This window comes from Amblyomma mixtum, chromosome 1, assembly GCF_055824585.1.
Source record: "Amblyomma mixtum isolate Tamu chromosome 1, ASM5582458v1, whole genome shotgun sequence".
In the NCBI taxonomy this organism is placed as follows: domain Eukaryota; kingdom Metazoa; phylum Arthropoda; class Arachnida; order Ixodida; family Ixodidae; genus Amblyomma; species Amblyomma mixtum.
The window spans coordinates 173,652,433-173,723,696 of record NC_143012.1 but is presented as its reverse complement, the minus strand read 5'-3'; the positions used below and the strand labels follow the sequence as shown (position 1 = coordinate 173,723,696).

The window sequence follows — 71,264 nt, the reverse complement described above, 5'->3', positions numbered from 1 at the left end:
ACTTGGAACGACGAACGCACGGCGCCGGATTTTCTCGTAATGGAACTATAAGGCTTTAAAGAGTATAAAATGTTATATTTACACGTAGTGAAAAAAAAAATGGACACGTACATTGAGAGATTTATCAGCCATCGGAAGAATGCGGTCAGGAAGCACACGTTTTACATTTGCGCTTGATGGGGGGCAGGCAAGAAAATCAAGAGATGGTTTTAACAAGACCGGCCATTCTTTACAGCGCGCTCTCCATAATAAGCTGTCAAAGCAAACGTCAGCAGATATAATTTTGAACAGCGATTATTCTGAGATCCCTCTTTCAAAGACGGGTGGTCTGCAGAGCTCACAACAGGCGAAAATAATCCATTAAAGACTTCTTTGTCATCAATTCCTGCTCTATGGACGGGCCCACAACTTGCACTTGATGCCAGAAGTCATCGCTATCAAGTGAGTTTTCGCGGAAGCTGCGCATATATTTCTCGCGGACTTCATAGCTTGTCGAGTAGCGAATATATCGGTCTTCGCACCAAACGCTGACCATTCAGGAAGGTGTAAGGAGATAGCGCCACCCAGCGGCGTTCGTGAGGAGAAGAAGACAAAGCCCGAGGAGCGCGTGCGGAGGGGAACGCGAGACAGGTCGAAGAGGATTACGGGGCAGAGAAGAGCGCGGTGGGCGACGGACGTGGACGAGTTCTGCTGGCTCCCCGAGTTCCGGGCTTGGGCCTTAGCCGCAGACGTCCGGGCCACCAGACCTGGACATCCATCGTCGACACTCTTCTCCGTCCATCCGTCAGCTGCTCCACACAGGCCGCTTCTGGCGCCTACGTGGCTTTTCCGGGATACCAGACCTGGGAACCGTGCTGGGAGCCCACAGACGCCGACGCTGCGGTAGCGTCGCATCAACATTGGAACGCCCAGAGACTCCCTGACTGCCCGACACCCAGCCAGTCCTCCCCGCTCGTTGCTCGAATAAGACAAGTAGTGTGACTTTCCTCTTTGACTTTCTTTTTTCTGCATTTTTCGTAAGCACTTTGTTCTGTTCCCCCGTGTGTTTTTCCCGTGTGTTGCTGCCTTGCCCTCTTGTTCCTTTCCTTTTTGTTCACTCTCATACTGAAATTGGTTTCCTTTCCGATAAAAGCCACCTCGTTTATTGTTTGTACTTTTGTATTTGTTTAAAATAAGACCTGCAATCTCACAGATCCTCACAAATTTGGCGTCCACTACGACAGGACGAGGTCGGTTTTTATTTATTTGCCTGTTGTGTTAATTTAGGAACAATATGAGCGCTTCAGATTTGGTTGCTTTAGGCGAGCGCATGGGCTTGTGCGGCGCGGAGTTACGAGCGTGGGTGGAGGACGAGCTTCGTAAGGCACGGGAAGAGAGAGCCGCTGAGCGTGAAGCTGCGAAGCAGAAGCTGGAGTTAGAGGCACGGAATTTGGAGTTAGAGGCACGGAATTTAGAGACGGAGCGTGAAGCTTCGAAGCAGAAATTGGATTTAGAGGAACGGAATTTAGAGACGGAGAAACAGAAATTGGAGTTAGAGGCGCAGAACTTGCAGCTACAAATAAGGCTCAAGGAGGATGGCGCAAATCCTCCGAGTGACAGTGGAGAGCGTATCGTCTCATCGACCAGCTCCATTAACCCGCACAGCCTCATACCACAGTTCAATGAAGCGCGGGATGACCTCGATGCCTACTTAAAGAGGTTTGAGCATGTGGCCACGGGGCAGGGTTGGCCAAAAGAAAAGTGGGCAACGGCGTTGAGCTTGTGCCTTGGCGGCGAAGCACTTAGGGTCTTCGGTCGGCTCTCGCCTGAGGATTCCGTGGATTATGATAAAGCGAAGCTTGCCATGCTTCAGAGGTTTAGGTTCACCGCGGAAGGGTACCGAGAGAAGTTTCGCCAGAGCAAGCCCCAGGATGGAGAAACGGCCTCGCAATATGCTGCCAGGTTGTTTAGCTTCTTTGACCGTTGGGTCAAGATGCGGGGAGAAGGCCGCACTTTTGAGGTGGTTCGCGAGATGGTCGTGAGCGAGCAATTTCTGAACAACTGTCATTCTCGTTTAGCCCTTTTCTTACGTGAGCGGGAGGGCAAGACAGTTTCCAAGCTGGCGGAGGCTGCCGATCATTTTCTCGAAGCACAGCGGCAAAATAACTTGTTGTTCATCAAAGAACAGGGGGAGCATACGATGAATAAAGCCAAGGACGAGGTTTCAGGTTCACAATCTCGCCTGCGGTGTTTTCTTTGCGAGAAGACTGGGCACAAGGCGGCGGATTGTCGGACGAAGCCGAAGCAATCGTATTGCACCTGGTGCCGCGAGGTAGGACATGATGCCCAGTCGTGCAAAGCTAAGAGGCCAGGAGACCGTGAGGAGTCCTCCTGTTGCATGACACCTCGATATTCACATCCCGATAACCCTGCAGAGGTAACGCGCGTAGAGGGCCAGTTGGGGGAGATGGTCTGTCCTTCCAACCCGGTGGAAACTGCTATGCCCGTGGGGCACGGTGAGGTGTTCGGCCAGCCTGGTTCGGTATTACGGGATACGGGCAGCACCGGTATTGTTGTGCGTGAGTCTCTTGTACCGCCAGCGGCACTAACAGGGAAAAAGGCTACATTATTCTTGGCCAATGGGACCCGTGTAGAAGTTCCGGAAGCGGAGGTGGTGATTTCTTCTCCATACTTCTCGGGTAAGGCCATCGCGCGCTGCTTGTCTACACCCTTGTACGACATTATAACAGGCAATGTCCCCGGGGCTAAACCTTCATCTTTGTCCTTCACCTTCATCTTTGTCTTCCGTCCCTTTCGCGCTGTTTTTTCCACCCAAAATGAACGTATACCAACTCGCTCAACTTTCCATTCTACAACCTCCATTCTCTGTCGACCCGCCAGTTCTAACTGATCAGGCAGTTTCCCTTGCCATGACGAGTTCGGTCGATGTTCCTTCCCTCACGATGACAGCAAAGGTTTCAGTGAGTAGTAAAAACCCCACTCTGAACACACTCCACTTGTCACGGCCGGAGTTTCGCCTGAAACAGGAAGAAGACCCGACTTTAGAGGTGTGTCGCAGGAAGTTGGGGCAAATATTTCGTGGCAAGGGACAGACCGCCCACTCTTTTGATACAGATGAAGGTGTTCTCTTCCGGACATACCAAGTGTGTCCCGGCCAAGTCGTTGAGCAAGCGGTGGTACCGAAGGGCTTACGCACGCAAGTTCTTAAGTTGGCACATAAGAGTGCATTATCCGGCCATCATGGAATACGGCAAACAATAGCTAGGGTGCTCAGTGAGTTTTACTGGCCCGGTGTACAGGCTGACATTAAGAGTTATGTCTGATCGTGTGATATGTGTCAGCAGACTGTGTCGAAGGCAAGGGAGAACAGAGTGAATAACATCGTAGGACGGGAACATGTAAAATCATGGTGGAAACCGAGTTCGGTTTGGAGAAAACGGTTTCACAAAGGAAAACGGAAGTACTAGCCGAAAAAGTTCTCGCGACGGTGAAGTGGTTTGATGTGAACAATGGAATACAGAAGAATGTAGCCCACACCTGTTGTTGGAATTGTTTTTGTTTGTTCATGTTTGTTTTTGAGTGTCGGCTATCTACTTTTTATGCTTTCCGTGTTTCTTCGCCCTCTATGGACGCTTTACGCTGACTTTCCATGTGCTCTCTGTGCTGTGTGTGCGAAGGTCTGTGAACGCTTCGAACATTGACGACCGTCGTATTGTGTGTGGTGTGTAGTGTGCGCGCTGTGGTGCGGTGTTCTGTGTTGCGATCGTCGAACGCGTCTGGTGTCGCTCTCCTGAAGTTGAGTTCTTTCCCTTGGAAAAAACTTCCGAAGAGGGGGCCTTCTGTAAGGAGATAGCGCCACCCAGCGGCGTTCGTGAGGAGAAGACCACTAAAGGTAACGTCTTTTCCAGAATTTTAAAAGATTGAAAATTATTGAACTGAACGTGTTTTTAATCTGAGTGTGTTTGAAATTTTCATGTTTAAAACCTGATGTGTTCTAGAATGTGTGTTTCGAATGTATTTAAAACTGCATGTGCTTTCATTTGGAGTGATCTTGTTCTCTAGGGTGCAAAAAAAAAAAATTTTAGGTCTGAGAGGAAGTGTGAAATTTAATTCTGTATGTGCACGAGCAATACTGCCGAACTGTACATAGAGGGGGCCGGGCTTTGTCAAGCCGCAGTCATGCGGCTTTTACCCGTCACCCCCTTTTCTCCTTGAGAGAGAAATAAAGACGATTTGATTTGATTTGAAAGCACGAGGAGCGCGTACGGAGGGGAACGCGGGACAGGTCGAAGAGGATTACGGGGCAGAGAAGAGAAAAGCGCGGTGGGCGACGGACGTGGACGAGTTCTGCTGGCTCCCCGAGTTCCGGGCTTGGGCCTTAGCCGCAGACGTCCGGGCCACCAGACCTGGACATCCATCGTCGACACTCTTCTCCGTCCATCCGTCAGCTGCTCCACACAGGCCGCTTCTGGCGCCTACGTGGCTTTTCCGGGATACCAGACCTGGGAACCGTGCTGGGAGCCCACAGACGCCGACGCTGCGGTAGCGTCGCATCAACATTGGAACGCCCAGAGACTCCCTGACTGCCCGACACCCAGCCAGTCCTCCCCGCTCGTTGCTCGAATAAGACAAGTAGTGTGACTTTCCTCTTTGACTTTCTTTTTTCTGCATTTTTCGTAAGCACTTTGTTCTGTTCCCCCGTGTGTTTTTCCCGTGTGTTGCTGCCTTGCCCTCTTGTTCCTTTCCTTTTTTTCACTCTCATACTGAAATTGGTTTCCTTTCCGATAAAAGCCACCTCGTTTATTGTTTGTACTTTTGTATTTGTTTAAAATAAGACCTGCAATCTCACAGATCCTCACAGAAGGTATTGATTGACCAGTGAAGGGGCAGGCTAGATGAACCAGGATTGATTACACGCGGCAGACAAGTGCCTCCTCTGATTACAATGATTTTATTGCTGTGTTTATTGCTTCGATGTTCTATACCACGTGATTACACTTCACAAAAACTATATATACAGTCATGTCTTCGGGGATAGCGAGTACTGCTAGCAGGCTCTCGAGCTTTTCACCTTTTGTTTGATTGCTCTCCAGAAATCAAGAACATGAATGAACGCTAAAAAAAAAGTACCAGCTCTCAGGGGAACCACAGTGGCAAGTTGCCAAACTGGCAATGAGAGAAACGTGCAGGCAATGTGAAAATCCCGCCGTATTCCCCTGGAGCCTGTAAGCACTGCTGAGCGGAAAGAGCAGGAGATTTTGTCGGGTGGGGAGCTTGTCCTGGGTACTCTCGTGTCCTGTTGCGTTCCTCGTTACAGGAAACTTATGCCTGACCTACACACTTGAAAACCGTCACGCTGGTAAAGAGAAGACAAAGGAACGCGACAACAGAATTTGGTTTCGATTGAAAAGAATGGTACCAAGGACAGTTCAGTGCGGCTGTGTTCCGGGTGAACTAGAGAAAAAAAATGTAGAGTACATTTCTTCACTTGAAACTGGCATTCTTTTCTTCAATGACAGCTGAAAATCAGTGTTTATTGGTTTTCCAGCATTCACATCAAAATGCCGCGGGGGCATTTTTCGGAGTTTAACGGAGTTTAACGGATACCGAAAACACGGCATCTCTACTTGTAACAGGGTTAGTTGGTGCGATTGCAATGTTACAACTGGCGCTCACTTCAATAAACCGGCCTACACGGATTCGTGTACTACCAGTACGTGTGGGTCTTTGTTCTGTACAGTCCAGCCAGCGCAGCTCTAACGCAATGTGTTTTCCTCTTTCCGACTTTCTCACGGGAGCCAGATCGCTTTCACCTTAACTTCCACACTTTCACGCAGCTGCTGCGCGGCTTCTAGAACGGATATGATAAAACGTTCCGCTGACAGACCACTTGCACGAGTGCCTGGCATACCGAAGTTTACCAAACATGAACCGATGCTGCGAGCAGTACAGCGACGCCGTACGCCGAACGGGCGCCGAAAAAGGGCATGCACCTCCATGTTCTTGGTGCTGGCTGGCTCCCCCTCTCAAGCCGAGGGAATTAATTTCGAGCCGTGAAGAAAAGAGATTGGGTGCTCTGAAGGGCAACTCGAACCGCGAAAAGTTCTGGGAACCTGAAAGAGCTTCAAGCCTTAAAGAAAAGAGTCGCCGAGAGCCCCGCCGTCCTCCGAATGTCGTAAACCGGACCCCGCTTCCTATGCGTGCGCGAGCGCCCGTGCGTTCCGGTGGTGGTCCGGTGACGTCTCCTGTAGTGCGCATGCTTATACCGGTTCTGTGGTACTCCAAGAGCGCCCACCTTGAGCGCGTGCACCAAAGAAGGGCCCTTGGAGCACATTTTCAGAATATCGAGTGCCCTCAACAATTTTTCAACCGAACATTCTCGTTCGAAAAATGAGGGGGGAAATGTCCCTTTGTCAATATAAGACAGAAGTTGTGGAAAGGATGTGAGGAGCGGGTCGAGACAGGTACTTGTCAAGAGAACGCATCATGGTAACCTTTCGGCAACTTCTTTTTACACTATCTCGATGGCTGGAGGCGTGCGTCGAGGCTTCAGGTTCCGGCATATTAGGGAGCAGCCCCCCTCACCTTCTTCCAAGAACGATACAATGGAGGGCTACTGACTCATCCTCCTTGGCGCTAACCCCTTGAGCCAGCCTAGCAGGAAGTGGAAACGCGGTCTGTGAACGAGGGTTCTTGGTTTGAAGAGACCTTCATGTAAATAAGCTTTCCTGCAATTCTGAAAGTTGTCCATTCACCTCAGACACAATGAATGCAGGCACGTCGAGAGTATGCTAGGGTGCGTCAGCGGACATCAAGGCCGCCAAGCGACCCACAGCGAAAGCGGATATCTTCCACGGAGCTGCCTTCGTTGTCTGCATTCTCAGTGCACGCTCTGCGACGTATTAACATCGACAGCTGTTGAGGGCATGTTTCTTGGTTGTGCATCGTCGGTGTTGGCGTTGACGTCTGAGAGGTACGAGCACAGTTACATCACGAGTGAAAGAATAGTGAGGCCATGCGTATTGAAAGCAATATGAAAATAAATGGCTTGAGTAGTGAGTAGTAGTTGTAGTCAGTAGTAGTAGTAGTAGTAGTAGTAGTTTCCTTGAGTAGTGAAGACTACTCAAGGAAAGTACGACTTGATAGCAAAAACTATTTCAGTTTGCTCAGAAACGTGGCGGCGAATTCAAGATTAACTTCAATAAGTTGAAAATGCGCAACCAAACTTTTATATACAACAGCCAAACAGACACTGTGGATCTATTTGCTTTGTAGCCACTACAGAATGCGCCCTCCAACAAAATAAGAATAACTGATGCTCATGACCTAGTATCTATAACAGTAAATTGTCGAAGTTTAAAAATAAAACGATAGAATTCGCTTCACTCCTCGAATCATCGAAGCCGCATATTGTCTTCGGAATGGAATCTTGGCTGGACGATACAATTAATGACAATGAAACCTTTCCGCGCAATTATGTCGTTTATAGACAAGACCGCAACGTGCACGGCGGTGGTGTATTTGTTCTTACCCACTACAGTATCCTTAGCATGCCGATAGACTTTGAAACCGAATCCTGTGAAACAGTGCGGTGCAAAATTCTTCTAAAAAACGACACCTTTCTTGCAGTTGGTTCATTTTACAGATCACCGGGTTCTAGCAGTCCCCAACCTCTGTTTGAGTTGAGCAATATACTGTTAAGCTTACAAACAACGTATATAATACTCGCTGGTGATTATAACTTGCCGAACATTGATTGGTCCTCGGTAAAGCCTGTACTTAATAATGCATCCCTACTGTACACTGTTTTCCAGGAAATGGTTACTGTCCATTCTTTGCTACAGTTTGTTAACACGCCGACTCGGACGAGCGGTACTACCGCTAATGTACTGGATTTATTTTTCTGTAATGACCGCGATCTTATATCAAATGTTGCCACATTGCCTGGGATCAGTGATCATGATGTGGTTGTCACTAAGTTATCTTGTACAGGCCAAACCTGCCGCGCTTCAGAACCACGCAAGGTGTTTTACGAAAAAGGCGACTACGCCTTACTGTCCGCCGAACTTGACGCATTTCTTCGCCACTTCCGATCACGCATCTCACGCCTTGATATTACTGGGCTATGGAATCTATTCAAAACAAAATTGATATCGTTAACACAAACCTTCATTCCTTCGCGTGTCATTTCCGCCAAGCGCCGTAGCGATAAGCCATGGCTAACAAGAGAACTTCGCACGTTGATAAACAGAAAAAATAGATTGTTTCGTAGATATTGTCAGTTTCCTGATCTAAAGCTGCGCCCACAAATGAAAGAGCTGAGCAAGATCATTACAAAAGAGATGCGCACAGCACATAATACGTACCTTTCCAATCTAGGCGATAAACTTAAATCCAACCCAAAGGAATTGTGGAAATACGTCAAAAACAAGAAAAATACCAGGCAATCTATTCCATATGTTATTGATGGTACAAACTACAATGCCGATAAAAAGGCAAAGGCTGAAAGGTTTAATGCATTTTTTTCAATCTGCTTTCTCACAACCTCCAACTGCATTCACCGCTTCGCAAGGCGTTACCAACTTAACAAAAATGAATGAGGTATCATTATCCGAATGTGGTATCGTGTCCTTATTGCAGAAGATTAATGTACATTCTGCCCCTGGTCCAGATGGCATATCAAATTTTGTCCTCAAGAACTGCGCGTTAGCTATTGCTCCCTTTTTAGTACTACTCTTTGAAACTTCTCTTGAGCAAGAAGTTTTGCCCCCTGACTGAAAAAATGCAAGCATTATTCCTATCCATAAGAGCGGTGACAAGAACGTAACATGTAACTACAGACCTATTTCATTGACAAGCGTGGTATGCAAAACACTAGAGCATGTAATTTACACAAACCTAATTAATCACCTACAGAGTAATAGCTTCTTTTCACCAACGCAGCACGGTTTTAGGGCTGGGTTTTCTTGCGATACGCAATTAATTGAATTTACTCACGATATTGCAGCCTCAATTAACTCAGGCACGCAGGTTGACTGTATATTTTTAGATTTTCGGAAGGCATTTGATTCCGTTTGCCATGCACTTCTGTTGCACAAAATGTCCCTTCTTAATATACCGGCCAATCTCTTAGCATGGATTAAAGCATTCCTCTCTGAAAGAAAACAGTGCGTGGTTCTGGACGGTGAGTGCTCATCAAGTGTGCCTGTGTTATCTGGTGTCCCACAGGGGTCAGTTTTGGGCCCTCTACTTTTCCTTGTTTATATCAATGACCTTACTGACCGTACCACCAGCCGTGTACGATTGTACGCAGATGATTGCTGTATCTACCGCAAAATCACTAGTGCGGAGGACTGTCAACATTTACAGAACGACCTGGACTCCGTTTTTTTGTGGTGTCAGTCCTGGAAGATGTCTCTTAATTTATCCAAATGCAATCTTATAAGGTTTACAACTAAAAAACAGCCAATTCTTACCAATTATTTTATGGATGGAACCTGCATGTCGGTCGCAAGAGAATACAAATATTTGGGGGTTGTGTTCTCTTCCAATCTGTCATGGAATGCTCATATAGATAACGTAACTATGAAGGCTAGTCGAATGTTAAATTTCCTCAAACGAAACTTTAATCAGGCACCAACAAAGCTATAGGAAACATTATTTATGTCAAATGTGCGTCCTATTCTTGAGTACGCTTGCAGTACTTGGGATCCGTCAACCCAGTGTAACATCGCAAATCTTGAACGCGTGCAGGCACGTGCTGCTCGCTTTGTATCAGGTAATTACGACTTTTCAAAAAGATCTTGCGATATTTCCAAAAACCTAGGGTGGCCGCTGCTAGCAACGAGAAGAAAATACCTGCGCTTGTCGCTATTTTACAATATTCCTAACACTAGAACAGGCATTGATAAAGGTAAATATCTAAAAAAAACGAACTTATGTATCTGCACGAACGGACCATTCCCGAAAAGTGCGTGAATAAGCTTGTCGAATAAACTTATTTAAGAACAGCTTCTTCCCTAAAACAGTACACGAGTGGAATGGTTTGCCTGCCGAAATTGTTTCCGGGACCCCTTCGTCTTTTATCCAGGATCTCAAAAATATTCTTTTTAATGGGTTTTAGCATTTCTTTTAACTTCTCATACCTGTGTTTCCCTTACCACAATACAGTGTGATTAAGGGATGCAAATAGTGACGTTTCATGCTTTTCAATTTGCTGCTGAATTATATCATCTGTGCACTTATATTGTTTTTTTCTTTCCCCCCTACACTAATGCCCGCAAGGGCGCTGTAGGTATGTGAATAAATAAATAAATAAGAAATACGAATTTCATCACCTGAAATCTCGCGTTCTACAGTGGTAATCACGTCCTGTGATTTTTGTGTTCTACTTTGAGCGTTTTCTTTTTGTTTTTGATATAGTGACATTGGAGCCTCGACGCTTTGTCGTCGCCAGATGATCTCTGGAGAAACGGAAAGTTTGCTACATTCGACTGGTTTCTAGCCACACAAGGCGAGAACACGCGGTTTTTGAAGGTTTCACCAATTACGTGGCCGCTGAAAGGTCTCGTCCGTTCACAATGGTTTGTTTTATTTGATACTGCACACAAGCCATAATAACACAGTGCACGCACGTTTCATGAGAAGGAACGAAGTAAAGGCTCTAGGAAAAGCCTTTCAGCGTGCCGTATTTTTCAGTAAGTGAGCAGACGAGAACCACGGCCACTCGGTGATGCGGTTCCATCGAGCGGCCGTTTTTTTATCAACCGCCACCTCCAGAAACTGGTAAAACAACAGCCAGCTGACGGGGTCGCATTTTTTGGTGCGGCACTAAGGCTTGAATTCTCGATTTCGACGTGGTCTGTCTCTATGTCTGAAGCCTGCTTCACCTGAAATAAAATAATCGAAAATGTTTTACGGTCGCGAGTGGGTTTCGAACCCGGACCAGCGCGAACAGATTTAGACAACTACATCGCCGCAACCGAGCATCCCGCATCCTAAACTACCAGTCTCTTGCGCTGTGTTTTGAATATCATTTCTTCATCAACAGCATCCGTGCGCAATGGATCCGAACACCGCAACCGCAGTGAAAACCGAAGTGCGGGCGCACCTGCGCATGTGGAGTAACCGCGCTAAATCGTCCGAAATTTGTTTTTGTGCAACTCTTCGTACCACGAGCTCTGCTTTTAACAAAGCTGGTGGAAGTCCTTAAGCTGGTGGAAGGCATTAAAGAATGTAACTGATCCTCTGCAAAAGCTCTGATATCATTTTTGGGAGATTTCTTTCGCGCATGGAGTGACCCTTCGCCAGGACTGACACATTACGGGTTGTAAGTTTTTTTTTTCATGACAGCCTAGAGACAAGAGTGCGTCCATGTATGAGACCTTTCCGCGCCGTTTTCGCAGAGGCGCTGACTCCGTCCTGTTTCACTGTAGGGAGCAGAAAAACAGCGCAATCCAAAAGCAACCACAGTCTGCGCTCTACGACTCGAGGAAAAGCAAAAGGGGGAAAAAAGAAAGGCAGGCAAAGGCACAACAGGAGACCCCCCTACTGTCATTTTCTCTCCCGCCCCCTTACCACCCACCACCGATCCCCCGTTGTAAAATAACCGCTCTTAAAAAATAACACCAATTTCTGTCTACCTATGCAACAGCTCACACGAGTCACATCATCCTTCGCCCTTCATGATACTACACCTCCCCCTTCTTCATCAGTTCCCTGCTCGAAAAAGTTGTATGATGCAATAAACTGATACAGTTTGTCATACAAATATCATATACTTATCATACAAATCATAGGAAATTATCATAGAAATGTCATACATTTCTTTAAAATCATACAGTCATTATAGAGATGTCATAGAATATCATACAAATTGTGTGATATATCATAAAAATTGCACGATATTATATGATGAAGCCTCTATGAGGTTATTGCATCATAGAACTTTTTTTCAGTAGGGTGTGATGTTTCGAACAGTGCGTCTTGTTCTTGTAGCCTTTGTGGGAATAACACTGCCAAAAAGTCATGTCCGAAGGGTACAGTGAAATGCAAGCAAGTATTGATTAAGACGAAGTCAGCGAAACCTTGGCCAGTGTTCTCAAAAAGGAAGGGATGTAAACTACACACAAGCCGGCCACCATTATCGGACGCCTCCTCCACCGTCCCAAAGACAGTCATCCTAAAGAAAAGGCCTAAGGCGTGGTATGTAATACCTTGCTTCAAGTGCTTGGTGTCGTAGGCTGTGAAATATGAGGGAAAGGTGAAGCAGCACAATGCTTACGTCAAACAAATGAACGTAGAGCGAAGCGCGGTGGCCTAGCCCCTCGAGGCGTCTGTCAACAGGACTGACTTCAACAGAACTATTGTGCTTGAGTCCGAGCCAAACTTGCGCAGGAGGCTTCACGTGCTGCGACTAGAACGAAAATAGTCGGCCTAGTCGGTGACGCCGCAGTGTAACCCAGCGAATACGGTCGGAGGGACAGGCAAGGTTGCTCGATGTTCGCACTGCACGGAACGTGTTGATGATGTTATGACCAGCGTGTTTTTAGATGCAAGGCAATATTTCGTATGTTGTGATTAGAATAAACAGTTTTGCTTACGCCGCGGGAACAGCTCCCACGTGACCCCATGCCGAGACGGCGCGTGACGTGATGTCACGTGGGAGCTGTTGTCGCGGCCGGTCTCGACGCGCGCGCCTCGAGACCGGCCGTGGCCGCGGCAACAGCTCCCACGTGACGTCACGCGCCGTCTCGGCGCTGCCCATTGGTCAGTCGCAGAGCGAACACACCGACGCTGCGACTGAATTCCAACCGGACGGAACTTGACTTGGTCGCAGGGCGTCTGACCGACGGCCCTCCCCAGTCACAGCGTCGCAGGCGAGAATCGCATGCATGTGAAACGGCCCTAAGTCATGGCACAGTTAAATTTTTTTTTTAGTGGAACAGAGTAAAACACCGGGACACCGGTTTTTGCGCTGTTCCATCACAAATGAGTAACCAACATGCCCAAGCTGCTGCCCTGGCTGATTTAAAAGTCGCGGGGGAATGTTAATCGTTCCCTAAAAATGGCTCCCTCTTCTTAACCCGCGTTTGTGGGCTTAAAAAGAACCTGCAACTCCCCTGCAGTCCCTCCCTGAAGTAGTAGGAGTAGTAGTAGCAGTGGTTTGCTAGAGGCAACAACAGCTGACAAAAATACAATAACGAAATTAAAAATGTTGCCGGCCGCGGTGATTGCTATCTAATACCTTTGCCCTGCAGTGGGTGTAGTCAGGCTGATGATGGTGATGATGATGATGACCTCAAACATTGGAGCTGCCGCCGGTGGAATCAAAGGCAAAGGGAGAGGATAGCGAGAAGTACGTAGCAGAGCGACAGAGAAAAAAGGCAGGGGTAGCTTTGCACAACATATGCAAAATGAAAAAAAAAAATTATATGTTCGCGCCACTCGCGTGCGAGCGCCTAGGTATTGTTGCACGTATTCGCATCCGTGACGGGTAAATTCACTGCATATTCAGGGCCGCGCGCACGTAGCGTCCTCTCGCTAATGAATCGCGCGAGCGGTCCACTGCACAAGCGGGCGGGGTGGAGCGCCAAGCCGCCGCGCTTGAGAAACCCAGTCAGCTTTTAAACGTGGTGTTATCTAAAAATAGTTTTCTTCATTTGCCGCCGCGGTGGCTCAGTGGCTATGGTGCTCGGCTGTTGGCCCGAAAGACGCGGGTTCGATCCCGGTCGCGGCGGCTGAATTTCTTTGGAGGAGAAATTCGAGGCCCGTGCACTGTGCGATGTCAGTGCACGTTAAAGAACCCCAGGTGGTCGAAATTTCCGGAGCGCTCCACTACGGCGTCTCTCATAGCATTAGTCGCTTTGGGACGTTAAACGCCATAAACCAACCAACCAGTTTTCTTCATTTCTCAAGAAATTTAAATCATAATCAACAACATTTAACTAAGGTTTGACTCTTGTGTGCTGCTGTGGGTAAAGGCGTAGTTTCTTGCCGAACAGACGGGAAACGCTTCGGAATAGTTCCCAGCATGCCGTTCTATGAAGTCTTCTTTAGGTCTTCATAGTTTGCGTACACCACTGGCATATTTTCCAAAAGTAGCATCGCTTGCAGCAGTGGTAAAGCCCTTATCGACGGTGAACGAATAATCATCGGAGGCACTTTACCAACCTAGAAAAAATATGAACTACCACACTACTAATTGTTACATTGGATAAATCACGTACCGCGCACAATGAGTCAGTGAAACAAGCATGAAGCGCAGCATTAGGTGTTCCCGCTTATTATACTGCAGCACTTGCTCACTCAACGCATTCGTACTGCATATGCACCACATCGACAGAAGTTTCGAAGAGCTGACTGCTATCGAGGCCGATAATATGAGTGTTGAAATGCAGTGATTAATACACGATTTTAATATTTTTAATGCACAGAGTAAGAGCCACATACAAGTATTCGTGAGTGAGCTCTTAAGTATGAGCGTCGGGAATTACGCATTTCACTGCTTGAACGAGTGTCCCTGGAAGTTTCATTGCTTTTGTATTGTTAATGCGTACGCAATATCAGTGTCACTTATGCCCATGTGGTCACTGCACGCGCTTAATAAAAAATGTACCTATCACGCAAATATGTCTTTGTAATCTCCTCTATCCACCCCGGGCGCGCTTTCTTGTCGCACTTTATGCAGCAGCCCATGGTATAGCCTCACTCCGATGGGAGCACTTTTGATTAAAGTACGCATTCATGCAGGTAGCACGGCCCGCGAGCGCGTCGGGACCACATGAAAAACTTGCTTTCGAAAAATATTTCGTAGTTATCAGGGCTAAACCGCCCCCCAATTTTTTGACGAAGTTGGCATGCGTACACCGCACTAGCCACGGTCCGGCTTCTTTTCTTTCACCCCAGCAAGGAAGGGAGAGAGCAGGGGAGCGACACAATCAGCGCGCCTTGAAAAGAATAAAGAGAATCTCTGCGGGGCCCCGAAAAGCTGGGTTCCCGTGAGGGGAGCGCACACGAAGTGGAGAATGCGGGAAGGTGAAGGCATCTCTCCCCCAACCCAGGAAGGAGGAATGTAAGAGGAGAAGGAGGAGCTCAACTTCATGCGGCGCGTGGTGGTGGTGGTGGTGGTAGTGGTTTATTTAAAAAAAAAATAAAAAGTGAAGCAACAGAGTGTTGCCGGCCGCGGCAATTGCTATCTAATATCTTAAGCACCCGAGCTGCAGCCGGCGGAAACGAAAGGGAAAGGAAGAGGATAGTGAGGAGAAGTATAGAGGGGAGCGACAGCGAGAAAGGACAGGGTAGAGCTTTGTACACTATTTACAAAATACAAAAGTAATCAAGTTCGCGCCGCTCGCGCGCTAATGTCCAAGCATTGTCCGAAAATAAGTGCGCGCGAGCGGCCACTGCGCACAATCACTTACACAAGAAGTAAACTGTATGTACATAGCCGCGTGCACGAAGCGTCCTGTCTCGGACTAATCGAGCGCGCGGCACACTGCACTAGCGGCCGGGGTGGGGCGCCCGGCCGCGTATACCGTCCGAGGTAGCACCCACGGAGCGTTCGTGTCACGCGTGCACTACCTGGCGTAGAGCAAGCGGGGAGTCAAGTCCGCCTGCTCGATGAACGCACAGAGGCTCACCATTGTTCTGTCACGGGTGCGCGCACTGCCGCGCGGCCACAGGAGCGCTTCGAGACTGTCCGGGATGATTCCCAGCGCCCTGTAGGCCGCGAGCATCTCGCGACGCGGCACTGCAGAAGCGGTACAGCGAAGGAGCATGTGCTCCAATGTCTCCACTGCGCCGCAGTCAGCGCACGCGTCGCTCGACGAAAGTCCGTGGCGCCCCCGTCTTTCCCCGGGCCACACGCAGCCGACGCGCACTCGGATGATCATCGCCCGCTGGAGGCGCGACAGTGAGCGCGCGCCGACGAGAGAAATGCGCTCTCCTCGCGCGATGCGAGGGTCCGGGTGTTGCTGACGGAGGTGGTCGTAGATCACCGCACGCACGTCTTCCAGGGCGAGCGGTTCGTCGCTGGGAGGAAGCTGATGTGCGGCGGTGGCGAGCTCGTCGGCTTGCTCGTTGCCGCGGATGCCGCAGTGACCGGGCACCCACTGCACGCGAATACTGCATCTGCGCTCCGCGAGGCGCTCAATGCGCTCGCGTAACGCGCACAGCAACGGGGTGCCACGGGCGGGTGTCTGCAGGCGGCTGAGGGCGGCACGGGAATCACACAGCAGAGCACACCTGGGTGGCGGCGGAGTAAGGGTGAGCACCAGGTCCAAGCCCAGGCGAAGGCCCAGTAGCTCCGCCGTGGTCGAAGAGCCCAGGTAAGCCACTCTTTGCTGGCGGTGCAGCTGCAGGGCGGGGATGGTGGCCGCTGCGGCGAGCGAGCAGTTTTCGCTCACCACGGAGCCGTCAGTGAACACAAGCAGATGGTCGCGCAGTTGCTCGTAGATGACGGCTCCGGCTAGCTGCTGCACTGCACATAGTGGTGTGCTGCGTTTTCCCGCGATGCCGACGATCTCTCGCTGTACCTCCGTCGTGAGGGGCCAGGGGGAGCAGAGACCGTAGGGGGGCGTGGCGCAGGCGCGTGGTGGCAGATTTGTGAACTAGGGACGCATGAACCAGAATCCTAGCCATGCCTCCAGGCGCAATCCCATCAGTTTCCGGGATGCTCGTCTTATACTTCTCAGCCAAGCGCCTCAAGGGATCGTATTCATTTAAAATATGATCTTAGAACAAACACATGTATCTACAATAAAAATACACGTACGCAGTTTTGAAGCTAATCGAGAGTGTTTAATTCTTCATTATCGCTGTGCTTCATAAAACTAGGTGAAAAAAAGGAAAAGTTTTAAAACAATGGAAAATTCATTTCAAGTAATGCATAAAGAAAAACATCTACTGAGAAAGCGCAATGCGATAGAGGTGCTGACATAAGTGCTTAAACAATCTTTGCACAGATGGTTTGCGGCTAGTGCCCCAAAATAAATTCCGCGTAAAGTGTCTGCTATTCATTCCAGTATTTGAACTAAAGAAAAAATGTGGACTGATAAATGGAAGCTGCTAGTTGATTCCACTCGCTATTCCTTAAACTCCGCCATAAGTGGTGGCGACTCCGGGCCTCTTTTCGTGACGTCACGGGAGGAGTACGCAGGCCTTGTCAAAATTCTTTCACTACATGCGCACACGCACAAAGGACAGCTGATCACGGGAGGGTCCTTCCTTTGAAGCATGCATGCAGACACACTGGACGCCGTTGCGGCCCAGCTTCGTAAAAAGGTGCGGGACAGAAACGACGCGGCCGGAGACAAAGCCGCGAGCGCCCGAGGGTGCTGGAGAAGACGGTATGTACTAGTTTACTGACATTTTGTACGGGGCAAAGCACGGACACGGCCGCTCGATGACCCGTAGGAACGGCCTGCCGCGGCGCTGGCTAACGGGGCCCAGATAATAGCCACGCGAACAAGGAACTCTTGTGAAAGGATGTAGGTATCGGTCATGAAGTAATTGATTTTCTAAGGCAAATTTACCGGGATGATAAAGTCTAAATTACATGTGAAGGGATAAAAAGTACGATAACTGTCGAGGTACGCAAATGATTAATGGAAAGTTGTCCTCTATCAGCGCTGCAGTTCTTGCTTTGTATGATCAATACGGAAATAGGCCTACAAAAAGTAATCTAGGTTATAATCTGTCGCACAGATTAGGCGGAAAGGTCGTTGAGCAACGGCTCCCGGGTTTAATCTTTGACGACGTTATTGTAATGTTAGCAGATAGCCTGGAGTCGCCGCGGCAGGTAGTGGTTATGTCGGCTGCTGACCTGGAAGACGCGGGTTCGATCCCGGCCGCGGCGGTTGAATTTCCGTGGGGCGGAATTCGATAGGCGCATGTACTGTGCGATGTCAGTGCACGTTAAAGCGCCAAGGTGATCTATTGCGGATCCATTCACTAAGGCGTCCCGCATAGATTGGATCGCCTCGGGACGTTAAACCCTCCACAACCAACCCAGCAGAAAGCCAGGAAGATTTGCAAACTGGGGTGATTTGCTGTCGAGACGCCATACAAATTTCAGATTTAGCGCAACTAAGTGATATGTGCTGATTTTCAACGATATAACTTATCAGGCGATTACTACTGAACTCCATGAAATACCCAGAGTGGCCAAACACAAATACCTCGGTGTATGGGTAAACGAATGCAGATATACGTAAGAGCACGCACAATCCCGTACGGCAAATTGGCCAATACATTGGGGCAAACGGGCGAAGAGATGCCGGCGTAATGAAACACGCCAGGGCTTACTTTCGGGAATGCGGTTCAGGGCCTAAAGGGGTGATGTCTCTACGGAGACATCAAATTTTCGGTTGGCGTGTTCTTCGTTTCAAACGTTGCGCATTGCCCGAGGACGCGTGATACACGCTGCTGAATTTATATATGCGCGGTAAATAATCTATTATTTTATCGTTTACATTGAGCGATTTCAGTTTCAGTGCGTAGGGTTGTGCTACGACGTCCTATCAGGGAACCCCGGTCACATGGGTTCCAAAAGATGTGACGCACGGATTACTGCGTCATCTGCTCTCGTACACATTTTGTGCATAGCAGCGCCTTTCGAAATCATGTGCCGGCAATCTTGGTCGATACTGGGACACGCTGGGAAAAGCCAAGCGAGCGAGGGACGACACCGAGTCCTGATATCAAGCGGCTCGCTTCAGCCAATCTCCGTCCACTTACCGCGTGTGCCAACGCGGTTTCTGCGTTGCATTTCGCTTTGCCACGCCAATGCTACGCGGACGTCTGTGTCGGTGGCCCGTAGCTACACAGCGCGTAAATCTGCGGATCCCCTGGTCACATTACACTTCACGATGCATCACTGTTCCTGCCGACGAATACCCGCCTCTGTCTTCGCCTCGCTCTGCCCGCCCAGCCGCGCTGCGACACTGCTAAAGGCCGATTCACATGACGGTCCGTTCGCCCCCGTATCACGTGTTCATGCGACACTGGGCGCATTTGTTTTTCAGTCCCGGACTGTCCGGGACTACTTGCGGACTCGAGTCCGGTATTTGTTTTTCTCGGGCAGCCCGAAAGCTCCGCCCACCTGCTTGCATCGCCATAGCAACGCGTTCGTTTTTAGCCTATGGCAGTTCGCGGGCTGCTTGGGGCTGCTGAGAAGGCAGCAGACGATAGCTGCGCGCCGCGCTGGCAGCCATATTAAGTTAGACTCCGTGTGCATTTTGAGTGCTTTACGTGTTCCTGGAGGTCGATATCATGCGTTAAACCTTCACATGAGCTCCGTAGCTCCTCTCTGAGCCATCGCAAGACTTTTTGTTCTTGCATCTTCGTTTATTTTCTTGAAATCCACCGCACACGGACGCGCGTTCGGAGCTGCGAGCGCGTATTGTTTGCTCGTGTCGTCAAGAGGTTCTTGTTCGCTTGTTTTGCCACATGCTGTCTGTACGCTTACCTGAAAGCGTCGCAGGTGAACCACTCGTATACTGGAGCAGCTATAGAGCTTGTTGTCAACATTTTTGCGGAGGCTTTCGTCTATCCGCCTTTCCGCAACGAGTTGGGCTACTTTGTGCGAACTTCGCCGCAAGCAGTAGCGGCGAGCATACCTCCGAAGCAGAGTTCTGTAATGCACCTACGCTAAGCTGACAGTACAGTCTTTAAATCGACTCAGTATCAAGATCGAGCGCACGGCGTTGCTTCGGCGTTGCTTCGGCGTCGTAGTGGCCGTGGCTTGCATCGTCTGCTAGCAGATGACAGCGTCCTTGTACGGTAACCGAGGGGGAGACCGGCTCTGGCGCCGTGTTCGAAAGCAGCCTATGGCAAGTAGGTCATGTGACCATGACGCTTTTCCTGTCCGAGCGGAAGCCGAGACCTGCCAGCAAGTAGTCCGGGACTGGAAAAACAAATGCGGCCACTAAAAACTGGCCTGCGATCCGATGGCGTTGAGTGGACGCGACGGACCAAAAGAGCAGACGACGCACTGGGTGTACCATAGTTCCCAGATTATTTTAAAGAGTGGGGCAGCGCTGGTCGAACACGTTTTTCCTCCAGATCTATGACTGTGCGATTAAATGAAAGGAAGATTTTTTTCAACTACACAGGAAGTAATGCGAAGTAATGGCCCGCTGCTAATTCTCGCGAAGGGAGAGGCACCTGAGCTCTTCCTTGCTTCACCAGTTCTATTCCCTCTCCAGGTGTGTAAACTGCACGCCCCACGAAAGTATTCGTTCTTCCGCGTACAAAAAGTAGACCCATAGCCCTTCAGAACCCAGAACTTTCTGGCCAAAGTTCGGGGGACCGATGCACACAAAAGTTAACCCCTCTAAAGTCATTGAGCAAAGAAGGATGTCTGGGTCAGACAATGGACCATTTCCCAGTAACCCACCAATTTATAGTTTCCGGTTTGGGTCGCCTAAGCTTCCTGCCGCCTTTTCTGCGAGAATTCTTTTACAACTGTAGGGTGGGGTTACTGGTTTCGCCTAGCAGGTAGGTGCGGTCGGTTAAAATGGCAGAAGTGGCTTGGCGCATCCACAGGACATTACTGGAAAAGGTCCATTGTGTTGAATTCTTAAGTAGGCTTAATTAAGTAGTCCGTCCCCAAATAAAAGGAAAGAAATGAGCTCCTGCACAAGGCCTCATGGTTTGGACTTCTTCCCTTCTGCGCCTAGCCTTCCTTACATAGCTGCAGAAGGATGTCCTCGACTGTAGTGCCAGCGTGTAGCTTATACCTGTGCTACACGGATACGTTGGAATGGCATTCGAGTCGAACGACATTCGGAAAGGACGGACCCCCGCGGTGCTACACGACCGTTTCCAAACGCATTCGAAAGCTTCAGTATTCATTCTGTCGCCATGCTTCAGGGGCGCTGCTGCCGTCAAGTTTTTTGAAAAGTATAGCAGCAACATTTAATTTTTATAGTTGCAATCCGTTAGAAAACTGCACCTTTCTGCAATAAAACGCCTCTCCCAAGAAAAGTTTGTATTTATCTCTTACTAAACGCCTCTGTGTTAGAAAAGAGGCAAGAGTGCACAGGCGTGACGTCATATATATATATATATATATATATATATATATATATATATATATATATATATATATATATATATATAATTTTTTTCTGCAGTTTGTTGGCAACACTGGTTTCTCACTGCTGCGTTGCTCGCGCGGGTCGCTCGCTGTTTTCTGCAACCTTTTGAAAATGAATGACAACGAAGATTTTCAGATAGCTTTAGAGTAGTTAACATCGTGCAGCTGGACTCTGAAATAGAAGCGGCAAAAGCGGAAGCCGACGAAACTGAGGAGCGGCTACATTTCCTCAACGGCATGATCATCGGAGCTGCCATGGCATTTGCACGAGTGGAAAGGAGAGTGTGGATGCTCCCTCGCAACGAAGTGTGGTTCGAACGAATTGTGCCCCAGCTCAGCGAACTGGAGTTTAAAAGAAGTGTAACACGCGCTACGTTTCGCTATATAGTTGACAAGTGCCGGCGGATGCTGCAGCGCATGGACACTAATATGCGCGAGGCTATATCTGTCGAGAAGTGGATTGCCATCGGACTTTTCAAGTTATGCTTCTCGGCGGAAGACAGGACCGTCGCCCTCGTTTTCGGTGTCGGGCGGTCGTCTGTAAATGCAGTGTCCCACGAGTTTTCTTTGGTCGTCGTTGAAGTTCTGCATGCCGCCTGGATCCGGACGCCGTCTGCGCAAGGCATGGAGGAACCCATGCAAGAGTTTTTCGCCGAATCTGCATTCCCGCACGCAGTGAGTGCCTTGGACGGGTGTCACTTCCCCGTGTCGCCGCCGGAAGAACACGCTAGCGACTACAAGAACTACGAGGGGTAGTAAGTAGTTTCTATAATTCCATCACATGTTAAAATGTATGATATTCGTTTTAAGAGGCTGTGATTGGATGTGCAGCAGAGTCATACTTTTATGTCGCGTAGCTTCCTACTGAGTACCTGAATTAAAAGCTGTGTTTTATTCCCGCTAATTTGTGTGGTACAAAAGCAGCGACAGCACGTACAAACAAGCCTCCTCAGTTCTTTCACTTAAGATAGTTCACTCCTAGCCCATCTTGATTTCTGTGGCAGTGCTGACCCATGCCGTGCTGGCACTCTCTGAGGAAGCAGTGGAGTAGAGAACGGTGGGAGGGTCAATTTAACTCTGTATGGAATATTTTTAATTCAAAGAAATAGGGCTAATGTTGTGTCCTCGTAGAGGGAGGGGGATGACGTCTCTCTCTCTCCTCATCTACTGGCCGTATATGTTTCATTTTCACTTTTTAGAAGTTGTTATATTTCCACTGTATTCATGTTACCTGTTCGCTTGTCCTAAAACTCTGCAGGTACAGCATAATCCTTCTGGCCCTGGCGGACCACCGATACCAGTTCATGTTTATAAGCGTTGGTAGGCCAGGACGGTACCATGACTCCTATGTGTACCACAGGTCAAGCCTGCCAGACATCGTCGACGGACCTCTATTTCAGTCGCCAGTTGCCATGATGAGTGGCACAGCAGTGCCACCGCTCATTCTGTGCGACCAGCCATTGCCCCTGACTGGCAACCTAATCAAGCCATTTAGCCACCAAGGGCAGCTGAACGAGGCAAAAAAGACGTTCAACTATCACCTGTCAAAGTCCAGGCGGATAGTGGAAGACGCATTTGGCAGGGTGAAGGCGAGGTTCCGCTTTGTTATGAAGCGCATGGAGTGCACAGCTGAGAATGCTCGCCTTGCCATCCATGCAAGGTTTGTCTTGCACAACGTATGCGAGCATTTTCGAGATGAGGTGCTCCTACAGTGGCATGCTGAGGCTGAGGCTAAGAGCATGGTTCTTGAACAACCAGCGCACGTACACCACTGACGTTGTGCTAGGCACTGGACAAGCTGTTCGGGAAGAAATTGTGGAGTTTTACCGATAGCAGTAAATATGTTGTGCAGGAAACAAAACGTACAATACGTGTATACTCAGGCTATGAGGGACGCCGTAGTGAAGGTCTCCGGAAATTTCGACCGCCAGGGGTTCTTTAACGTGCACTCACATCGCACAGTACGCAGTTGAAGCATAAAGCGTTTTTTTCTGTGGAAAATGTTTTTCATCACGATTCGTTATTAAATGGCTTGCTTTATGGACATGTTTGCTGTGGAACAAACATGGTCAGATTAACGAGGTACCACGGTGCTTATAACCTGTTGTGTCCCTTCAACCACTGCTGTGCTCTATAGTCATGCGTGTCCTAAATACCCTGTAATTTTTATTGCACTGCGAGCCATGCACAGATTATTGTTCTTTGAATAAATCATTCCTTGCAACATCCTAGGGTCAACATTCTTTCTTTTCTTTTTTTTTCATTCTTTGTTGGCTCTTTCAAAATATTTCGTCCTCGCATGGGAGATAGGAAATGTAGAGAAATGTAGGAATACAACGTCAGCTCTTCTTTTGATGGTGCTTCGCTCTTCTATTTTTGCTCTCTTTTCTTTGAGAAAATAAAATGGTGGATTAGTGCAGAACATCTTACGCCACAAAGTCTGATTCGAACGCGCTCTGCTTTCTTTTAGGGTACGATGGATCCAAAAGACAGCACTATGTATCAGCATGCGGCTGCTTGAGAGATCTGTGCCCGGAGCTCTTCTCTTCCGCCGGCAGAGCGTACGCCAGACTAAAGGAGCTGGAGGCAATACTGTCGAGCGGAGCCAATCTGAAGGCGCAGTGCATTCCAAGCAGCTGTCACGGCTGTGAGTTGCAGAATAAGCTGGAACAATGGACCCGAGTCTCGGTTCAGGTCAACGTGCAGCTCGGGGTACAGGACAGCTGAACTCGTCACCGTCGTCTCGTCTGACGAGAGCTTTCAGGATCGCGACTGCCGCAAAGAACGCGCGGCGGTTCTCTTCCGCTGGCTGCACACGAATCACAGCTGCATAAACACGCTCAGAGTGAAACATTGGGGCGTATTTAAATCCCCCGTGGTACTTGTCCAACTTCTGTGACGGTGTGGCCAAGTGCATTCGCCTAAAAAGTGAATACAGTTGTGCGCATATGTGTCCTCAACTTGGTGCGGCGAGCAGCTTTGCAATGCAATGCTGTCCCTGCCCGACATCGAGGAGATCACCTCCCACACAGTCTACGTCGGCAGTGAGGGAAATAACGCCAGTCTCCTGGCAAAGCTGATAGCGAAAAATGCCGAGTTACATCGGTTCGCGGTGGAGCGATTTGTTGATGAGCCAATGTAGAGATGGTGGCAGCCACCAGGCATGTCGTGCGTCACAGCAGCGCTCAGGAGCCACGCGGCCGTCAGCGATCTCTGCCTGGACGTGATCATGCTGAAGAAGGAAGAATATCGTCGTTTCTGTGAAGCTGTGAAACAACACAGCTCGCTGAAGTGGCTGCACCTGGTCACTATACGCACGAAACGAGCACCTTGAGAGTAGCTGTGACGCAGGAGCGATGGAAGAGTCGATCGCTTATTAGCTTACAGCTGATTGATTTTCACGCCGAAGTCGATGAGTTTTGGACCCCGGCGAAGCCGTTATCCGGTGCCGGGATAGTGCAATAGCTGGCGATCGTTTCCATGCTCTTTCTAGTTCTCAAAAGGGACATGTGTGCTAATTTCAGTATCAGGTTACGAATGCGACTTACACCCTCGAGTTTGCATTAGGGACCAGCCCCTTTTCCACGTGGTGCGTACCCTGACGTCGCTGCGGAAGCTCAGGTTGCCTTTCGATTTCAGCTTGGATGAAAACACACTGTTAGCAAAAAAACACCCAAAAGGGAGTAAATGGCTTGTCCTCTAACGCACACCCAAAAGGAGGCTTTTTTACTCCATATGTATGGTGTTTTTATTTACTCCCTTATATAAGGGAGTTATTTTGGAGTATAAAGGGAGTTATTTTGGAGTGAAAAGGGAGTAAATTTTTTACTACCCACAGAGATGGAGCCCAAAAATGGCGTCATGTTTATTTATCTTCATTCAGGCTGATTCTTACAGCAGTGACAGCGGCGGAAACGGGCAGTAAATCTGCGGGCCGCCGGCAACCCAAGTTGGGAAACTGCGCTACCCTAATGTGACCGCGCGTCACGCATTCTTCCCGTCGTCTGCTAGCCCAGCGGCGGCGTACGCGGCAGGAGTCGTCTTCTTGTCGTCTCCTTTTGCTGTACGAGCTCGTTTGGTTAGCTATGTTCCTAGATAAAGGGATGTAACATTATAATCAATAGTTGAAAACTGAAAAGGAGATGCTGGGTAGTTTTCACGGTCATGCACCACGGTATATTTGACCCAAAACCAGAGCAGAAAAGAAGAAAATACACCTGATGGTAGTTTGGAATGGCAGTGTTTGCTTTCATATTCACTTCATTAAGGCTTGAATTTTAAACATGGCTGAGGAAAAATGTGGCCTCATGAGCTCAATCAAGAGCTCAGCGTTGACACTATGTTCTACCGCAGTTCCATGTTCATGCAACACATAATCTGCTGCAACACATTGCGAGAACCACACTGAAAAAAGCCTGTGAGAATTAGGCTTAAGCGGGAGCTGCAGCGGGGTGGCGGCACCAACAAAGGAAAGTCAGGTATCGTTAGAACACTGGAGACTTCACAGGAGCAATTCAGTTCTGTAACGTACTGTAGCGGAAAAAGGCGACAAGTCGATATCTTGTACCGCGGTAGGCGCCCGTGAAGGAGCAGAAGTCAGCAGAGATCCAGCGACAATATTAACCAAGCGGTCGTCACTCGCCGCCATTATCCGACAACTGACCAGAAGCAGACGAGACGCTAGGCGGCGGGGCGGATTGCACAAAATGGTGTTTTTTTACTCCATTTTGGCACTGGTGGAGTATTTGGCACAATTAACTCCCTTTTCAGACTGAAGTAGATACTGGTAAATCCTCGTTTTTACTCCATTATTCCCTCATGGGAGTGAAATGGAGGACAGTCCACCTTTTTACTCCCCACTCATGGAGTAAATGTTTTCACAAATGGAGTAAAAAGGGTGGCCGCCACCATTTTTACTCCCTTTTGGATATATTTTTGTTTACAGTGCAGGGTGCTTTGAACAAAAATGGCTCCATCGAAGAGGTGCGCTTCGATGGCTGCAGGAAGCCGTACCCCGTCATTCGCGACACCGGCATTGGCAACGGATAGAAAATCGAAAGAGATGATGACTACTACCCGCTGTCGGACAGCATGTTAGAGGGAGAGACAGTTCGTAGCTTCTGCACGCCTGTCGTCGAAACAGAAGCCACTGCTGGAATGCTCTGCCGTTTTACGCAGATAAGAATGTTCCATGAGTTGTCAACCGTGAGGGTGTCCAACTCGTACTCAGTGAACACAATTAAAGCAGACCAGGCTGAAATTCTCTCTCGTATCCTAATGGAGACCAATTCGCTGAGAGGTCGAAATGAACGTCTTAGCTAAACAGGCGTAGTCCCGCGAGCTGCTCGACGCACTCAGGCACGACGCCAGTATCACGAGGACCGTGATGCTGCTGTCCCGCGTGCTTCTCGACGCACTCAGGCACAACAACAACATCACGAGGACCGTGATGCTGGTGTCCGGCGTGCTGCTCGACGCACTCATGCACAACATCAGCATCACTTTCCTCGTCGTTTAGGGCTGGTGTCTGTGCGGCAGAACCGCAAGACTTCTCATCGCATAGCCTGCTCGAGCAAGAGGCTTCGTGCTTTCACGTACAACCTTCACAGCGGGTAAGCGTCTCTGGTGTTTTTCTGCATGCTCGCCAAGCCTATCAAGACCAACGGCACCATACTGTTGGTGAAGGCGCCTGGACTACATACTGCAGCCAGAGACCTGGACGAAATTCAGGAAATCCTAGCCCGCAACACTGCGCTGCCGTTCCGCGCCCCACAGTTTGCTACTGGCCGCACTGTCGACAAAGGGGGCGCAAAATGCTCTCGAATTACTCGGTTCAGACCCCGCGGTAGTCTCTAAAGTTCGAGAATGTTGTCAGTCGGTCAAAAAGAAGCCGAGGAGACGACCAGAAGAAATATCTACGATCTGGGCGAGATGAACGCCTTCACGAGAGCCGCCGGTGTTGTCCGGGAAGGCGTCGTCTGCGAGGAGAGCCCCGACGGTCCTCCTGGCCTCGTTGCGCTGCCATTTTCTGTTGGCTGCGCTCGCGCCAATATTTGCGCGTGGCAAAAATATTGGATTCGTAGTTAATCCTTTCTTCCTTAGCTCCCCCAATTCCAAGAAGGTAGTCTGACTTGTCCACTCTTTACTGAACCTTCACTGGTCTGTTTGTAATTCTTGTGTATCTTTAGCGTAACAGCTCCTTGTGTTATTTTTATTCTAATTATTGGCGTGCTGCTTGCTCCACGTTAGTTCCACGGTACTCATGAAAGCACAGACGGCACAGTCATCTTTCGCGAATTGAATGTGTCACTTAACACTCGAGACCCTCATGGTCTTGTTTTTCTGGCAATAAATATATATATTCCACTCTATTATTTCTCCTTTTGAGTAATTAAGCGCTCTTCCTTATTCACTTTGAACACTCAGAAACAGTAGCGTGCGCGGTTGCACTTGTATGTTTGGGCAGCACTGCTTTAAAAAAGGAACGCACCCCAAGAAGGGAGGCCAGTATTTTCGCTGAAATTATAATTTTTACAGCAGTTGATCAGAGTAGTTCCTACACTTCTGCACGTGCCTCTTGTTTCTTCTAACAGGGCGTATTTTGCGGCTTTTTTATCTCTTTTATTTTTCTTTTCATCTCCTCTTTTAGCATAAGGGACTAATAACTCATTCACATGCACCCGAGCGCAGCCATACGGCTACTAAGGAAAGCTATACAGCTTTCTCAGAAACTTCGTAGTTAAAGAAAAATTCGTCCTGGTCCGGGGTTCGAACCCGGGACCACCGCGTATACGCCATGTGTATACTGCTCTACCGTGTACATCATTTTCACCTTTGTGCTATGTTTACCATTTTCCTCTACTTTCAAAGTTTTCTTCCTTGAAAAAAGCCAAACAGCCTGGTAATGTCCTTGCTATATTTGTCTGGAAAGGCAGAAAAGGAGATTCTCCAGCCCAGAATTGAAGCGCTTCGACTTACTCTCACTAGATGACGCTACTGTATTTGCATACTTATGCATACATTTTTTGAAGAACTGGCTAAAACAGCGCAATGAAAGACGAGACAAGAGAAGGACAAACACCAGCGCTTCTCTTGGCTCGCGTTTCGTTGCGCGCTTGTCTTTTCTCGTGTTTCATTGCGCTGTTTTAGCCAGTTCTCCAAATATCTATCAACCAGCTCGTATTTCCCCTCTCCTGATACACATACAAACCCGGCATCCAAGATCCAAAGGAACAACGCTGAGGCACGGCGAAATGAAGTTGTCGTAGTAGTGCTCTTTACAGCGTGCGCAACGCAATGAGCGCTAAGTACGCAAGCTTACTGCGTAGTAAAATTGACAACTGGCCAACATTCTAAGTTACAAAAGATATTGGTGCTTCAAAAAAAAATTATTCGTATAGTCCACAACTTTTAAGTCGTAGACTACACGACGGCTTCATTACCATATACTAAATTTCTATGCTCATGGATTCTTGCGCCTATATAGTCGAGCAAAAGCGACGTATTCATACCATTTCCTCTCTGGCCCGTTTGCATCAATCTGAACGGCCCTATCCGCACCGTCATAAAAACAGTGGGTTTTTACCTCTACATGAGCCAACTGTGGCCGTTAAATGGTTAATTATCAGTTACCGCTCACACTAAACCAGCTAATTGAAGCTAAGGTTAGCTACCCTAAAATTATTCTCTCCTCTCGGCGAAATATTCTAGTTTATCTCAGTTATCACTAACACACAAACCGTTTTTGTATGATGGGCCTTCCATTCTTATTTGTTGTTTGATGCTTCGCCGCCTATTTTCTTTCGTTGCTTACAATCCCTTTTATTCTGTTTGACTGCGGACTACGATTTTTATTCTCATGACGGTATACAGTTGTATATTGAACCTGACTGTTCTACTGAAAAATTTTCTTAACAGTTATTGTTGTATCGTACGAAGGGTTAATTAGAAACTAAGAAGCAGTACACGCAGCATACGGTAGAGCCGATCTGTATTCTCTCTACTTCCTCGCGTTCTCTCGGGCGCGCGAGTGCGTGCAGCGCACCTGCCACACTTCATCTATGACATTTCCGGCGCACTTTAAAAAAAAAATTCTAGTGAATATCCTAATCAGAAGCCTAATGTAGAATATAGTCTTTTGACCTTGCGGGCTGCTTCTTTTGGCGTGTACTTCTTTTGGCGTGCGAGGCGGTGCAAGAAGTGAAGCTGCAGTTGCCGCAGTTGATGTACAAGAGGGTTGAGGAGTGGCTGCCGGTGGTTCCGGAGTGGGCGAAACCAGGAGCGATGAAGGGCCCGGGCTAATATCAGCGGCTGACATCAGCTGGGTTGAAGGCTCGTCCCATGATGAACCCTGGACCATGGTTACGGAATTTGGACTGGTCGGCGGCAATTGGGCGGAGTAGATAGGCGGCTAAATGTCAGCGAAAAGGGCCGCTGGAGCTGGGGAGGGCAGTTGCTGCTGAACCACTTTTAGACGAACCGCAGAAAACTTGGACGAGTGCCACACTATCACATAATCCAGCAGATATTATGCAGGTCCACGTTGCTCCACAACCCTCTGAGGCTACGAAAACCGAGCTGACAGTTTGCCTAGTACAGTGGACTTGCGAACACACACGCACTGGCCGATCTGGAGGTCACGACGCTTGGCGCCACTCCGCTGGTCCGCATAAAGCTTCTACTCCTCAAGCCTCTGCCGCGAAAGCTTAAGCGCTTTTATCGGATCCACTGGGAAGCACTGATCCGGCAGGCCTACGAAGTTGAGTCTTGTGCGGGGCAACCGACCATGAAGAAGGACGGCTGGTGCAATTCCTGTCGTGGCATGTGGCGTACAGCGGTGGAAACCGAGGTAGTCCACAATACCAGTATGTAGGTCGCGTCGCTCGCACACAGCCAGCTGAATTTAAGACTTGAGCACTCGATTGAATCGTTCAACAAGTCATTTGGCTTGGGTTGATACACCGACGAGTAGCAATGCCTTATCCCCCATTCGCGGAGGAAAATTTGCGTGGGAACCGATGAGAATGGCGGTCCGTGATCAGACAATCTCTTGAGCGTAACCCTCACGAACAAAAAGGCCTAGCAAAAATTTTTGAACTGTTTCAGTTGTGAACAACGATCGCGAAGCGGCAGCCACTAGGAGCGTAGTCGAAAATGCCTACGATATCTATGCCAACCTTTTCCAAAGGTCTCTCTGGGAAGGCGACAGGTTGCAGAGGAGCTGCTACCGGACGAGGCGACTTGTCGCAGGACTGGCACATGAGGCGTGTCCGTACCAATTCCAAGGTCAATTGAAATAGGTCGCGAAGCCGGAGCTTGAATGCGGTCCAGAACCAAGTGCTAGCGACATCAAATTAGGGGTGGAACTAAAGCGCCAAAATGAAATGAGTGGACAAACACGACTAGAAGAGGAAAATAATTAGGACATATTTTGTGTTTCAAAAGCATTCAAAAACAATTGCAGTGATTACTTTTTAAAATGTTTTAGTTGTGTCCATTTTCTTAGAAAGTATAGCGCTTGCTTTGTAAAAATTTTTGACAGCGTTCGCTCAGAGCAGCGTCAATGGCAGCGGGACGATGCCAAGGTTGACGGTGCTCTGATGTCATATCTTTTGACCATTCTGCTTGCTTTTGTTTGAAACTCTATTCTGCTAGCCCTACTTTTTCCTCGTTGCTTGTTGCTCGAGTTCTTGGTGTGCATCGTTTGTGTACAGTTTCCGCTTTTCCCTCTTGCCAGCGCTTCTGTGTAGTTTCGTTCGGTTGGGTGCGGTTATGTCGCTTTTGCCCCAAAAGGGCATCGTCTGTGGCCATGGGGCCCCCGTACGCAAAAAAGAGGTGTGCGGTTGCACGATGTGCGAGCGATAACCTGTCTGGCGGCGTCACATTTCATCGCTTCAGCGCGACACCTGCGACATTCAGCGCGACACCTGAGGTGAGGACGAAGGAAAGAGGCACAACGAGAACTGACTACCTAAAAATAGCGTTGGTGGTCGGCACTCGTCGTGTCTTCTTTCTTCGTTCTCGTGTCGGGTGTCGCGCTGAAGCGTCGCGGCGTTCAGCAGTTAATTTTTCCCGCCAAGCAGCACGTGACGCTGACGTCACAAATATGACGTCACTAAAAGACGTGACTTTGACGCCGCGTTTTTGTTTTAATTATGACGACACTTTCTAGTTGTCCACGCATTTCGAAGACGGCGCTGGCTGCGCACCACAAGCCGCCATGTTTTGAACGTATGGGCTTCTATGCAGCCTACGCTACCATAGTACATCTACCTTGCCAATTCTTCGACGTGCTCGTCCATTCGCGGCCACCCACACAGCTGTCACAGCCGACTGTTCGTGCGGCTGATTCCAGGATGTGACTCGTGAGCAATGTCCACGAGTCGTGGTCGCAAACTTTCGGGAACGACGAGCATTTCACCTCGGTACAAGACGCCCTGGACGACGGACAACTCCGAGCGGAGGAGGTAGTATGGACTCAATTTATCCGGGAGAGATTTCTTGCCCGGCCATGTCGCAGCTACCGCGTCGCTGAAGTTGCCTCTTGTAGCTCTTCTAAAATCAGAGCCGGGGATAGCAAGCAGAAGAAATCTCCGCCACTTGCGTCGAACCCACTTGGCTCACTGCATGATGAGGTCGGTAAGGGAAAGCGAGACACTGCATCCGCAACAGAGTTCTCATTGCCTTTACGGTACTCTACAGTATAGATGCAGCACAACAGGCGAGCCGCCCAACGTGAAACTCGCAACGGCCGATGTCCCGTTCCTTTCGTCGACATCAAATTGACAGGTGCACTGTGCTCGGTGCGTAGAATAAAAGGCCGGCACCACAAATACACGTGCCAGCGTTCACACTCCCGAACGCAAGCTAGGGCCTCACGTTCGCCAACAGAGTGCTTTCTTCCTTGGGGTGTCAAGGTACGGGAGGCAAACGCAACAGTTTGCAGGGAATAGCCGTTGTCTTCCTGAAGCACCACCCCATGGCCATATCCGGAAGCGTCAGTCGTTACGACCACGAGAAATGCAGGGTCAAAAAAGTGCAACATGTCGCATGACGTCAACATAGACTTCAGGAGTTTGCTGCTAAATCCGCAGCAGCGGTCCAAGCGAAGGCTGAGTCGCTTCCACGAAGTAGGGAGCGCATAGGCTCAATGACGACGGAGTAATGAGGGATAAAATTGTAGTAGAAACCCGCAAGTGCAAGGAGGGGGCGAAGCTAACCGATGTTAGATGGAACCGGAGCCTCCGTAATCGCCTCGAGGGCAGAATAAAGCGGAAACAGTCCTTCACCGCTGACAACGTGCCCCAAGAAAGTGAGCTTCGGAACATCGAAGACACCTTTGTGGTTGAGCTTGAGTCCTGCTTTGGACAGGCGCTCGAGAACAGCACAAATATTGGTCACGTGCTCCTGTCGGGTGGTGCCATGGACTAGGATGTCATCGATGTAGAAGAGGACACCCTTTCACCCTTTTAGAATTAAGTGCATCGTCTTCTGAAAAGCCGAAGGCGCCGAAGCAGGGCCGAAATAAACTCGCTTGAAGCGGAAGAGGCCATCATGGGTAATGAATGGGGACACTTCCCGACTCTCAGGGATGAGCGGTACTTGCTGGTAAGCCGAGGCGAGGCCCAACTTTGAAAAACGCTTTGACGCGGCAAAGCTATGTAGAAGTTCTTCTGTTTAAGGCAAGGGAAAACTGCCAACCACAGTAGCCTTGTTTGGGACATGCAAATCCACGCACATTCGGATGGAGGCGTCATTTTTCCGGGAAACGACTATCGGAAAAATCCACTTGGAACCGCCTACCCTTTCAATGATGGCTTGAGCTTCAAGCTTCTGAAGTTCCTCGGACACTTGCTGTCGAATGGCAAACGGCAACCGTCGGAACTTGCAAGCAGCCGAAGAAACGGAATCCTGCACTCTTACTTTGTGCAGGTAGCCACGGGCAACTCGAGTTCCTTGGAGAAGAAATGTTCGAAGTGTGGGCGTAGCTCAGGAGGTAACAGAGGCGCATCATGTGTCATGAAAAGACATTCCAAGGATGCAGCTTTGATTTTCATTTGTAGGGCTGCAATGAAATCCAGACCAAGCAGGGTTTTTCCTTCCGAGACAATGTACAACAGGATGCAGGTGATACGGTCGTGAAACTTTGCTGCGGCAACAAAACACCCTTCGACTATAATACGAGACTTAGAATAGTCCAAGTGTTGAACTGCGGGCGATTTCAGCGGGAAAGTATCAGTGAAGAATCGGTGGTACAGGTCTTCAGGAAGAATGAACATGGATTAGCCGGTGTCAGTTAGAAAGCGCATGGACTTTCCTTTTTTGTTCTTTTTATTTTTTTGTTTTCTTATCAGTGTTGTGGATTTTTCTCTTCCTTGTATATTTGTACTCCATGTCTGTTGTCAATTTTGCAAAAGATTTTCATTTTGTTAGTATTAGTTGTGTTGTATTTTTGCGTTTAGACAGTTCGGGCAAACGGTGTCGTGTTTCTGTTTTTGTTATGATTTTATTAACGACTTTCTATTTTGTCTTCGTGATTAGCCTTGCTACCATAAAATATGTTGTTCTTGTAAAGTGAGTTTTTTTATTGCAGATATGATTTGCCGTTTAGTCATCTGTGTTCTGATGTGTTAGCCTGGGTGTAGGCATCGTCAGGAGGCATGCTTTGTCTGCGTCATTTTGCCTCTTCCCGGAAGCATAATGGAAATATGGCCGAATAAACTTTTCAGAATTTTCAAACTCTTCTCAATGAGGACCGAGGCAAAAATTCCATTTTTTGACCTTCAACCTTGAGAACAGACGCACTGCTGAAGTCATCCGTCATCGACGATGTCAGCATTACCTGCGACTTGCAGAACTTGAATCGGACGCTCGGACGACTTGCAGAGAGAGTCTAAATGGCCCATCTTGCCGCCCCGACGACACTTGCGGTTGCGGGCACGGCATGCAGGGTTGTTCGCCAGGTGGGCCGTAGGACCACAACGGTAGCACATTCGCTCGGCTATTGCAGAAGAAGGTTGCGATGGGTGACTTTGGCGCTTGCAGCAATGGGCCTGAGGTGGTGCTTGTCCCGATCCGCGCTCGTATCCAACACGCTGTACTGGGGCGACCTCCTCAGCCAATTCCCTTCCGACTGTCCGCGCCCAGAGTAGAGGCACCAGAGGCCAGCATGTAATTCCGGGACGCCAGCTCCCATTGCTCCCATGGAAGAGCAGGACGACCAGGAGTCGGCAGGAAGGGCGGTGGCGGCTCAAGCCTAGAAAAGCTCATGACGGATGTTGAGCAGTCCACGTCAAGGTCCGATTCAGATGTCCTGGCTCTTGCATTGCACGTCGTCTTCGGTGCGGGGTTATGGCTTCGTCGGTTATGTCGATCGTGGGTAGGTCGTGTCGTCGGGCCTTCTGTGGTTGGCGGAGTCATTCTGAAGCCCGATCGTGTCGTGGTTGAGCTCGTATCTATCTGCAGCGTATTCATGTGGCGTAGCCGGTGCAGGATCTTCGTCGTTGCGCTCGAGAGCAACCTCACCTCCTACGGTTGCTTTGTTTACTTTTTCCTGTGGGGGCTAGGGGACCTACCGCAAACAGCCGCTGCGTGGCTGCGGTCCGACGACGCAAGACGGGGTGTGAACGGGAATGATGAGCGGGACAGACGGCTCGATGAGACATGCTCCTCTTGGCTCAGGTACTCGTAGATCTACCGATGTCGTTAGCCGGGGTGGGGGCGTGGGGCATTAATTCAGTAACATGCAGGCCGTTTCTTCTTTAAGGACAGTGCCGAAGAAAATGGACGGCCTGAGTGCAATAGAAGCAAGTGGCTGGTTCTCGGAAGTCCCACAAGCGTCGCATTTCGTGGAGCTTCAGCGTCGCGAGTAGGCTGGGCAGGCGGGGGCAGGGAAGCGGCGTTCTGGAAGAAGTGGTTCATGTCCAAGAGGACGTAGGGGGGTTTGTTGGTGCTGAGGAGTGCATACTCCAGCCGAGTCGGGGTGCTAAGTGCCGTTCGCACTTCTTCTCGTACTACATCCATGAGAGTCGCTGCTTGCGGCTGTGGTGAAGTTGGCAGGAGCCGTCGTAACTCCCCGCGGACGCTTTCGCGAATAGTTTTCGCTTGTTGTTGTCATCTTGTCCGGAAGAATTTCACACTGTTGAACCGGGTGGTTGTACTGCCGAGTCTGGATGTAGAGGGTCTTCTCGATTTTGCAGGCTTCTTGCGTGAATTCCGCGACGGTTTTTGGCGGATGCCGGTCGAGGCCTGCAAACAGCTTTTCCTTGATGCCGCGCATTAGAAACTAAACTTTATTTTCCTCGATCATCTCAGGGCCGGCGCCTCGACAGAGGCGCGTCATTTCTTCGACGCAACTCAATACGGACTCTTTCGGGTGCTGGATCATAGACTCAAGGAGTCGGTCGGCTGTTTCTTTCCTCACAATGCTCGTGAATTTATGCCTTCAATAGTTGCTTCTTGAAGATGACCCATGCCGTTAGATGAGAATCATGGTTTGCATACCACGCACCGTCTTTGCGAAAAGTAACCAAACAACCACGACGCCAGCGGCAGCGGGCTCTCAGGCGAGTGGCGGCGCTGCGGTATACGTCTCGCTGGCCGCGGCTCCCCGGCTGCGAGTGTAAACTCGGTGACATAAGCCCGCGTTCTCAGCTTCCTTCCTCAGCAGGTAGTATGTGCGACGAGCAATTTCGCGCCTCTAGAGCGCTGTAGTACTGAGCGAGGGCGCTGGCTTACGTCTGCCAGTTTCCACTCGCAGCAGGAAAGCTGCGGCCAGTGCCGAAGGCAGCATCGCCGTCGCTCGGCTGGAAGCCCGCTGCGGCCGCCTGCGCGGTTGCTCTGTTACCTTTTGCAAAGACGGCAGGTGCCGAGCCTTCCAGTGAGAATAAAGAACCGTCCTATTTTTATCGCATGATCCTTAATTTGGAACGATGCCACGCCCTCTAATTGGTCCAATAATTTTTCGGGGTCTTCGCTACGCGATCCATTGAACGTTGGCGGCACACGCGGCAGCTGCAGGATGATCAGGGTCGACATCTGTGGCGAGGTTATGGCGCACGTAGCAGCGTCTCTTCGCTGTCGTGTGCGCTCCGGCAGGGTCTGGAACTCAGGTTCCACCCTTTGGAGACGTCGGCCGGCTCGGTGAACTGGTGACACGTCCTCCAGTGTGAAGCGCAGAGGGCTGGCGTCACGGCGTGCAGGGGCGGCCACCCAGGACCTCCACCTGATGTCTCGCAGTGGTGACGGCAGACCAGCGAGCAGGAAGACAGTGAAGAGGGCTTTTAAACGAAACTCTTTACCTGGGCTGACTTGCGCCCGCCAAGAACTGAATGACTCGGCGGCGGCTTAGCAACAAGCGTGCTCGCCGGTCGTCGAACAGAATGCCGGCCGCTCTCGGCTGTGCTTAGTTTAAAGCTTAGAGCAAACTTTTGATATACGGAGTGCAAAATTAACACAACAGTATGGATCAGGTTTGGTTCGGTTTTGTTTTATAGGGCTTAACAGCCCAAAGTGACTAAGGCTATGAGGGACGCCGTAGTGAAGGCCTCTGGATATTTCGACCACCTGGGGTTCTTTAACGTCCGCTAACATCGCACAGTACACGGGCCTCTAAAATATCACTTCCATTGAAATTGGACCACCGCGGCCGGGATCGAAACCGCGTCTTTCAGGTCTGCAGTCACGAGCCATAACCACTGCGCCACGCGCGCGCGCACACACACACACACGCGCGCACGCGCACGCACACACACACACACACGCACACGCGCACGCACACGCACACACACGCACGCACGCACACACGCACGAGCACACGCGCGCACACGCACACGCACACACGCACACGCACACGCACAAACCACACTGGCTGGCACTCGCATCGCGGTTAGTAGACGCACATAAAACTCATAAAACTGGTGTCTGCAACACAAACACCGACACATGTCATTAACCATGTAGGTTGTGCACAGGCAGTCACAGACGAGTATCCAGGCCTGTTTCACACAAAAAATTGAGCAGGGCCTTTATCACACGCCAGCAATCAGAACGTCCCGTCCTGGCGCCCAGAAGAGTTTCCTCAGAGAGAGGGCTAGAGTCCGGTTTTTTCACGGTCGCCTCCAATGTTCTTCTTGCAGCAGTATAGTTCGGGCACTCGCAAATGTGTCCAATAGTCTCTGGAGTGTGGCACTGTGCGTAATTTGGGTTACTTTCGATGCTGATCTTGTGTAGGTAGTGTTTGGTGTAGGCAACGCCAAGCCGTAGCCGGTGGAGTAAAGTCCCATGACGTCGCACCACCATACGAGGGGGTACCCAAAAGAAACCGGACTAAATTTTTTGGTCGGCAATGCTTCGATGGTACCGCGTTTTGCCACTAGGGGCGCATAGAACGAACATTCCAGAGCCAGTAAGCCGAGTGCCGTCGTTGAAGGAGGTCAGACTAGTTTATGCAGAGTTTTAGAGTGACGACTGTTTTGTGTGAATGTCGTTTTTGCAATGGCTGATTTTCGTGAACAACCGCGCCGGTGAAATTCTGATTTTTGCTCGGAAAAAGTTGAATGGAAACTCTTGAAATATTAAGAAAGACGTACAAGGACGATGCTATGGGGACAACTGAAGTGTTCCTGAATCGAATCCTGAATCAAAGCAACAATCATGCCAATGGAAAACTTCAAATTCACCTCGCCTCAAGAAAGCTCGTCAGGTGAAACCAAACCTCAAAACAATGCTGATTTGTTTTTTCGACGTGAGAGGAGTCGTCCATTGAGAATTTGTTCCGCAGGGTCAGACAGTTAGCCAGGCTTTCTACTTGGATGTTTTGAAAAGATTGGGCAAGAGTGTGCGGTGGAAACGGCCAGATTTGTGTCGGTCGGGTGACTGGTTTTTCCATCATGGCAATGCCCCTGCTCACACAGCCCTGTCTCTACAACAATTTTGGACCAAAAATGGCATGACCCCTATTCCTCAACCCTCATACTCTCTTGACCTTGCCCCGTGCTACTTTCTTTGTTTCCTAGAATGAAAATATAGGTGAATGGAAAGCGTTTCGCTGATGTTGCTGAGGTGAAGAAAAAAACGACGGAGGCACTGTCAAGCATCACAAAAGATGAATTTAAACAATGTTTTGCAAAATGGAATGAAAGATTCGACAAGCCTATCATTGCAAGTGGGGAATACTTTGAAGGAGACTGAAGGTGTGTGCTTAAAATGTGAAGAAATAAGTTCAAACAAAAATAAGTCCGGTTTCTTTTGGGTACCCCCTCGTAGATGGCAAATGTAATCGTGAGCCAGCGTCAAGCTTACAGACGCGGTCCTGTTGATGACTCGAATCATGCCAGTGCGACTGCATTGCCGCTTGCATTAAATGCGCCAACAAGGCTCCAATGTCTGATCTAGAAAAGGCTATCTCAATGAAAGCACCATCACTATGTGCCATCCGAGCCTCGGCGTCAGCACGCTCGTTTCCCGCTATGCCGCAATGGCTCGGTATCCATTGGAACTTTATGATATGGCCGCGGTGGAAAGCTTCGGCTAACAAAAGCACAATCTGTTGAACCAGCTGTTCGCACGCCCTTGGTTTTAGATACGTTTGTGCGACCTGCAATGCCGATCTCGAGTCGCAGAATATAGTCCATTGCTGCGCTTGCTGGTGACCAATATAAAGGACGGCTTCTCGTATGGCTGCCAATTCGGTTGCCATAGAGGACGTTTTGTGCATGAGCCTGAAACGGTGAAATGAGGCATTTCCTGGCACTATCACCGCTGCAGCTGAAGAAGTGGTCGTCACGGATCCGTCCACGAAAACATGCTGGGTGTTAGTATACATAGTGTATTTTGGCGCTGTAATGTATGACAACGCCAGCTGTTTCAGTCCGACTGTTGAAATGTGCGTCTTCTTTGTTATCCCTGGGATTGTTGTCCGTATAGATGGTTTTGGTACTGCCCAAAGTGGCACCTCCGCAATCTGGTGTGGCGTGTAGATCGAAGGCACCGCATTGCGCTGCATCCAAAGGGCTCTGGAAAAGGCTGCATCTGGACGAACCGCACTAATGTTGGTCAGGGGGTGATGACGATGCCTGGTCAGATGCCGCAAATGCACACGAAGTGGCTCCTGTTGAAAAGAAATTCGTGCTGGGCAGGCGCGGGCCTCATAAAATGTGCCCCATGTAGAAGTTTTACATGGCAAACCCAAGCATACTCTTAAAGCACGAGCCTGCGCGCTTTCAAGCACACGCAGGCCTGATAGTCTGACCCCCGAGAGAACGAGTGCACTGTATCTGAGAAGACCGACTACCAGCGCCTGGTACACGTGTAGTAAAGATCTGTCAGAGGGACCCCAACATTTTCCTGCCATACACCGCACAATGCTTGCAAAGCTGTCGAGCTTTTTCTTGAGCACATAAATGTGCTTCGTCCAGGACAGGTCACGGTCTATCGTAACACCTAAGAGTTTGTGATGTGTTGCGTATGGAACAATTTGCCCGTCGATTGTGACCGGATACCACGCCATTAACTTGCGTGTGAAAGCCAATGTTACGCTTTTAGTTGGCGAAAGTTCAAGCCCCTGACGGCGCAAGTACGCAGACGTAATCGAAACCGAACGCTGCAATCTTGCTTGCACTTGGGGACGCGTGACACTTGATGTCCATATGCAAATATCGTCTGCGTAGGCGGATATCGAAACAGTCTTCGGTGGTTGTTTGAAAAGGCCAATGAGCACGAGATTGAACAACGTTGGACTGAGCACTCCTCCCTGAGGAACACCACAAGCAACATGATGATCTGCTGTGTCTCCTTCAAGAGTCCCCATGCAGACTGTCCGGTTTGTCAAATAGCTTGCAATCCAATTGTGTAGACGTCCGCCTATACCACATTCATCGAGTGCATTTAGTACTGCATCATGCTGAACATTATCGAATGCGCGCTTGATGTCGAGGAAAAGAGCAGCAGTCAACCTGTGACGGCGTTTTTCATGTTCTACTGTTGACATGAGATCAATTACACTGTCGATGGCAGACCGGCCTTTGCGGAAACCCGTCATTGTGGAAGGGTATAGTCCACGTTTTTCAAGGAACCATTCTAGACGGGTTAGCACCATACGCTCCATCGTCTTGCCAATACAACTTGCCAGAGCTACTGGTCTGTAGGATATTAAGTCGAGTGGCGATTTCCCTGGTTTGAGCAAGGCCACAATGCGGCTTCTTTTCCACTGCTGTGGAACAGTGGCAGAGGCCCAGGAGTGGTTGAACAATGTTAAGAGGGCTTCCATTACCTGTGGGCCTAGATGACGAAGCGCATTGTATGTTATTTCATCAGGTCCTGGGGACGAAGGATGCGTGCAAGCAGAAAGAGCTGCTTTCAGTTCTTGAATTGTGAAGGGGATGTCCAGTCGATCGTCCATCGTGGGGGGAGCACATCGATGCTGCCGAGGTGAAGAAGCGCTTCCGGCAATTCTCGAGCAGAAATCCTCCGCCACCTCTAGTTCTTGCCGTCTTTCATAAAGTGCCAATGCACGGAAAGGGTGTTTCTGCTGGGGAAATGTCGCCAGTGCTCGAACGGCGTGCCAGATTTTGGAGAGTGGTTTGCGGGGATCCAATCTGCTGCAAAATGACCTCCACCGTTGTTTGCCTAGGTTCTCCAAATAGCGCTGTATTTGCTTCTGGGCACGTCGAGAGGCCCGGAGATCCGAGACATCCTTTGTCCTCCGGTATTTTCTTTCTGCGCGCCGACGAATCGCCCGAAGCTGCGCGTAGATCACATCCACTGTAGCTGTGGAATTGGGCGCTGAGATGTTGCTCGTTGTATCTTGCATGGCCGAAATAATACGCTGTTCCACATCTGTTGGATCAGCGAGGTTCCCACAGGTTTTTTCTAGAACAATGCGGAAAGCACTCCAGTCGGTGCAACGTATTTTGGCATTTGGAAAACGGTGAAACAACTGTAGCTGCACATACGTTGGTATGTGGTCACTTCCATAATTTTCAATATCAGCACACCACGTTGCGAGCTATGAGAGGCGCCTGGATACAAATGCAAAGTCCAGGCAGCTTCTGTAGGTAGTCCCGCGTAGAAATGTCGGCGTGCCATCATTGAGCAAAACAGGACCTGCATTGTCCACGAACATGGCTATATTCCGTCCTCGAACGTTCGTAACGGCGCTTCCCCAGCCGTGGTGATGCGCATTGAAATCTCCTACTATTATATGGGGCTCCGAAACGCTGTCGAGTAGCGATTGTAGTCGTAGGGCATCATATCGACCCCTTGGTGGTATGTAGCCACCTATAATAGAGAATGTACGCCCATTCAAAGTCATAGTGATTGCTACATACTCGTTGCTACTGCCCCCAGGAATTTGATGCCGAACGTGAGGTCACGGCGGACGCATAGTAGTACCTTGCTCAAATGCCCAGCCGCTTCAGAGAGGAAACTTTCATAACCGGACAGTCGAAAAGGAGATGTGATGTTAGGCTCACATATTACAAGCACTGGAAATCGGTACTTGAAAATCCTCTGCCTGAAATCTGCTAGGCGGCCTCGCAGACCTCGAGCATTCCATTGTAATACTGCCGATCCAGAGATTCTTTCCTGTAGTGAGGGTGCTGACGACGGTAGAGCCATAATTTTTGACTGCTACTAAAGGGTGGCAAGCACCGGTTCAATAGCGTCTAAAATTTGGACAGCAGCCTTAGCAATTGGCGTGTCCACTCCAGCAATTATCAGCCGTAAGGTGCCTATCAGCTGTTTCAGCATCGCCCTGATTTGATCATCTGCCGTAGACACATCCGGCGGACGCACAGGCGGGTGTGTCACAGAGCTTACAGTACGCGATGGTAGAGGTGGCCGCTCTGCGGAGTCCTCCTGGGTGGTTGACAGTCTTGGCTCTGGCGGAGCTGGAGGCGGTGGCTTCTGCGCGGCAGAGCGGTCTCGGTCCTCCTGATGTATTGACACTTCATTTACTGAGCTCAATTTCTTCTGCCGGTTTCGTGTCCTCCTCCTGGAGCGACGTACCGCGATTGCTGCTTCTCGGTGAGTAGAATGGTCTCTCACCATTTTCTTCAAGATCTTCATCTCTGTTTTCACCTTCGGACATTCCCTAGGCGTTGCCTCATGAGGACCTTTGCAGTTGGCACAAACTGGAGGCTCAATCGTACATATAGGTCCCTCGTGCACGCCACTACAACGCGGACATGCTTTCGTGCTCGTACACGCAGCACTTACATGTCCAATCTTCTGGCATTTTCGGCACTGCACCGGTCGGGGCACATAAGGACGCACTGGGTGCCTCACAAAACCCACTTTCACATGGGATGGTAAAGTAGTACCCTCAAACACTATTTTGACACACCGTGATTGGCCGAAACGATGGATGTCAGTTAGGCGAACAGAACTTGATAGCAGTTGCACCAAGTCCATATCCTTGATCTCTCTGTCCACGTCAGAAATCACACCAGCAGTAGTGTTAAGTCCATGAGCGAAGAACGAGCGGACTCGTATGTTGCCAAGGACAGACACGGTCTTCAACTTCTCCAGGGTGGCCCGGCTAGAGACATCAACAGAGAGGATATTCCTTCTTGCATTAATACGCACTTCTTTTACTTGGCCCGGAACCAGTCGTTCAAGAAGAAGAGTCAAAGTCTGCCTGTTGATGGAGTTGAGATTCTCTATATCCTCAACAGGCATGTATGAAATTGTGTAAGCGAGGGATTGCTCACTCACATTGGCCTCGTTAGCTGTTTTCTTGCTCACACTGTGTTGGTTAGGCATCTTCGTGGTCACAATGGACTTGTTAGCCCGCTTCGTACGCACACTGGGCCCACACTCAGTCGGTGTTTTGGAAAGCTTCCTCTTCAGGCGCCGACTCACAATCTCGGTGTAGCCACCGTCGAACTCCATGTCATCCGAGTCGGAGAAGCTAGACGACCCCGGGAGCTCTGAGGGAAGATCCATACTGCATCCGGGTTGATCTGTGCGGTTCACACTGCTAACCACAGAAGGCAGCAGAGGCGGCGGGTCATCCGCCATCGCCTGGGACGGCGAGGTTGCCTTGAAGGCCACAGAAGCACAAATTATTTCGAAAAAGCAGGAGCTCGATCAAGAGAAGCTGCCGTTCGCAGAGCTCTTCTTCTCATAATCGACAGAAACTTGACTGCTGCTTGGGCAGTGAGCGCCTGCAGGCAGCGACCTATTGTGAGCCAAATAACACCCAGCGGTCACGGCGTGGAATTTGTACTCACTGAACATCGAAAAAAGTGCGATTTATGGGTTGCGCACTGAACAAAAAAATAGTATAGAGTAAAAGAGAAAACGAAGAAGGGGGACAACGCGCTAAAGTATTTAGGAAAATTAGTAGGCTAGAGACTTGCACTACTGTTGGCATGGGACCACTACGATGAGCGTTTTGTCGTGGCGCAGACCATTATCCATTCTTCCGCTTTTGGCTGCCTCCAACCCCAATGGTAATTTAATATTGACACTCCGAATTTCTTACTAGAGGAGGATGGCCGGAAGAAATAATGGATGGACTACTCTTAAGCTGTAGCCGACCACTGGCAAAGGGTGGGTCAGTCTGGTACTGCTTACGGCAGCGGCGAAAACGAACTTTTCCGGCTGATTCGATGCCACAAACCACCGCAGGAAAGCTCTTCTTATGGCATCCTGAGTAGACAATGAGAACGCGAATTCCAACCCAGAATTTCAGCTGGCCGCCAGCAGAATATACTGTCTTTCCTAAAATCCTGCTGTTGAGGAGTTAATTTTTTTCTTTTGTCTGTATTACATATTAGCTCGAGCTTTTGCTGACTGACATCATCCGCCCACCTAATTTTCTACCGCCGCCTGCTACGCTTTTCTTCCCTTGGAATCCAAGAATTTGCAGGGGTCAAGTTGATGCAGCTCGCACAGGACCAGGTTAATTGGAGGAATATGGGAGAGGCTTTCGCCCTGCAGTGGGTATAGTCCGGCTGATGATGATGATGATATCTGTAATCTAAGGGGCCTCTCCGCGGCCGCTTAACCTCCACTCATCGTGATTTACTCGCTACAGCCGTAAACCAGTCTGACAACATTTCGTTCACCGTAAGTGCACATTGCTTACCATTCCCGAAAAAAACGTTGTCTACGTCTCTCAACACTGAATTTATGTACTGCCTGAGGCAGGCAGCACACGTTATGTTAATAGCGTTACTGAATACCGAAGGTGAAGAGAAGGTTGGAGATGACCACACATACTTTTTGTTTCTTCGGTGGCGGCTCTGTTACACTCTCGGGAGTGTTGTCCGGGACGGCGCCTACTTCAATTTCCTGGACGAGTCCTTTGGCGCTCCATCGCGCGCATCGTGCCTGCATTTCATGCGACGCACCAAATCATGACAGAGTCCTGGCGTTCATAAATGTGACCGAAAAGAAAATGATGACACTTACCCAAAATCCAGAAGGGTTGCCGGCACTGGTGGCTGGCCGGCTTCTCATTCCACCATGACTGTTGTGCCGCGCAGTTTTTCTATGGCGCTTTCCTTCCTTAAAAGCTTCATACCAGCATCGGCGCCTATGGCACGGACCGCATAAACATCCCATTTTTCCTCTTCGTTCCATTTCACAAGTACATGTGTCATTTTGGAGTCAACGAGGGTAGCTGGATTACAACCAAACCGTTCTCACTCTACCTTCCGAAGAGTGACTCGTAAAAACGGGGCGGACTTTTAGGCAACATCAGGTGATGACGGTAACGTACCGTGTCTGCGTGCAGAAGTGGGGAGGAAGTGATGCGCAGTCACATGTCAAGAACTGTGGAGCAAACTGTTTTGTTAATATTGTACAAAGCTCTTCCCTGTCCTTTCTTGCTGTCGCTCCCCACTACACTTCTACTCACTATCCTCTCTCTTTGCCTTTAATTTCCGCCGGCTGCAGCTCGGGTGCACCGAAGAAGAATCTGAACTTGTCTTTTTGCCGCGGGAACTCGATCTACACGTTCCGAGCTTTCTTAGAAACCGCGATTTATTGCCCTGTGTGGCCGATTTCCGTAATTAAATCGAATTAACGTCCGGCTCCCGCCTTTTTTTAAAATTCTCCCGCGTACGGTGGGCGGAGTCGACCAACGCGTGTAGCGCCTTTCAATAGCAAATAGTCCGCGCGTATTTTTATTTGTGCGGGCTTATTTTGCGGCTATATTATCTGCTAATGAAACTATTTATTCGTGGAAACCTAAAAAACAAAATAAAGCGAAAGCAAAGCCTCCATGGAGCTGGCTCAAAGGCACTTCACGCGTTGGTCGACTCCGCCCACCGTACGCGGAGAATTAAAAAAATAAAGGCGGGAGCCGGATGTTAATTCGATTTAATTAGGGAAATCGGCCATAGAGGGCAATAAGTCGCAGTTTCTAAGAATGCTAGGAACGTGTAGATCGAGTTCCCGCGGCAAAAAGACAAGTTCAGAATCCTCTTCAGTGCACCTTTAAGATATTAGACAGCAATTGCCGCGGCCCGGCAACACTTTTGCTTCACATTTATTTTTTTTTTCTTTTAAAAATAAACCACTACCACAACTACTGCAGTACCGGTTCTGGGAGCGCAGAGTGCGCTTTTTTTATTTTTTCACTTCAGAAGGGGTGGTTGGAAGGCGAGTGAGCTTTTCGAGCTGTCCGCTGTAAGAACAGTGCGAACACCGTTCCCGTCCCGCCGAGGAAGATTGTGGTTTTTCCTGTTTCTTGGAAGAGATATTTGCGCGAGGGGAGGGGGGAGGGGGTGTTGGTATAGGCTAGGGGCTGTCTAGCACTAACAAAGTTCTTCTGCGGAGTTTCTGTTGAGCGAAACAGGCTAGACACAAGAGTGGAGCCGTGCACACTCATGCCATCTGTTCCGGCTTCCGCTTTGCATTCACAACGACGTTCTCCAGTCTCCCCGCCAAGCTTCGAAACTACTACTTGCGGCAATGCTTGTGGTTACGTGGGGGGGGAGGGCGGTGTAGCTCGGCTTCTGCCGCCCTTGTGGGGGCACTGCTTGGAACGAGGAAGGGGAGTAGGGATGTGGCGGGGGGGGGGGGGGGGGGGGAGTTATCGCTTGCGCCGCGCACGCAGTGGACGTGGTCACCAGGTGTCCGGGCATCTTGGCTGAGGCCGCAGCAGTCCTGTCTCTGGCTCCATGGCAAGTGGACTGGTCTTGGGTGGGCCCTGTGCAGTTCGCATGGGGGAAGGGGGGGGGGGGGGGTATTGATCTTCCTGCGCAGGGGTTGGCGCAGGGGGGTTGAAGCTCTAGGAGCGGAAGTCGACTTGAGCTTCGAAAACGTACCGTCTCCGAACAGAATTCTCTCGCATGGATTTCAGAGGCGTCGATGGGACATGCCCGGTTCTTCAGCGGGTCCGCGTTCGCAGCCACTCCAGTACAACCTAATAACACGCGCACCGCCTGTATGCATAACAGGTAGAAACTACGCCGAAAGCTGGCAGCGATAGCAAGAAAAGCAACAGAGCTGAAGGCACGACAAATGCCTGCGGTTCTCGGTACACAGGAAGCCAACCCACACAGGACGGTACCTACATTTAGATTCGAACCATCCCATCCCGCACAAAGCATCTGTCGTTACATCATTACTGAGTTGTGTTGTGTTTAATGGCGCATAAGCAGATAAGGCTATCAGTTAGTTAGTTAGTTATATTGATTTTAATGGCGCAAAAGCAACTGAGGCTATGATGCGCCAAACACAAGGTTAGAGTTTTTGTTAAAGGTGAAGCTTTTATACTTAGAGTTTGTTTAAAACACTGGCTTCCCTGAGAAACCTAAAAATACAAGAGATGTCAACCAGTGCTCGATCACCTAAAAGTAACATGGGGTGTAAAGGGATGCTTTCTCTGTAAAATGTTGTGAAATATTTCTTTCTTAGTTCTTCTAGTTTTATGCATGAAATTAAAATGTGGTTCACCGTGAGTTCAGCACCACACATTTCACAGAGAGGTTTGTTCTGTTTGGTTAGTAGAAAGCTGCGCGTGAGGTGGGTGTGTCCAATGCGGAGCCGACATAAAATAACTTCGGTAAAACGTTCTTGATGCCTACATGATTGCCATTCCCCTAAAATTGGTTTCACAGAATGTAGTTTGTTGTTTATGTGTTCTTGCCATGCAGCCTGCCACTTATTTCTGAGTTTACTAGTTAGTTAGTTATATTGATTTTTATGGCGCAAAAGCAACTGAGGCTATGCTGCGCCAACCTCAAGGTTAGAGTTTTTGTTAATGGTGAAGCTTTTTAAAAATACTTAGAGTTTGTTTAAAACGTTGGCTTCCTTGAGAAACCTAAAAATACATGAAATGTCAACCAGTGCTCGATCACCTAAGAGTAGCATGGGGTGTAATGGGATGCATTCCCTGTAAAATGTTGTGAAATATTTCTTTCTTAGTTCTTCTAGTTTTATGCATGAAATTAAAATGTGGTTCACTGTGAGTTCAGCACCACACATGTCACAAAGAGGTTTGTTCTGTTTGGTTAGTAGAAAGCTGTGCGTGAGGTGGGTGTGTCCAATGCGGAGCCGACATAAAATAACTTCGGTAAAACATTCTTGATGCCTACATGATTGCCATTCCCCTAAAATTGGTTTCACAGAATGTAGTTTGTTGTTTACGTGCTCTTGCCATGCAGCCTGCCACTTACTTTTGAGTTTACTGTATATAAACTCTAAACAATCCCTGTGCGGTATGTTCACTTGCTTTATTTGGCCATTCCGGGCTTGTGCAGCGCATACATCTGCTTTCTCAGTACCTACAATTCCAACATGGCTAGGAACCCAGCAGAATTTAATGTTACGATTTTGTTTTGTGATTTTAACTATGTTATGTATGATGTTTCCTATTATAGGTTCAGCTGCATTTCTGGAGTGCAGTGCTTTAAGCATACTCAGGGTATCGGTGTAAATGATGCTATTTTTGATATTCTCTCTTACTATTTTATCTACAGCTACAAAGATGGCATAACACTCAGCAGTAAAAACCGATGCGCAGTCTGGTAGTCGCATTATCTGTTTATTTTTTCCTTGGATTACTGCACTTCCAACGTGACTTTCTGTTTTTGAGCCATCGGTATAAAATTCAATGTAGGTGTCATATTTTTCTTGTAGTGCAAAGAATTCCTGTAATATGTACTCATTTGGCGTTTGCTTTTTATCTAAATGTGTCATTGTGAAGTCACATACTGAAGGCAGGCTGTACCATGGTGGCAAATATTCATTCCTTTGTGCAATATTTGGTAGGGCATCTAGCACTGTTAGCTCTTCGCATTTATCTTCAAAGCGCAGTAGTAATGGTCTGATAGAGTGTGGTTTGTTGATGAATAATCTTTTAGATGGGCACTTGGTGACAACTGGATGGCAGAGATGTTTCGGAAAAGAACGGATTTTTAAGACGTATGTGCATGTTAGTGCGATTCTTCGGTCCTCAAGAGCGGGCTCATTCGTTTCAACGTATAGGCTGGCTACTGGTGACGTTCTGTATGCTCCAGATGATAGGCGCAGACCAAGATTATGAATGGGGTCTAATCTTTTTAAGTAGGATGCTCTTGCCGAACCATATACTATGCACCCGTAGTCCAGCTTGGAGCGCACCAGAGAGCGATATATTTGTAAAAGGCTTGCTCTATCGGACCCCCACCGCTTCCGTGAGAGCACTTTTAAGATATTGAGGACTTGAGAAGCTTTCTTTTTAAGGTTGTTAATGTGTGGTAGAAATGTGAGTTTCTTGTCGAAAGTTAGGCCTAAAAATTTGTGTTCTTGTTTAATTGGTAGCGCAGTGTGATTCAGGTATAGACTGGGATCGACCTGTACGAAGGTTAGTCTAATGTTTATTACACTTTCGAAAGATTTAGCAATGCAGCTGGTGAGGGCTATTGGTCTGTAACTGCTAGGACTTGTTGGTGGTTTTCCGGGTTTGAGAAAAGGTATTATGACTGCTTTTTTCCACTCGTCAGGTATGTTTCCAGTTATCCAGATTTTATTAAAGAATTTTAACAGTGCCTCTACAGCAGCCTCGGAGAGATGTGCAAGCATAGCGTAATGCACGTTGTCTGGTCCTGGTGCTGTCTTTTTTCCAGAAGATAATACCTTATTTATTTCTTGTAGTGTGAGAGGCTGGTTGTAATCCTCATGTACACCTGCTCCAGATGGAAATTTTTGTTTTTCAGCTATTGCTTTGTGTTTCTGAAATGTGTTTGTGTAATTGGATGAGCTTGAGATCTCAGCAAAATGTTCGCCCAAGATGTTGGCCTGTTCTTCTAAAGATGTTTGTGTCCCGGGTGCTGTCAAGAGAGGAAGTGTGAGGGGGGTATGGTCACCAGTAAATTTACGAACTTTTTCCCACATTTTCTTTGATGTTGTTGAGCTGTTTATTGAGGAGACATATTTCTGCCAAGAGGTTTTTTCTGCGTTTCTTCGGACATACCGCGCTCTGGCTTTTGCCTTCTTAAAGGTAAGTAAGTTCTCTGCAGTGGGATATCGACGCAGAGTGCTCCAGGCTTTGTTTTGTTGTTTTTTTGCTAATGTGCATTCTCTTGTCCACCACACTTTGTGTTTCTTTTGTGCAAGTCCTGTTGTTTGTGGTATAGCGAGTGTTGCGGCCGATATTATGCATTCAGTAAACTTCTGATTAATTTCATCTCTGCTAAGGTCGTCACAAAATTCCTTTTCCAGAGTGGCACTTTTTGTAAAGAGTGACCAGTCGGCAAGCTGAATTTTCCAGCGCCGTGGCCTTGTGGGGATGATTGGAGTGGATGATGAGAGCCTGATGACGGTAGGTAAGTGATCGCTGCCCATGGGATCATTTAAAACATCCCATTTAAAATCGTTAAAAAGTAATGGTGATGCGAAGGCTAAATCGAGAGAGCTCATTTTTGCTGAGCTTGGACAGCAATATGTGGCTTTTCCCGTATTTAAAAGACAGACATTATTCGAAAGTAAAAAATCTTCGATTGTTTGGCCTCTAGAGTCACAGCGTTCGCTTCCCCAAAACGGAGAGTGAGCGTTAAAATCGCCAACTACCAGAAATGGCTCTGGCAGTTCATCGATCAGGCCTTCTAGATCTTGGCATGTTAATGTGATGTGTGGGGGAAGATATACAGAACATATGGTTATGGTTTTGTAGCTGATGACGCTAACCGCAACCGCCTCAAGTTTTGTTTTCAGTTTGATTTCTTGAGCCGGGACGCCGCTTTGGATGATGATTGCGACGCCTCCCGAGAGTCTACTTGCATGTTCGCGATCACGCCTAAAAGTTGTATAATGCTTTAAGATATTTGAATGTTGTGAACCAAGATTGGTCTCCTGGAGACATAGAGCTAGAGGCATCACGGACCCTAGAATATGTGTTATATCACTGTAGTTCCTCAACATTCCTCTACAGTTCCATTGAATCGCAAATATCATGTTTGTTTTTTTGGGTGGGAATGGAACTGAAGGAATTTACTGTTCTGGGCCCGTTACCGGGGTTCTATCTTTTCTTCGCTCGTGAGAGCCGGTCCGCCGCTGCAAAGCGGGCGGAGTGGTAGTTGTATCCATCACCTCACAAGAGGTGCTGGAGGACCGCGAAGCCGCGGATGTGTTGGTGTCAGGCCTCCCCCGACGGGGGGAAGTCTTGCGGGATGCTGGCCCATGGGCCGGCACTCCCTGGCTTGGAGTTGGCAGAGCAGCCTTGGCTGTCTCTGCCTGGGGCGTTGATGGCACTACCACAGGCGCGGTGGGAGTGGCCGCGGCAGATGCCGGAGTGCTGCGTGGTGCACCGCCTCTGCGCGCCACGTCAGCATAGTTTGGTTTGGCTGTGAAAGAGTATGTATTTGTCAGTGCAAAACGCCTTCTGGCTTCTTTGAAGGAAATGTTTTCTTTGGTCTTAATGGTGATGATTTCTTTCTCCTTTTTCCAGGACGGACATGTCCTGGAGTACGCAGCGTGGTCGCCTTCGCAGTTAGCGCAGCGTAGAGCTGCGTCACATTCCTCAGAATGGTGGTCTTTTGATGCACATTTCGCGCAAGTTTTGCGGCCGCGGCAACTCTGTGAGCCGTGACCAAACCTCTGACAGTTAAAGCATCTTCGGGAATTAGGGATATAGTGTCTAACATTTACTTTGAGGTATCCAATGTCAATGGTTTCTGGCAATGTGCATGTGTTGAAAGTCAGGACCAGGTGTTTAGTATCTATATCTTTGTTGTCCTTGCGGATTTTGATTCGGTACACATCAATGACGTTTTGATCGGAAAGGCCTTCCAGCATTTCTTTCTCTGTGAGATGTAGAAAATCATTATCTGAGATGACGCCACGGACAGTGTTGAGGGATCGGTGTGCAGTGATGGAGACAGGTGTGTCCCCAATAGACACTATGTTACAGAGTTTGGTGGTTTGGACATTTTCTCGGAGTTCTAGCAATAAATCGCCACTAGTCATTTTCGATACTTTATAGCCGGGGCCCAAAGCTTCTCTTAAGCATTTCGATACCATGAAGGGGGATAGAATTCTGGCCTGTTTATCTTGAATTTCACTGTGGACGACATTGAATTTCGCAAATGTTGGTTTCTTTTTAGAAAAAAAGTTCTCTGCCTCGTTCCGCACTCTTTTAAGAGAGCGATCAGGTTTGGAAAGGGGGGGAGCCATAAAATTTGATGTTTTTCGGTCATGGTGCCAGCCACCCACCATGGAGTCCAACAAGGGGACGCGACAGGAACTTGAAGGCAAGTCCTGCCTACGCCAGCTGTACACCTTAACTATAACCTAATATGACTCAACTCAGGGTAGTTGGTCACACACGGTTAACCCTCACCGCCAGGAAAAAGGAAAAAACGAAGAAGAGAGGAGGATACAGGAAAGTTGTAAGTAAGGGAATAGGAAAGTGAAAGATAGAGGGGAGGACAGGAAAAGGCGACTGCCGATTTCCTCCGGTTGGGTCAGGCCGGAGGTGCCGTCTGCAGGAAGCTGGGGCCAAAGTGGTGTGTTGCCTCCGCCGAGGGGCCTTAAGGGTCCAAACGCTCGGCATCGGCTCAACCACCAGGATCCCCTTTTCCCCGGACACGGCGATGCCACGCATGGCTAGACGCGGATGCTCGGGTCCGTGGTGACGCATTGCTCACCATCATCCCCCTGCGGGGATGTCCCTGCGGATGCTCGGGTTAACCCCGTGGTGTCGCCACTCACCAACGTCTGCATGCTGCAGACGCCTCCCTGCGGGGACCTAAGGTATCTGTTAAACATTTGGTTACAAGGAATGGGGATATTATTCGAGCTTGCTTTTCGTCACTGTTGCTATGTATCACATGAAACTTTGTGAATGTAGGTTTCTTTTTCGAAAAATGTCTGCTGCCTCGTTCCGCACTCTTTTAAGAGAGCGATCAGGTTTTGAAAGGGGGGGAGCCATAAAAAATTGTGGTTTTTCGGTCATGGTGCCGGCCACCCACCATGGAGTCCAACAGGGGGACGCGACAGGAACTTGAAAGCAAGTCCTGCCCACGCCAGCTGTACACCTTAACTATAACCTAATATGACTCAACTCAGGGTAGTTGGTCACACACGGTTAACCCTCGCCGCCAGGAAAAAGAGGAAAAAACGAAGAAAAGAGGAGGATACAGGAGAGTTGTAAGAAAGGAGATAGGAAAGTGAAAGATGGAGAGGAGAACAGGAAAAGGCGACTGCCGATTTCCCCCGGTCGGGTCAGGCCGGAGGTGCCGTCTACAGGAAGCTGGGGCCAAAGTGGTGTGTTGCCTCCGCCGAGGGGCCTTAAGGGTCCAAACGCTCGGCATCGGCTCAACCACCAGGATCCCCTTTTCCCCGGACACGGCGATGCCACGCACGGCTAAGCGCGGATGCTCGGGTCCGTGGTGACGCATTGTTCACCATCATCCCCCTGCGGGGATGTCCCTGCGGATGCTCAGGTTAACCCCGTGGTGTCGCCACTCACCAACGTCTGCATGCTGCAGACGCCTCCCTGCGGGGATGAAAATGTCCGATAATTGTTGGCCAAATGAACAGCTACCCATCGCACTTTGTGAACTCAGGTAACGTACAGGTAACGTACATGTGCAGCAAGGTAACGAAAGCGGGAGCACATCTACACGTCGTGTGCATACCATCAGAGCGCTGCACATTCTTCTTTGCTAGCCATCACAGCTGACACATGCCTTGATTCGGGGGGGGGGGGGGGGGGGGGGGGGTGGAAGACCGGACACACCCGTCCTTTGGACACAACTAGGCCAGCTGAACGTTGTTTCGTATATATCCTTCTTGTACATGTATTTCACGTTCTCTGGGTCTTCTTTGTTGCCTCGTGGACAGCCCGCCCTCGCCAGCCGCATACGCTTTTGTATCGCAGCTCACCTATCCTAGAAAGTGCAAAAAGCACCACGTTAATATTTTTCTGGGATGCTGAAGTTGCACGCCATGTCACTGCGTCCCACTCGGGCGACCTTTCATGTGGCGACTTTCAAATTCCCGGGGTTTGTGCCAGCGAAAAAGAACGCAAGGGCTAGCCAGCTTGGATGGAACACAGCCATGCGTTTCTCGAGACGCAGCGTGGTAAATCAAGTAGCTAGTGTTTCGTTTGGCACATGTGTCAAACAAAACTCTAGCATACCCACGCGCAGCGCCACCGATTGCTTTATCTTGGCGAGTGACAGCTGGGTGCAGGGAAAGAGAAGCACCTTGGATTCATTCATCGTGTATTTTTTCTGCTGCCTTCTTTTTAGCTGAGTTGTGCAAAACGAAGTGGACGCATCTATGCCACAAGTTTCACAAAGTGGCAAACAAAAAGCCGAAGAGTGGCTTAGCTGGCAGTTCGACAAAGTGCTGGGCATACTTCCAGCTCGTATCTTTTCTGCTTGACCCCGCCACGGGTCGGAGGTACGTAAGCAAAAGCGGCATGGAGTCTAACATTTATGGGTAATCTATATTGTGTAATCTATAAGGAATCGTGGATTCATTCATGGCGTATTTTTTCTGCTGCCTTCTTTTTAGCTGAGCTGTGGAAAAGGAAATGGACGTATCTACGCGACAAGTTTCAGAAAGTTGCAAACAAAAAGCCGACGACTGGCTTAGCTGGCAGTTCTACAAAGTGCTGGGCATACTTCCAGGTCATGTCTTTTCTGCTTGACCACGCCACGGGTCGGAGGTATGTAAGTAAAAGCGGCATGGCGTCTAACATTACATCTACATTTAGTGACAGCTCAGAAAAAAATGACGCATACACACAATACAAATATGTCCCTACGTATACAGCATGTACATACAATGCTCATTGCAATGCGGTTGTAATTTTTAGGCAGTTGTGTGTTGGTGTCTACATCATACAGAGAATATGTATGCAGCAGTCATTTCAAGTTGCAAATGAATTTAAATATAGGTGCACAGTGAAGAAAAAGCATGATAATAGCACCTGTTGCACAAGTCAGTTCTGCACTCCAAAGAAAGCAAACTTGGCCACCCTCACGTTTCGTTCAGGAGAGACTTATATGAAACCTGCGTGCGGCATGCGTCTCTGGACCTCAGTCCTTCCTCAACAGGAGAAATGCTTCACACTGCTGAAGGTATTGTTTCCTTCCTACAAATCTCAATGTGTCAATGCACTGTTTGTTTGCATTGTTAGTGAGGCTTGCATATTATTCCAACTGTTCTGCAGCTGTACTGCATGGCATAGTCAGACTGTGAACCGTCGAGCAAGGGCACCTCACTGCTCAACTGCAGCAGTGACCAGCCACAATAGGTCAACAGCTTGGACAATCCGAGCTAAAATGAGGTCACTTGCGATGACCATGACGTGAGTAGCCTCACTTCAGACTGCATGGAGGAGCTGGTAATTAGATTTCATTCAGCATGTACAAACATTTGCCTCTGTGTATACAAAGATCTGCAATAACAATACGAAAGAGATAGAACTGTTGGGCTGGGGAATCGTGATCACCTGCATATAGAAAAGTGAAACAGAACCACTAATAAGTAATCTTTTACTGATTGAAACCCTGCCATCAGGATAAAGCACTGCGTTTTATTAACTGTATTCTCAATCATGCCCATATATTCATAGTCTGCTCCAAAACCAAGAGCACAAGTATGTCAATAACTTTCAGCAGGGCCGCTTGGAACCGGCAGCTGGCCCCTCCAAGGACTCACCGCTAGGTGCAAAGAGGCCGCCAGGCGGAGGTGTTGCACGTGGACGGCGAGTGCCGAAACTGAAGCGGCAGACCACCGAGCCCACCCAGGGCGAAGTGCTTCTTGCCTTGTGTACAAAGCAGATGGTTCAGGACACAACGCAGAACAAACAAATGTGCACGAAAAGGCACATTTATGACCTTAATCACCTTGAATTGCTTTTTTTTACATGCAGCCCACCTAATGAAGAATGTTCCAGAGAGGAGGCACGCATAGCTTTTGGCCCGGTTCATGCAGGACACTGCCGACAACCAGGGCGCACCAGAATGAAAGGCAACAGTGCTATAGTTAAACTGCCTGTACCAGGTTTTAGCTTTTGTCTGGTTCAACGACGGGGTCTTTCAGAGGCGTTCGGATGGCCCAGGTTCAGACCATTCGGCTACTTTAGGTGCCCTGGCCTGGCTGCAGAGCTCGCACCGTATTTTAAATAGCCATCTGCATCTGTTCTGTGCGCTGCATTTAGGAATTCAAGCAATGTCTGGCTTCCAACGGAAGCACAGCGCTAGGACGCTACATGTGTTGCGCACTTGTAGGCTGGGTTACCATTTTTTGAATCCTTAATGGTGTGTTCTGCTGCCGCTACCAGTTCTCGGCCTGAGCCTAGCTCAACGGGCCCTTTCAGAGACGCTCGGATGGCCCAGGTTCAGACCATTCGGCCACATTTGGTGCCCTGATCTAGCTGCACAGCTCGCATGACATGTACATGGGCATGTGATTGCGACTGAAATATACGTTTTATGGCGCGTGTCCTGTGTCTCCTTTTTCTTTGTGCCTCGTTTACTTTGCGCCCACATATTTCCATCATGCTGGTTGTATGCTCATTTCACCTGTTTCACATTATGTAAGATGTTGCTATAGTGTACATATTATTCGTGCATTTGCAGGGGCGGTTTGTTGCAACGGGACAAGCAAAACGTGCCCTGTACGCCGCAGATGGCTACCACGTCTCCCAAGGCTGCGGGGTGAAAGCCCTGGCTAAATCGGTGTCATTAGCCCTGAGAACGACATTCAGGAACCACTTCAATTTCATGCCGCCACGTCGCCACCACCGGAAGGTGTGGAAAGTATTGCAGTGCGAAGACTACAGGGTGAAGGGCCATTCCAACGGCCATTGTCGCCAGTTCATGGCATGAAGGTATGATAGAGGCACTGAAGATGCGGTGTTTGTCTGTCATAAAGCATCTTTTTTTTTTCTGCGTAGCGAGAAATCGAAAACAGAAATTTCATTTCTGTGATAATTGCTGCAGTGGAGGACAAAAAACAACAGACGAAGAGTGGCAATTCGGGTTAGTTGGTTCATGACAGAAAACTAAAGCCGAGCAGTTATTTCTGTGTTGTCGTTTTGTTTGCCCTGCTATGGTTTTGCATAAAAACCTAACTTCTATTTTCAACACATTTCATACTTCCTTCATCCCTCGAGCATGCTTATGCACACTACGGTTATAACACTGTACAATGCATTGCTTTAATTGAAATAGCATTAGCTGATCACGCCTAATTATGCATCATGTTTTCAACGCAGTGGCGACCTTTCACTAAGAAATAGCATTTGACTGAAGCCTGTGTTGCACTACTTGCACTAATGCTGTCCTGTATCGTTCTACAGGTCAGCACGTGCATGATAGCCCGGCAAACGAGTACAACTGGGGAATAATTTTTTTCCCACCGACAATTATTTTGTATCTCTATCATTCCTAGCATTGACGCATTACTCAATTATGAAACCCGATATTTTGACACCCAGCAATACCTCCTCTTCAAAAACAAGCCAAAAGGATCACTGTTGCATTCGGCTTTTTGGAATTACCGTGCATTCCACGCAAGCACGGCACTGTACAAAACAGCGTGAACCACAGGGCTAGGATAATTCCACTGCTCTTATGTACACCTAGAATGCAACTGTCAAGTATAACTTGCAGCAGTTCCGTCAGAAGGTGGCCAGCTAGCACTCTCAAAATGACTTAAAGGTGCATGCGCTGGCCAGGCGCAGACAAAAATACCCAGTCGACAACACAGGGCCTTGGAACACACGTTCTATTAAGTACACACTCACAGGAGTGCTCAACTTCTTGCCCTGCATTTATGAGGCTCTCTTTATTTGGTTTGTGCAGTACATATTCGTTATTAGGAACTTTCGCTATGGAAAGTGTTCCAGAGCTTATATGCACATATGACACTACACGGGTGTCAGTAAACCGCACCATGGCATGAGGCTCCATGCATAAGGAATGAACAATCTGCAACATGAATCCACAAGACGGTTGCCCGCGATGCTCCTAAGCGAAACTGCATCTGCCTGTTGGTCCGCGAAATGCAAGCACCACTACTGTAGACTGTGCTTGTCACTGCACTGCACTACAGCAGGCCCCCTATCCGCCACTTTTTCTAATTAAAAACCTCGTCTGCGAAGACTTCGCAGAATGCTGCTGTCTCACATTGCAAAGTGTCAGTAAACCGCACCATGGCATGAGGCTCCATGCATAAGGAATGAACAATCTGCAACATGAGCAATAGTTGTTTCAAAGTGCATGTTTGTTGAGTTTGTAAGAAGAGAGGAATCCACAAGACGGTTGCCCGCGGTGCTCCTAAGCGAAACTGCATCTGCCTGTTGGTCCGCGAAATGCAAGCACCACTACTGTAGACTGTGCTTGTCACTGCACTGCACTACAGCAGGCCCCCTATCCGCCACTTTTTCTAATTAAAAACCTCGTCTGCGAAGACTTCGCAGAATGCTGCTGTCTCACATTGCAAAGTACGCTCCATGGTTCTTCATGACTGCACTGTCTACACCTTCTCATGACCGCCAGAAACTTTAAGGTTGAGGAACAATCCATGTCAATTAAGTCTAACCTGGCATAGCGATGAACGAAAGTGGCTGTTTGGGCTTGTTGGTCAGTGATCATGGTTAAAGAATGCAGCGCGAAAAGACAGGGGCAAAAGAAGTGCCAGTCCTGTCCACTTCTTCGGTTGTCCCTGTCTCTTTGCACTGCGTTCTTTAACCTGGCATAGCGTACCGATGAAACGAATGTTCTGTTACTATCACTGTCGCCGCCGGCAGAGGATGAGAAGTATCCTCCAAAACGTTCGCGCTCTAAACAGAGGCAGCCACCTTCAAGCGCTAACTGCCAGACGCCGTCTGACCACGTTGGTGTCGGTTAATGAATACTTCGATGATATCTTGGTATGGCACATTACTGCACCGTTGAAGCAGACAGCGACGTTGTTATGATGGACTCCACATTCTCTGCAGCACGTGAACACGGAGATACACAGAAGAAATGAAAAAAGTACCAGTTGTAACTTCATGGAAAGTAATAAATTTTAATGCTAACGCCGAGGTGGGGAAATCGTTTGTGTCATGCGGTTATTCAAAGGCTCGCGTTTTGAAAAACTATAGATCGGTTGCAAGAGAATGCATGAGCTTGGCTGCGTATCGTCAGGAGCCTGGGAGTTTCTTCCCCCGGCTACGCATGAACGCGCCGATTACCTGCGATACCACTTGGGCTAAGGATGCGGGTTGTGTTAAACTGGAAGACGCGTAACTTCACAAGAGGCCAGGGCCAGTATTGGGCCCAAGGGATAGAAACTGCGGCCGTGCAGAGCTCTATTTAGGAACCTAACCACATTTCCTTTTTTGAAAAAAAGAGAAGTGCAGACTTTAAATACTACGTGTCTGAAGCTACAATGAAGCCAATTACAGTCTTCTGTACAACAGCAAGAGTAATTTCAAGAGCATGCTATATGTGATGTTAGTTGTCTGAGTCACAATTGATGCAGTAAACTATTATTTCATATTTTTTGACCTCGCAGACAAACGTCTGAAGATGAATGTGTACCAAACACATGGAAGCATCAGATGTGATGCCATAAAAAAGTTGTATTGCAGCATATAAAAGCCCAGCTCTTGATAAGCAGGAATACTGAGGAGTTAAGGAAAATAAAAACAGTTTTCTTTTGTTCGGGCTCACGCGCCTGGTACAAACATATTCTTTGTACATAGAAATAAACCTTGAAATAACTGCGTAAGAAGCCTTTCGGCTAAAAAGTATAGTGACGTATGACAGGAAGGAGTCTTTAGGAAATGCACTGAAGCAGGCTTGCAGTGTGAGAGCGCAGCGCGTCAGGTGCGCTCTTTAAATTCGTACGCGGTCTCAAAAATGTGGGGAATACGGGGAAAAAACATTAGGAAAACGCGCCTGTCCCCAACCGGACATGACGTCAGCAAATATCACGCGGCTTTTCACGTCACGTTTTTTAATTTAATCAGCGTTCCAACCTACCTAACTGCCTACGCTTGTCCCCGACCACTCGTTCCAAGGCACGAGACTAAAATCCGCCGCTAATAGGAGTTTGAGGTTGCCCCTGGGTCTCCCTAGGTGCATCAGACTCCATGTGTTTTCAAAAAAACCTAAAACGAGACAGTCATGTCCCTAGTTAGGTCTATCCTGTCACCAGGATGTTTCTTTTGGCCTTTTGGCACTTTTGCCTTTGTCGAGAGCGCAGCAAAAACAACAACATGTCAGACAGCGTGCGCGGTGTTGTCGTTGGCGACAGCCAGGTGAAGATTCTGTAGAGAGTCCGAATTCCGCTGCAGAGCACGGTACAAGTCGTCACTTTTAACTTCGGCGGAGCCACGACGCACACACTGCAGGGTCTTGTCCGGGGACTTCGCCTTCAGCTTCAATTACATTTCACTGCTGTTTACACCGGCGGAAACGATTTGTTTGTTCGAAACAGCGGTACAGTCTCAACGATCGTTGCACGCCTCGAGGTAAGCCACTGTTACTTATGTTCTTCATGGTGTGCCGCGTTTTGTAGTCTGGAAGTGAAGTGTGTGGGATCTGTTTTATGTTTAGGGGCATGCTGCTTTGCTGTCAAATATCGACGACAGAGGCTACAAGATCTTAAAGCAAAGCACACATTTTCTCCGCGATAGAACTTGGTTTACAAGTTGCTACAGTGTACAGACAGGGCTAACCTTTCTCCTTCTGGGGAAGTTCATATTAAACGTCTGCTTGTGTTTGGTGATCCGCAATGCGGGAGCTTGTTTTCGCAGTGCTGTGAAAGTGCAGCTTAGTGTCATACTTGTATTTGAAACTGCAGGTCTGACTGTGTATAGAACTTTGAAATAAAGCCGCGAACTGTCAGTCTGTGCATGCCATTGATGCTGGGAAGTGCTGAAGAGGCAGATGTGGGAAACACGTGCTTGCACTTTGCATTCTTCTGCATTCCCGATGTAAAAATAGCCTTGCAAAAACAAAGCATTGTTGTTCAATGCTCATTATCCAATATTTTCTATGCAGGAGATTGTGGCAGAAGTCAAAGAGTACGCAAGCCGCATTTTCGTCTTCAAAATATTGCCCCGAGGGGACGAACTGGGACGTGAGAAGGAAGCTGACCGCCTTTACCTGAACAAGCTTCTGGTGCGGCGCCTTTCCAGGCTAGGTGCCACAATTCTCAATGTTGACGTAAGCGTGTTTTACATTCCAGAATTGTCCTGTACTACTTATTCATAGTTTGCACTGACGTCAGTGAAAGGAACTCTAGGAAATGCGTCCGCCATGTTTCTCAACAACGAGCTCCTGCAGTATGCATTCCGCATCAGTTCAGCACGGCACCACGCTATATTTCGGCAGTCCAATCGCAGCGGTAGCTGCGGTAGGAAACACCCAACAAACTCATTTTCTCCCCATGTGAGCGAACGAAGCACTTAACGTGCCGACTTTGACCACAAGAAACCGCTAACAACAAGTATGTGCTGCATTCTTCATAACTGATAAATTCGCAATTTCGACTGTCAAGTATGTGACAATGGTTAAGCAAGAAAAGCGTCAGTGCTAAACCGGATGTGTTTAGTTGAAATGGTGACGACCCAAGCAGCTCGCGGAGGCAAAGCTTCAAGCATGAAGATTTTGCACAACACCAGCACACACTGAGAAGAGGCAAGCTGAGGCCCATGCAGAAACAGCATGCGGAGGCCAACATATCGGGAACACCTACTGAGCCGTGCGAAGGCTGCCTTGATGGATCGTTCCATATTAAAGCGGGTAGACGACGACAGTGACAGATGGAACGAGGGTGAGGAGACGAAGAGGACAACGATGTTCTCGCTGTGTTCCCGGTGCCGCTCGCAGCTGTTTCCTTCGCTTGTGTAAATAACTAAATATATTCTTTCCCGCAACAATATCGACTTATCGAGGCACCCTAGCCACGCGCCGATCTTTTTTCATCCCGCCCACAGCTCACAGCAGAAATAAATGTTTGTGCGAGCTGGCTTTTTTTTTGCAGCAGAAAATGTACCAACATTTACTGGCGGTGCAACATAAACGCCTCGAGATGAGTTAACCCAGCTCAAAGAGCCTAAAAGTAAAGAAAGTTTCCCGCTGACCTCTGAGGTAGGACTCAATCTTCCTTGAGTCTGCTTTGCTGAGAAGCACTCATTTACGCACTAACATAGGAATTGTGCGATTACGGTGATCTGTGCACTTTCAATCGACGGTCGCAAGGTAGCTGACAATATGTGTATTTAATGTCCGCAAACAGGCTAACGCCTGCGCTCTTCTCTGCTTCCAGTCATGAGGGGCGGATTTTCTTGCACTGCCGAAATATTTATTCGCACTGAACGTGCACTGACACGATCAGTTGCAATTTGCAGCCGTTGTGTAAGGACTGTGCATTCAGAGGAGAAGGCATTTCCACTCACAGAGAGCAAAGGAGCTCGTTGTAGCACAAAACGCATCTCTTATCCTCGTCTTGAATCATGCGCGGCAGCCAAGTGGTTCGTAAACATGGCCGCCAAAGCAGCGATCTCAATGACGTGACGTCATGTCCAAGCTATGTATAGCCTAGGATGGTTCACATTGTTCTTGAGGCAGTGTTGCAAATCTACCAATGCAGTGTACTGCCAGCAGACAGCAATGAAGCTGGACAGCTTGCATGACTTTCGCAGTTGTTCTTGTCGTTTTTGTTGTCGTTTTCTTTATGTTGCTGGTACTAGAAATCATTTGACAGTACCAAGAGCCACTCGATTCTAGTCTCCATGCATGTCTTCATTTTCACATGCCTCTGCTTTTTCTCAGCAGTTTTGCGTACCTAACCTTCATTTCTAGGAGCACTTCTGACACTTCTGTTTCTTTTTGCACGCAGATATGAGGTGCCTTCAGTGGTAAGCTGGAGCCGGATTTTTGTTCTTTTACACAAGGTTTAATTAAGGTACTAAAATAACTACATTGCCAGTACTCAACACAGCCCATTTTAAAGTTTTTTTCGCGAGTTCTGGGTAAATACCTATTATGTTGTGAAAACATCATTTCAAATCGGTTGGCAGCCGTTCATGCATTCCTGAGTGACCATTGTTGTTGTGGAACCTCATTACACTTACACATTTTGAAGCAGGACAAAGACAAGCAAACTCGGTGGTCTGGTCTGAGGTTGGTCGAATACAAAGGATTTGGGATGCATCAGAACTGCACTTCCTCGATAGTTGACACAGTGTGTGAGGCAGTTTGTGGCCTAGAATTGCGGAGGCTGTGGTTGGCAGCCAGTGCCAGCGAACGAGAACACACGAGAAGAGGACAGGACGAGCGTCCTGTCCTCTTCGCTGCTAATCCTCCTCTCCAAAATTAATGAATTCCGGCATATGTTTCGTATACATGACGTGGTATCTCTTTACGCAAATGATTTCAGCACATTTAATTACATCCTCCGTGTTTGTGGAAATTGCTGCTTTGATACGCGAGATTTGATACCGTTGCGGTCATGTTTGCATATGTGGACATAGTGCCTGAAGAACATATAAAAAAGAAGGATCATATCAATGCAGGTGGACATAGTGCCTGAAGAAGGTATAAAAAAGAAGGATCATATCATTGCAGTTGGCTGGTGGAAATGGCCTGTGGCAGTGACAGCTGTATTTAGTTTCTTGGCCATTTCCAGCTTATTAAAGCTCTATTCATTAAAAGTTGCTGTTTTCTTATTAGAACACACTATCCAGTCAATATAGGCATACTTCACTTTGACCTTGGTGTTCTTTTAAACTCTGTTCACATTCTTATGTCTGCAGCTGTATGCATCAGCAGTCTGCATAAGACGGGTGAAAGATAGCGCCCTCTCTAGTTTTGCACAAACGCCATTACTATTTTGAATATTTCTTTCAATGAACTTCCTCTTTTCATCTGCATGTGATGAAACTGCACCTGCTTAGTTTGGCTCAGATGCATGACAGGTGCATGCCAGTGGCCTCAAAAACCTTGCCCTTTTTCTTATGCCTATTTCGTTAAATTTTACATAGCTCGTACAGAATAAATGCAATAGTTCTGGTGTTGAATGGTAATGGCCTGTACGCCCCACCTGCTCAAAATTATGCCTATATTTTAGCACTTCTTCCTGACAGCTCAGCGAGAACCGAAACTGGAGGTGTTTGCTGTGGACCGGTACCATGTGTGCCGTGTTCGCGGCATACAGCACTGGCTTTTGTTTTGAGCCGGGTAGTGGCCGCCCTCTTTGGTTCTGAGCATCGTGGCAGGGCTGAGGAAGCCGAGGAAGCTGCAGCCCGGTTTCAAGCACAGTTTTGTGTTCTATGTCGGGCCAAGGGACGCTACCGCAGAGAAAGTGAAGGATTCAGATTTGGGTTCTGACAGTTCTTTTAAATACTAATGCACTTTTTAACCACTTTCAAAACAGTTTGTTGCTCAGGCTTTTAAAATATGCACACGGTGGTAGGGACGAGCGGTTTTTTTTCCCTATTTTGGTTTCAGCCAAGTGATGGGACAAATTCTCTGTACAGAACTGTCTAGTGTCTGTTCATTGAGGAGCATGTAACTTTTATGAGAGGTGTACCCACTAAGATGCTTACATTAGGAATTTTTTTGTTCTTTTTCTGTTGGGATGCAGCTTCGCTTGTAACAACGTTATGGATTAGAAGAGACCACTATCGTGAGCAGCTGGAGGGTACCAGGTGACAAACATTTTCTAGACGTGCAAATTTGTAGTTTTCCAGCGCAACGGCGCATGGCCAAAGTAGGCGGAAGGAAGCATACTTGAAGAAAACAGCGTAGCAACTGCCCTATTGAAAAATCCGGTATCTCGGCAAAACGGATTTTACAGGAACATATCGGTTTCATACCGGTCCGGTATCACTCTCATACCGGCGAGACCCGTCCTGTTTGATGGCCATACCGGTTCATACCGGTCCGGTATCGATCCCAAACCGGACAGACAGCTCCAGTACGGAGCTCATACCAGGCAGATCATTCCCGGTTCGAAGCTAAACCGGACAGATCAGTCCGGTACGGAGCTCGAACCGGACAGACCAGCCTGTACTCAGAGCGATATGTGCTGCTTGGTTTTGGTGCTTGGTCTGCAGATTGGCTGTTGTACGCCAGCAGATATTTTTTAGGGGGAGGGGGGGGAGGGGGCAGCGTGTGCATAAGTGCGATAATCAACACATACACGTTTTTGTTCAACTTTTTTTTTCATTCTTAAAACGTACGTGCCTGCAGAACAATTCCTGTATGATGAGGCGCTCGCGTTTCTCCAGCAATTAAGGATGGGAAGCTGCCCCACGGAAAAAGAGAAGCATCAAAAGCTGGCGTGTAAAGAGGCTTGCACAACCGGACAAGCGTTAGCACTCTGCCAGGTTCGCTTCCCTCCTTGCTAGAGATAACGTCAAGTAAACACACCGCGATGTTATCGGTGCCCAGAATCATGGCGCGGCGCCAAGAAATGCGCTGTGGACCGTGACGGTGCGAAACGGAAGGAAGCGTTAACGACTGGCGCTTTTTCTTTTGAATTTCTTAGGCATAAATAGTGGTGAGTGGGTTCATTATGCGAGTGGGTTTGTTACGCGAGGAAATACAATACATATACACTAATGCAAATGGTTCTTGTCAGTTTTTTCGCGGTAATTCGATAATTCGAACATCGGATAATTATAACTTTTTCCCGGTCCTATGAAGTTAGAATTAACGACCTTTTACTGTATCTTCGTTTATTATGAAGTTGCTATAATTCAATGAAGCCCCAATAGAAAAAATGGTGTGAGTTGCTCCATGCAATGGCCAGCAACATGCATTTGGTACCGTCGTTTTAGAGCGCAGCGGCATATTTTTAAAAAAGGGCTAAAGCCAGCTAGGACACCTTGTATATTGCTCTGTTATACTCCGTTTAAAGATACCCCAGTAGCCCAAGGTGGTGGGCCCATGCGGATCCGACATGGGCAATGAGGCTCTTGGCTGGCCGCAATAAAGTCACATGAGTCCCCCGTGGTTGGTTGGTTTATGGGGTTTAACGTCCCAAAGCGACTGAGGCTATGAGAGACGCCGTAGTGGAGGGCTCCGGAAATTTCGACCACCTGGGGTTCTTTAACGTGCACTGACATCGCACAGTACATGGGCCTCGAATTTCTCCTCCAAAGAAATTCAACCGCCGCGGCCGGGATCGAACCCGCGTCTTTCAGGACAGCAGCTGAGCACCATAGCCACTGAGCCACCGCGGCGGCTAGAGTCCCCCGTGGGTACAGTGCTGGCACAAAACGCTTGGGCAGCCCACTTCGTGCCTGAATGGGACCCTCGTCGGCTAGGCATGGGAGAACAAAAAAAAAAAAAACCTTCGTGGCATACCCGTTGCGTGCCCACCTGGCGCATTGGGGCTGGGTTCGAGTACACTGGCTTCTTTGAAAAAGTTAAAAACCCTTGACTTATCGATAAGAGCTTTTTCACCTAAAATCAATGACCGATGAAAAGGGATTTGTTGGTTATAAAACGGGGTAAAAAACTTGTTTCTCAGAGTTTCAAGTTCTCTGCACGAGATTAAGAGGTGAGTTACTGTGAGTTCATCTCCGCATTTTTCGCAGGTAGGTTTGTCTTGTTTTGTTAGTGGAAAGTTGTGGGTAAGGTGTGTGTGTCCAATACGTAAACGACATAAAATAACTTCAAAAAAGCGTTCCTGATGAGTGCATGATTTCCATTCTCCTAATATTGGTTTCATTAAGTGTAGCTTGTTATTTACCTGACTATTCCATATGCTCTGCCATTTGTTTCTCAGTCTACTCTGAACTAGCTTCATACAATTATTATGTGGCATGCTTATTTTCTGTATTTCTTTGTTGTGGGTTTGAGCAGCGCATGCGTCCGCTTTCTCGTTACCATCAGTTCCAATATATATGGCTTGGAACCCAACATAATTTTATGTTATGCCCTTGTGTTACGGTCCTTGTTATGTTATGTTTCTGGTTCGATGAGCAAAAGATAGTGCGCACCGAGGTGTCACCGGGAGAAGAAATGGGCGGGGGAGCGATCGTCCCAAGGAAAATCGGGTGAGAAGCGAAAGTGGATTGTTTTGCCTGTGCAAGAAGTGCAGATTGGGCTAATTAGTGTAGATTCATAATGGCGGTTCAACAGCGCAATCATACACAGACCAAGAAAGAGAGGACCGCGCTGAATTGAGCGCTGGTGTGTGTCCTGTCTCTTTATTGGTCTATGTGTAGCAAATCCCGCACATATCCCACATCGGGTCCCCATGGGCTGCCCGTGCCGGGCCCACGAGGGTCCGCAATTCAGAGCCCCGTTTGTGCTACTGGGGTATGCATTTGTGATTATTGTATACAGGTCCACCTCGGGAATGGAATTTTTATTCCTTCGGCAAAGTGGGCAGCGGTTATGGTGGTACCGAAAGATTCTCGTTTCTGCAAGGACGCAGCCCGCAGCCTATGGACGACTCCACAACTCCTGGAAAAGTGGGTGGCAGGGCAAGCTTGCCGTCGGTACCTGAAGTCAGAAGCCTACACAGTGTGCAGAAAGCCAATGACGCCTCAAAAGCTACAAGCCATTGGCCGTAAGCTGCATGTCACAGTTCTCCATGCATTATGTTGTGAGTCAGTGCCCAGTTAAATGATCAGCGGGGGGGCATTATGTACTAGCAATCATATTTTCTTTTCTGCAGGTGCTTTTCACTATATCATTGGCCAGCAATCTAGATACCCCAGCGTCGGCAGAGTGTCGCAAAAAGTTAAATTATTACCTCAGTGAGCTGGTTCAAGACATGCGAAAAAATAAACATCTTTTGGAGTTTTTGATACATTACAATACTAACCAAGCTACCAACACTTGGTGAAAGCTGTGAGCAAGCACAATTGCACATCGACTGCAATGCGAGTCGCTGATAATCGCAGGTTACTAGTTTCTGAGGCTCTGTATATTGCAGCATTTGGCATGTACACTTACGGCACTTGTTGGAGAAATGCCCCAGTTTTTGTGCAGATTTAGTACAAGTGGGATATATTTGAAGCATTTTATTCCTCCCTTTGTCCTGTGATACAGGGGCCTCCTGTACAATAAGGACTGTCGCGTTTTATACAGGATACTCCGGTATCCGGGTATCGCAAATCTGTATAATAACCTGGTGTGTGGTCCCGGTTTATAATTCATACCGGATTTTTCAATAGGGAACAAGGACAAAATAGAAGACGGGAGAGATGTTGACTAACAACTGAAGAGCGCGCATCAGCTACACCAACAACACTGGTAAGCTGTCAGCTTCAGTCGTGGTGGTCAAAGTACAATAATCCACAGTGTCATGGTCGTACTTCCGGGCACGTGGGCTCGAGCAAGCAGCAACCGAAGACGGTCAATAAGGCCGACAACCTCGCGAAGGCGGCGGTGCAGTGTAGTGCTTGTGATGCCCCCTAGCCTAAGTGGATTAGTGGAGCGGACTTCCATGACCGGAGGTGACCACGGCAGCAGCTACGAAGGTCGAACACCAGCGAAGGCCGAAGATACGACAAGGGCTGGTGAAGATTAGTAGCGACGGAAGCAGCGGCCGACGAGGGTGGCGTAAGGCCGAGTCAGCCCCTCGGGTCGCCGGACGGCGAAGTGGGGCTGTGCAAAGTCAAGCTGCTGTTAACTGAACGCGGCTGTGTCCTCGACAGAGGTCTCGTGTTCTGGACATCCGGCGGGGAAGCACGTTCGTTCACCTGCTGGTAGACTGCGGGAGATTCATTTCCAGCCGTGTTTGATTACTCAGCCTTTACTCCTTCCCATAGACCGAGCTGCGAGAGAGCGGAACAGCCAGCACCGACCCTACCGTGAGTGGTAACACCAGCGTCCACTTCTGTCCATCCGATTAGACAGCGCTCTTCGAACTTCATTCCCCAGTCAGGGATCTGGTGAATCCGAACCCTATTTAACTCAGCTGGCCGGGACAAGGATGTTAGCTCCAGTCGACTCCGGTTGACGAACAAGTTCCCTTCCACTGAGAGCGCACGTGTTCACACAATCGTAACAGGATGCAGAGAACCGTGTAGGACATTTCGAAAAACCGGACATTTATTCTTTATCGTAAACGTCGCTCACAACGTTTCCCCAACGGAATGTACAAGCTGTTTAGCGCTCGCGTCATGTGCAGCGAGGTAGCTTAGTTTGCGGCTTTTCCTCTACCACAGTTGTGGAATTGAATAAAAATTGGTTACTGTTCCTCAAAATGCTTCTGGCAACCTTCGCAGCTGCAGGACAACCAGCTCTGTCAAAGCGTGCTGCAAGCCCATGCACAATGCGTGGATATCCAGCCTCCGGCATAATCGTCAGATATTCCAGGAGGTGAGGACCCGGTGCAGCTGTGCCGGCTTTACTGAGTCGGAGAGGTAACGAATACTTGGGACGAAAGATGGTTACCATGTTGATTCGAGGAAGCGATACCCAGCAAACGTGTGAGGTCAGAAAAGTGCTACGCGTTCACATAATCAATAAGATGGCAGAATGGACCACTGTACGGAAAAAGAAAATTAACTGAAAAGGACAGGGGATGATGGAAGAATGAACAGCAAGGAGTAGGCGGTGTAATGCCGTCTGATGCCTGGTATACTGAAACCTCCAAGTAAGGCAGCGAAGCACCCATATACGTTTTTCTTTTTTGCGGTGCGTGGCCAGAGAGGCTCAGCATGGTTGCAAATTTTTGTAAGCCGGCAGTCCCAGTTATCAGTGCAGCGATTCGTTATGATTGTACAATACCCAACATGACAAGTATGAGCCAATGAAGTTAGCTTTTATACCCGGCGTCAAACGTTTTGTGAAGCCTATAGTTAATTGCCGATGATTCGAGCAAACAAGCCACGTATTGATACGAAAAGTTGAAGATGGCATCACGCCTGCCTGCAGGCATGTGCTATTTGTTGATCTTGCATCTACGTTAGCGCACACAGCAGCTTTCCCACTTTCCCCGCTTTTCGGTTCCTGAAGTTTTCCTTTACAAAAGCACTGGCTTCCCTGCGCGACGCCCATTACAGTGCATGGTCACTTCAGATAATGGGACATTTTGCACCCTGCAAAACTGCAAGATGAATGGAACATTTGCGCAAATCTGAAGGTGAGCTTTCGGGAAGGCTTGTTTTCAATGAGAAGGTCTCGTTCCTGGAAGACACTATCGCATTTTTGTGGAAACGAACAGAGCCATGTTTCCGCTGACGAAAAACCTTTGGAATGTCGTCATGTGACTTCGAAAGTACTCCTAGGGAGCTGTCGAGAAAGTACAATAGTACAATTTAGGGGTTCGCAGCCTACCTTCTGCAGCAAGGCAGCAGAGGCTAGGCAGGAAAGGACAAGAAACTGGCTTTGCTCTCGTGACGGCAGGAGTGGTTTACCCCATAATCAGCGCATATAAAACTTTGACTGACAAATTAGACTAAACCCTAACCGTCGCCCCGACTGCTTTCCTTCACCACTTCGTACCAGTAGCCCCAACAATGACCAGCCAACTTGCCACTGCCCAGTGACAAAGACCAGTCTCCTTCAATACATATGGTACACGAGACGCTGTCGCTCCGCCACAGAATAGTCTTGGAGCAGAACGCCTCCGTTTAATTTTATGCAGACTACTTCCGTACCTTCGTGCCGGCTTGGCAACCTCTGTCAGTCTCGCATTCCCGTGCGTCGTCCCTCGACCCTTCTTTCCATCCGGTTTTGCGACAAACGGCCATGAGGTATCGAAATAGACCCCTCCCTGGTAAAAACAGTGTGCCATCAAAAAGGTGTGGCCCGATGGGCAAAATTGTCCGCTTTCGGTTCTGAAAAAAATTTGCGGGTGTGGAGCGATCACCCCCCACCTTTGTCCCCGAGTAGAGACGCCTCTCAACCTTTCTTTTCCCGGTAAGAGCCTTCTTGGTAGAGCGCCAGTTTTGTACACGAGACAGGAAACACGTGCACTGATGACGTAAGCTGAGAGAGGTCACCAGGCGCACCCATCAGCATAAATTAAGGGACAGCAGCGTAGCAACCGCATTGCGACCCGTCATCCCGTCACAAGGATCCTCGATCATCAGCATTAAGTATCGCCTTTTCCATATATTCGCGGCATAACTGGAGATTCCCTAAGAGTGATTTTTCTCTTCGTGACTCAGATGTTTCAAAACCAACCCGCGCAACTTTAACAGCATCAGCTCATTGGAGACAGCATGCTCCTGCGGTTGGCAGAGCGTGCTTCTGGACTTCCGCGAAGCCAGATCGGTAAGGATGGCCACAGACGCAATATGGTTCATTTTCTGAAACTGCAGTGCCTAACTGTTTGTAAATTTCGCCGCGCAGAAAGTCCTACCCTAATGCCGGGAGGGACTGCGGCAAGTCTGCTCGGGCAACTACGCAGGGTGGCTCACGTGGAGCCCATGGTCGCCGTCCTGGTTGGCACAAACGACCTTACCAGGGTACGCTTGTTTACGGCATCGGCATTTATGCATGCAAACTCATTTCTGTTTTTTTTCTTGCAGGCGCGTACCATGGGTGACTCAAGGCGGCTCGTGGCCACCCTGCGGGAGATTGTGGAGTGGCGGCGCCCACAGCAGCGCCCACTGGCGCATTTTGAAGGTAGTAAACACGTGGATAACTCAACAGAACCACGGTTAAAATATAATGATTGCTTTCATTTCTACGCAGACAATGTGGTGCCAGTGCAGTTACACCGCCTCTTCACACTGCGCAAAAATCGCGTGAAATACTGTCTTTACGAAAGGTAAGTAAAGATGTCAGTATTT

General features: G+C 48.6%; 2 protein-coding genes across 2 annotated transcripts; one reads left to right on the top strand and one right to left on the bottom strand.

The window, feature by feature from the left end:
- Window positions 1-21,337: 21,337 nt before the first annotated feature.
- Window positions 21,338-26,149, top strand: LOC149369852 (uncharacterized). The gene is made up of 4 exons (XM_089576621.1): window positions 21,338-21,852; window positions 22,359-22,776; window positions 24,078-24,144; window positions 26,046-26,149. The coding sequence occupies exons 1-4, from the start codon at window positions 21,338-21,340 to the stop codon at window positions 26,147-26,149; spliced, it is 1,104 nt and encodes a 367-aa protein (XP_089432747.1).
- Window positions 26,150-26,414: 265 nt separating this feature from the next.
- On the bottom strand, window positions 26,415-44,566 carry LOC149369851 (uncharacterized). Its single transcript, XM_089576614.1, has 4 exons — window positions 44,519-44,566; window positions 42,875-43,141; window positions 42,056-42,805; window positions 26,415-26,627 (listed from the first exon to the last, which is right to left on the bottom strand). The coding sequence occupies exons 1-4, from the start codon at window positions 44,564-44,566 to the stop codon at window positions 26,415-26,417; spliced, it is 1,278 nt and encodes a 425-aa protein (XP_089432740.1).
- Window positions 44,567-71,264: the final 26,698 nt, after the last annotated feature.

What these genes read in the sequence shown, in the direction of transcription:
- LOC149369852 (XM_089576621.1), top strand. Translation starts at nt 21,338, where the DNA reads ATGATCATCGGAGCTGCCATGGCATTTGCACGAGTGGAAAGGAGAGTG. An exon ending in GACTACAAGAACTACGAGGG is followed by an intron (nt 21,853 to 22,358) that starts GTAGTAAGTAGT and finishes AAAACTCTGCAG; the next exon opens with GTACAGCATAATCCTTCTGG. An exon ending in CCACACAGTCTACGTCGGCA is followed by an intron (nt 24,145 to 26,045) that starts GTGAGGGAAATA and finishes TTTTGTTTACAG; the next exon opens with TGCAGGGTGCTTTGAACAAA.
- LOC149369851 (XM_089576614.1), bottom strand. Translation starts at nt 44,566, where the DNA reads ATGAGAAGCCGGCCAGCCACCAGTGCCGGCAACCCTTCTGGATTTTGG. An exon ending in GCAACCCTTCTGGATTTTGG is followed by an intron (nt 43,142 to 44,518) that starts GTAAGTGTCATC and finishes GTGGCCTTCAAG; the next exon opens with GCAACCTCGCCGTCCCAGGC. An exon ending in AGCGGGCTAACAAGTCCATT is followed by an intron (nt 42,806 to 42,874) that starts GTGACCACGAAG and finishes AATGTGAGTGAG; the next exon opens with CAATCCCTCGCTTACACAAT.